Source organism: Strongylocentrotus purpuratus, unplaced genomic scaffold, assembly GCF_000002235.5.
Source record: "Strongylocentrotus purpuratus isolate Spur 01 unplaced genomic scaffold, Spur_5.0 spur5_scaffold_12, whole genome shotgun sequence".
In the NCBI taxonomy this organism is placed as follows: domain Eukaryota; kingdom Metazoa; phylum Echinodermata; class Echinoidea; order Camarodonta; family Strongylocentrotidae; genus Strongylocentrotus; species Strongylocentrotus purpuratus.
In genome coordinates, this window is record NW_022145597.1 from 29,599,517 (window position 1) to 29,671,605 (window position 72,089).

At 38.3% G+C, this 72,089-nt stretch overlaps 5 protein-coding genes across 7 annotated transcripts in view; all 5 read left to right on the forward strand.

Annotated features, from left to right (window-relative positions):
• Positions 1–1,836, forward strand: part of LOC115922508 — a 43,482-nt gene extending 41,646 nt beyond the window's left edge. Inside the window, exons 4-5 of the mRNA XM_030981470.1 lie at positions 1,004–1,233; positions 1,758–1,836. Coding sequence (XP_030837330.1) covers positions 1,004–1,233; positions 1,758–1,836 — 309 coding nt within the window. The remainder of the gene's footprint in view (positions 1–1,003; positions 1,234–1,757) is intronic.
• Positions 1,837–2,451: 615 nt separating this feature from the next.
• On the forward strand, positions 2,452–18,830 carry LOC586785 (mucin-5AC). Its single transcript, XM_030981471.1, has 19 exons — positions 2,452–2,533; positions 3,621–3,701; positions 5,203–5,234; positions 5,285–5,467; positions 6,000–6,144; positions 6,777–7,013; positions 7,474–7,617; positions 8,384–8,557; positions 9,586–9,704; positions 10,317–10,580; positions 11,120–11,297; positions 11,698–11,853; positions 12,124–12,641; positions 13,031–13,250; positions 13,505–13,652; positions 15,441–15,523; positions 15,901–15,980; positions 16,827–16,991; positions 17,647–18,830. The coding sequence occupies exons 1-19, from the start codon at positions 2,452–2,454 to the stop codon at positions 17,746–17,748; spliced, it is 3,111 nt and encodes a 1,036-aa protein (XP_030837331.1). The 3' UTR covers positions 17,749–18,830.
• An 11,672-nt stretch (positions 18,831–30,502) lies between these two features.
• On the forward strand, positions 30,503–35,821 carry LOC115922765. Its single transcript, XM_030982347.1, has 6 exons — positions 30,503–30,656; positions 30,994–31,264; positions 31,703–31,830; positions 32,884–33,048; positions 34,624–34,767; positions 35,235–35,821. Exons 2-6 carry the CDS (start codon positions 31,056–31,058, stop codon positions 35,756–35,758), a joined length of 1,170 nt encoding a protein of 389 aa, XP_030838207.1. The 5' UTR covers positions 30,503–30,656; positions 30,994–31,055; the 3' UTR covers positions 35,759–35,821.
• Positions 35,822–40,820: 4,999 nt separating this feature from the next.
• Positions 40,821–54,095, forward strand: LOC753421. Of its 3 annotated transcripts, XM_030982348.1 has the most exons (7): positions 40,823–41,525; positions 47,764–48,054; positions 48,363–48,633; positions 49,072–49,199; positions 50,229–50,393; positions 51,820–51,963; positions 52,426–54,095. In XM_030982348.1, the coding sequence occupies exons 1-7, from the start codon at positions 41,399–41,401 to the stop codon at positions 53,394–53,396; spliced, it is 2,097 nt and encodes a 698-aa protein (XP_030838208.1). In that variant the 5' UTR covers positions 40,823–41,398; the 3' UTR covers positions 53,397–54,095. The 3 variants fall into 3 exon arrangements, with proteins under 3 accessions (XP_030838209.1, XP_030838210.1, XP_030838208.1); XM_030982349.1 differs by lacking the exon at positions 51,820–51,963 and having other exon boundaries at positions 40,821–41,525; XM_030982350.1 differs by lacking the exon at positions 47,764–48,054 and having other exon boundaries at positions 40,822–41,525.
• Positions 54,096–56,100: 2,005 nt separating this feature from the next.
• LOC115922509 lies at positions 56,101–60,785 on the forward strand. Its single transcript, XM_030981472.1, has 5 exons — positions 56,101–56,140; positions 58,299–58,643; positions 59,031–59,295; positions 59,971–60,098; positions 60,426–60,785. The coding sequence occupies exons 1-5, from the start codon at positions 56,101–56,103 to the stop codon at positions 60,647–60,649; spliced, it is 1,002 nt and encodes a 333-aa protein (XP_030837332.1). The 3' UTR covers positions 60,650–60,785.
• Positions 60,786–72,089: the final 11,304 nt, after the last annotated feature.

Genomic DNA, 72,089 nt, shown 5'->3' on the forward strand with positions numbered 1-72,089 from the left:
CATTACGGTATCCTTCAACTAACTTTTGATTTGACTGTAAATAAAAAAACACTCGTTCTCTTCAATTTAAGAATCTTTACAGAAATATGCAAATCGTTTGATGATTTACATTTGATAAAGATACTATTTATTATTTATTTTAGGATAATTTATATGTATATATTTCTTTTTGAACAATTTTAGCCCCAAAAGTTGTTTTGGATTATTCTTGATAAATCAAATGGATCGTGACAAAGACAATGTTCTTGAGCTGCTAGTATCGCGATTTATCGATATCATGTCTGTCATGGCTTTGTGAAACGGTTTATCCACTTCATGACATCTCTGTAGGTCGCCGACAAAGATATGACTGTCATGGAGTTGGTTTCGAGAAAGGGCCCCCAGAAGTATTATACTGCATGCTGTATGAGTGAACAAAACTTAACTTAAACTAAATTAAACTAAAAAGTAAAATCATCATTATATCATCAGATCATAGAAATGCCTTCCATCCGTTCATAATTAAATTACCCATTCCCGCACGCAGGGCAGGGAGTTTCGCTAAATTTTGGTTTGAGTTTCAAACTTACTCATATGATACCTCCCAAAAAGGAATGACTCCGAAATGCCACTTGATCAACATGATACTTGATCAACATGATACTAGTCTATTGAGATCGTGTCCAATAGATAGGCAGCATCACATTACCTAGACCGAAAATTTCTGTCTCTTTCGTCCGTTAGCCTCTGATTTGTGTAGGGTTCGAGCCAAACCTACCCAAATCAGAGGCTAACGAACGAAAGAGACAGAAATTTTAGTTCTACACATTACCATGATTACCAATCATGAGATTATTTTTTTCTTTTCTTTGATTGTAGAATTTACACACAATGCTGCCAACAATGCTTTTTAGTACAAATTTTTTCTTGAGGTGTTATCTTAAATTTTGAAGTCTATTTTTTATGACATTTATCATTGTTTTCACTTCTGTTCTTGACATTGTTCTTTGTCCTCTCCATACAGATTGCAGCATGTGATATCTTTAGAGCTTTCTTGGCAAAGGAATCTCTATACCACCACACCATCAGAATCATGTGGCCCAGACTTCTTGACATGGAGGAGAAGGAGTGTTGGAGTGTATTGCGGAGGCTTGAACTAGAGGCCTACTCATCGGTCATAAGTGCCTTCAGAGCCCAGGGAGATCTCACCCCAGAAAAGAAAAGTCTGCTGAGAAGTGTTGCTTCGACCCTGAGGTGAGAGTAACCTTTAAACATTTCATCAAACTCTAGTTTTGTAAAGCATATATTGCTAGTCTCAAAGCAGCCTATTTGGAGGTATCGGTCAAAATTTAGAAGAAAAATTTATTTTAAAAAAAAAATCATAATGAAATTTTCAATCTTATTCCCAGAGAGCCGATCAAAATTCTGGTTATACCTAGTTTATCAGAAAATGACTTGAGTAGCTTGTCTAAGGTGTTAGTGATCTGATCTGTGCATAAACATGAATGAGTATGAAAGTTAGAAAATTAAACAAGTTTAATCATTTGCATGCTTTGTGTACAATAGAAAATCTGTTTGGTTGATATTTTTGAACAGAGTTTATCAAGATACTGATAATTCATAACTGCTGCAAGCTATAAAAAGAGGAGAACATTTTGTTTATCCTATTGTATTGTTTTCTGAGAAACAAATGGTAAATCTGGCACAAGCAGTGAGCTTACATTCTTACAGCCATATGACGACTAATTTTCTGTTTTAATCCTATCTTTTCCCTGTAGTATATCAACTGAGAGACACAAAGCTGAAGTTCGGAGGGCTGTGAACGATGAGAAACTAACCACAATAGCTGAGAGGTAATGAGCGAATTAATTGTTGTGCTAGGATTGTTCATCACACTTTTTGACTTTCAATGAATTTTGTACCAAGTGCTTGTTTATTGGATATATCCTCTGAGGGAGCTGATTGACAAGTCAGTTGTTATAATAGGTGGATGTCCTTATAATTATAGTGAATACTGAAGAACTCCTTCAAACATGTACTTTTGCACATGGACTATTAAAAGGTCTAAATGATCCTCTGCTGTAGCATTTAATTTAGTTAGTGAGTCTGCATAATGAGAAGAGATGAAATTTCATTCAAATAAACTTTTAGGAATTCTTCAACTTATAAACATAAAAGCCTTGCCTCTCTCTCTCTGTCTCTGTCTTTCTCTCTCTGTCTCTGTCTCCCTGTCTCTGTCTGTCTCTCTGTCTCTCTCATTCTCTGTCTCTGTCTCTGTCTCTCTCATTCTCTGTCTCTCATTCTCTGTCTCTCTCTCTCTCTCTTCTCTCTCCCTCTCTCTCTCTCTCTCTCTCTCTCTCTCATTCTCAAAAATACAGGGTTGGAGGAGAGAACAACTCCTTGGAGTGGTCGGTAGAGGGCAGGAGACTTGTTCCTCTGATGCCAAGATTCATCCCTCAGACGGCTTACACAATGACAGCCAATCAAATGGCTAATATGGCACATGCCCACAATGCAACACTCCCCGATCCAGAGGAAACAGCCAGAAAAGATGGTAATTTCTTTCTTTGGCAACCCAATAGGTGCTAGAGCAACATTTGCTCCAGGCTTTTGTCAAAAAATGTTTTTAATTATGTCTAGGTGAAGGGTTATGGTTGGTTGTATTGTTTAGTCCAGGATTGAAGTTAGGAATTTTTTAAGTGCAGGAAATCGACCGGGATCAATTGTTGATGGAAGATGTGTTGCACAATCTTTTTTTTAATATTGAAGACATGGTCTGAGGTATACAAGGATTATATAAACCATAAATATAATAAATTAGACTAAAGTCATATGCAAGGAGATGAAGGAAATTCTGGTTTTGGTCATGTCAAAAAGTTGTAGTTTCACTTTATAAAAAAAGATAGAAACAATGTCCAGTGAAAATATATAAGAAATTATATTTCACCCCAACAAATTTTTATAGAAGATTAAGTTTACAATCTTTATAAAATGTTTGTAACGACAGAATGTCTTATTTTAAGCCATGTTCTATCTATACCTAATAATTATCAACTATGTTATCTTAGGGACGTTGCGCTTCAAACATTTTTTGTTTATGTACTGTTCCTACTATGTATTATATCTCAATGTAACCCACTGAATTTTATTATCTGTAAAAAACTATTTTACATGGTGAATAAATAAAATAAACAAACAAACAAAAAAAACAAAGATATTCTCAGACGATGTGACTGCCATTGGAAAATTTTGAGATAGTAAAGGATACAATGAATGTAGTGGATTTTTATCTTTGTTCAGCATCTTCATGATAATTGAGCTACCATTCTCATGCTTTAACAATAATATTCCATTATGATATTATGTCACAATATACTTCCAACATACCTTAGAAGTTACTACCCAGATGTAGCCTTGGTGCCCTGATAAGGCTTTTGGGCATTTAATGAATTTCTTCCTTATGGTACCTGTGTCAAATGTGACCAATGTAGACTGTAATCTGGCCACAGAACGCAAGTGATGTGACTGGGATTTGAACCCTGTATCTTATGATATACATTGCAGGTACTTACATATGAATCCACTAGACCAAATCACTTTTACCTGTACCCTTACTCATTTCTTCTTCTCTCATTAACCAGGAGACGAGTCCAGAACATCATCAGACGGCTCCGGTGAGAGTAACTATATCGTGCTTCCCCCTGGGACCATCTTGCCAAAATGTAAGTCTCAACAGCAATGACTGTTCGTGTCAAATACAATGTTTGGGTTAAGGATTTATTTTAACAGATATTTGTCACAATGTCTTCTGAAGGATAGCTCAAACCTTTCTGAGCCACCAGGATTTTTGGACAATTACTATAAGTGGACTTTCAAGCGCTAGATCTTTAATAACTGAAGATGCTGTGTTTCTTTGTTAGATTAGGCATAACAAAATCTTTTACGTGAAATAAACTTCATGGTGAAATTACCTTTTCTATTTTAGGAAGAGTATTGGCCATTCTGAGTTCCAACACATCCAAAACTGAAATTCTGTTGCCAAACTTGCTGTCTAAGGCACAGAAAAGGTTCGAAAACTCTTTTTGATTATGCAGCATTTATGCTTAGAAAGATTTGGGGTATTGTATGTGTTTGTGTAATTCTCGCTACCCCAAATAGCGATTCTGCCGAGATCCGGGGAAAATCCTGAAAATGCGCATTGCATTATGGGATAGCTTTTCGACATTACAGCTTCCTGTGCAGGCGCTATATTACTAGGCGCGATAGCGCAAACGTAAAACGCCGTCGCCACATAACGTGTATGCACCGAATATGTCGTCTGCTCGGTCTTGTTTTTTTTCGCAAATATTTCAACGTTTATTTGAACATTTCATTCGTTGTTTTTTGCGTCTTTTGACATCAGTGACGATGGTTTTCTTTTGTGAGGCTGCACAGTGCTGGGCTCATGATTCCAAGCGTAAGAACCCTGAAAAATGGGGGTGGATGAAGGCCGTGACTTGGGTGAAATTTCCCAGTTCGTGATCACAACCCTCTCTTTCACGGTAGAGTTTAACGGCCTTTTGTGCTAAAGTCACTAATTCTGCCCGAAGCTTTCCATTGCATGGTATTCCTCTGTCCGTTAAGATTTTTTTAAGTTCCGAAACTGTTTTTTTTATCCATTTTGTGGTCGACGAGAAATACATGAACTGAGTGTTGTCTCTACACTGTTTACTGTATCGTCTGCTCGTGATTGTGACGCTGGTCGCTACATGCACAATTTTAAGACAATTGTTTTTTTTTTACTTTTAGATTAACAGAAAAAAAACATGAATAAAAATAAAATCTTTCCTGTAAACTATTTTTGCTTTTTATTGTATATTCAAATTGAATAAAAACAAACTAAATTTAATGCATATATTATAATCTGTACAAATTACACTGATTGGCATCGATTTTAGCGTGCGTGAAAACTCTGCACAGCGAACACAGGCGCTAGCGCCAGCGGGATGGTACTCTATACCGGAAGTTGTAGTGACGACCCGAGAGAGTGAAAATTACCTCGTCTCGCGAATTTCGAGATTTTCGTACCTATTTAGGGTAGCGAGAATTGATTTATCATGATGTATCAATCAGATATGATTATTTACGTCTGGGGACCGACTTTTAACGTCCATTTAAGTGCCTATCATATCAATTATTGTAGTACTATCGTTCAAGTTGTGTGATTCCTTATTTCTCCACCAGCTTCACTTGATCTGCAGCAGCTGGACGAGCAAGCCAAGCAGCGCCACCTATCATCCTCCTCAGCCTGTTCCTTCACCAGTAGCCCAGCCTCGTTTCTCAGTGCCTGACCTCAGGCAAGCTCTCCTCTCAGAGCTCATCGTCGTCGGAGGGTAGGTCAAAGGGCAGGTCGACGAGCGGCAGCAGTACGGCGCCCTCTACCATGAAGATCACCTTCACAAAAGTGGGAAGTGGTACCACCCCTACTACCAGCCAAGCTGCCCAGAAGGTGGGTTTTTGTCTTTCTCTTAGAAGGAAGCGGTGTTCTCAATGCAATTTTTGAATGGCCATCCGATAGGATGCAAATAGTCATGATACAATGCGGAAGCCATTGCTGCTGGATTAGGATGTATCTGTCTGGAAAATTGTGACATTTTGGGATGCTCCCCAATGGAGTGTAGAATGCAGTGTAAGTGCAGAATCATTATAAAATATCAGGATTAAATATTGGAAAAGCACTACACTCTTCCAGTATATAACTGATAGTCATGATACTGGGCTTTCCCTCATTTACTCTTTCACGAAAAGTGCAGCCGTTTCTCATTGGGTATTTGCTGTAGCTCCTACCCAAGGGACCTCCATATGACATCCTATCTGTGGGACTGAGTGTTGTCTACTGTAACCCAGCCTGCATCCATTAAACAATAACATGCAATGACTGACTTTAAATCCACTTTCCTTGATTCAACATGCAGACACTTTATTGACTGAACATTTGAGGAATGCAATTTTTCATTCTAATTTTTGCCTTAAACCTACAGCAGGTAATAATAATGTCCAGTGCTAATGCTGACCAGAGCCCACCTTCAGAGGTCCCATCCCGCTCTCAGGGCCTGCCTGCATCCACTAAGGTCACCATGGCAACCATGTCAGAAGGTCATCCGCCTTTTCAGATGAGCTATGAAGGTTGGTAAAAGACTTGAGATGATAAGCACGTTAAATCGGTTAACGTTCTATTCACTATGGATGAAAACCATGGACTTGTTATATTTCAACTTTATATGATACATGCACACAGTGTGTGACAAAAGTTGATGATGGCAGTCCTGTGTTTGTACTTATTGCCAACCAAAGCGTGGAAAGAGTTATATGCAGAGGACTGTAAAACCAAAAATGTATTTTTGAAACTGTTGTGGATTTAAATTTTATGCCGTGATACTAAATCACACCAAAAAAAAATACAATGTATATGCAATTAAGAAAGATTTTTGGTTTGGGCTGTCACTAACAATTTGCCAGAGTTTATTGTCACTGAAGTTTATTAATGTGATATACTTCATCATGAAGTAAATGTCACTGAAGTTTACTTTTAGAGTGTTTTAATCTTATTATGACTGCTGTATTGTAAAGTAATGTGGATGTAATCATTTTTATCTGAGTTTATAAATGTGATATACTTCATCATGAAGTATATGTCACTGAAGTTTACTCTGGAGTTGTTTAATCTTATTATTATTGCTGTAGTGTATTGTAATGCAGATGTAATAGTTTTTATCTGAGTTTAATATACATGTAATATATTAATTTGTTGATACCAGATCAGTTGACAGGTGTGGTCACACCCTACCCACCCGTATCCAAGCACCATCGTAAGGGCTCCAAGCACAAGAGCTCCAAACCCTTCACGATCATACAGCAAACCCCAGGTCCAGGCGTGAGCACCCTCACCAGTAGTGCCTTCAGCACACAGGTCACCGGTAGTGGGAGCGGTGCACCACCGATGGTGATGGGAGGAGGCAAGAGGGCTGGTATGGTACCACAGAAACCAGAACCAGGTTAGGATAGCAGTAGCCAATGAAAGATATTGATTTATCAATGAAAGTGATACTTGCAGTAGTATGAGTTTGTTTATGGTTAGGGATTTGATGCCAGTTATTACTACTTTACACACTTTCCCATTTTCAATTCTGTCAAATTACTCCAAGTTAGAATTTTAAGTGTACATGTATGTGATTACTCTATCCCCTTCATATATCTGGAGTAATCAAGCCTGTTTTGGTATTGATCTGGGAGCTTGTGACGCTATATTATTGTTTTTATTCTGTTCCTTTGTTATTCTAAAATGGAGTTGATGAAGAGTGTGTGTCATTCTAACAGCAAAGATAGTACCAAAATGTCAATATATGATTAGATGAAATCTAACATAAATGATATCCAGAGTTCCAGTTAGAGATGTCATTAATTTCTGTTTTGTCACATTAAACATTCTTTTTGACTTGCTCCGTTGTTATACAGGTATGAAACTAATCACACAGACTGTAGCTAGTAGCTCCGGTAGAATGTCTTCTAAGACCTACCAGGTATCAGCAAGCTCAGCAACACCATCCGTCCGAACAACCACCATAGGGGTTCAGGCACCAAGGAGCAGTGTTACTACAGGTACTGTATGCGGAAGTGGTCTAAACACATGCTCTTCTGTTCAAGGGAGCACTGTGCTCTTGTTGGATCAGGGAGGTGTTTCACAAAAACTAAGGTGGACTTTAAGTTGGACTTTAACTATGGCAGGCCGTTCATGCCACTGTTTGCTCTTACCATTTACTGGCATTGGTCTCTGAATGGAGGTATAAATCGTCACAAATCTACGGAATTTGATTTTTTTTTATAGTTGAAGGAAAAAATATCTATAGTTCGTAATTGAGAGACCAATAGTGAGAGCAACCAGTGGCATGAATGGCCTGTCATAGTTAAGTCCAACTTAAAGTCGATCTTAGTCTTTGTGAAACACCCCCCTGCTCTTAAAAAACTGTTTCTAATAGAAATGTGTATGTATCATTAATTTACCAGTTTAAAAAAATAAATAGACATTGAACCCTTTGAAAAAAAGTACCCAATTATCCTTTAAATATAGAACTGACCCTCACCTAGTGCAGACTGTGTCTTTAGTCGTCCTGCTTTGATGATGAAATAAAAATATCAAATTTTCCTACTTAATTCGTTCTATCAGGGTTTAGTATTATTCATTACCTACAAATTATCCCTAAAGACCATCAGATAGAAGATTCCCCCCCCCCCCCACAAAAAAAAAAAATAAATAAATAAATGAAAAATATAATAATAATAAATAAATAAATAAAAATATTTAAAAAATAAAATAAAAAAAGAAACAAAATGTATTGTTCATTGTAAACCGTCTCATGTACTACAGGGTCCCAGTCCACAAGCTTAGGTCTAGGAGCTAGGAATATCGTGACATCACCTGGTCCACGGATCGTGACGGTACCCAGTCAGATGGGAGGGCGCCCCCAGTGTAGCACTAGTAACGTCATCACGCTGTCGCCCATGTCTCTACAGAAGACAACAGGCAAGAATACAGCCACCGGTAAGAACGGGTGCCCTTTATCATGGCCCACATACTATACCTATACAGAAGTGTCAAAGTCAAGGGATTTAAAGAGAAGGTTGAGTTCTGGGAAGAGGTGAAAAATTAATTTGTGAGCGTTATCACTGTTATAAAGCAGGTGTAGAAGAACATCAGATAAAAAATGTTCCTTGAAAATCATTACTCTTCAAATGCCTTGATATTCTAAATATGGCATGTAACAGCATAAAAATTGGGACAGATTTTTATGCCACATGTTCATGTAGTCCCATATACATCTTTCTGTGTACAGTGCTTGTAACTTTACCAAGACTGGGCCAAATTTCTTATCATTTTGATGATACCCGTTAGAATGCGAATATTATTGTCATTGGTTCGCCTGTGTGCGCTTGTAAACAGGCAACTAGCTGTAATGCTCCATAGGGGAGTGGAGAATGTGCACTGTAATGTGTGGAATCGTAAATGGATTTAGCGAATGGGATAATGATACGTTGGTTGGTTAGTTGTAACTGGAATAGAATCAACTATCATCATCACATTATCATTATTATCATTATTAATATTATTATTATCTTCAGTATCATTATTATCATTATTAATATTATTATTATCTTCAGTATCATTATTATCATTATTAATATTATTATTATCTTCATTATCATTATTATTATTATTATTAATGTATCTGACCCTATAAATCATAAACCGAAGCTGAACACAAAACCCAATTACTACCCTCACCCTCACCCTACAGTATATATCTTTTACAAAATACAGCCTAGATGCTGGAATAAACTTCAAAGCACCAAACAAATTGGCCCTACACTTTTAGATGAAGACGATGATGATGATGGTGATGATTTTAGTGATGAGAATGGTAATGATATTGCTAAGAAAACTGGTATATTTCATTATATTTGACAGTTAATGTTTATAATTCTTGAACAATGGTTTAGTTTTGTCTAAACAAATCCCTTTCATTCTTCACAAAATGTCTTTGGAACATGTCTTATTTTGTCTCGCACCAGTTGTTGTCACCAAGCCCAATTCGATGATGCCTGGTAAAACCAACGTCATCGTCGTCCAGAAGTCCCAGATCAAGTCTAAGATGATCAGTTCACCCCGCTCAGCTGCACCCGGAATCATGGTAAAGAATCAGAAATGATGAATTAAACTGCTTTAAAAACATAAACTGTCTTTAAAACAAGCAGCAGCAAAATGAAACCATTTTACCTGTAAATTAAAAGCAAAAGGGGGATGATAAATGTAAGGCCCACTGCGGACTGAATTATCTTTGTCTTAAGTTTACATATTTGTTATGTGCATTATGGTATGGATATTATTTAGCCTCAGCTTGTGTGTGTGTGTGGGGGGGGGGGGGGAGGGAGGGGTTACAACACATCTTCAAGTTTTACATCTGATGTTAGTAGAAAAGTTATGCAGTTCATATGACTTGTGTATTGGGTTAGGGCTTTCCACTGGTGTCCACTGAAATATGATGGAAATTTGTCACAAAACACTCATGAATGCCCTTTCGTCCCACTCAAATGGGTGTATTTAGTTCTGTTGGAAAAATCCTGATTAGTGTTGGTTAGGATCAGGTATGAAACAAGAGGGTGGGTAAATGATGTATTTTATAAGAACTGCCATACTTATATACCTGTGAATTAACCTGTGAATATTGTAGATGTATTAACTGCCATACAAATCCGGATTGTTAGTATGCAAACAACACTCATGAATATATACTTTAATATAGACACATACCACATCAGTGCTGACACGCCCAAAGATCGCCATGACGATGACAGGTGGACTAGGGGGCAGCGGGTCACCCAACCCACCCAGCTCACCAGGAACCATGGGGATGCAATCCATCCGCTTCCCTTCCCCGCCCACCTCCGCTCACCAGAAGACCATCCGTGGCCCCTCCCCCGTCTCCATGGGAGCTGTAATGGGAGGAGTCACAGGACGTGGGCAGAGTGCTGGTCAGGGAGGGTTGGGGTCGATGGGCAAAAGCCAGGTAAGCCATGAGCTTTTACAGAAAACTAAGATATACATGTATTTCATGTTGGTTAAAAATGTGTTGATAGCCATAAGAAAGTGAATATATAAGGAGTAATTCATGTATTACTGGTGCTTTGCCTAGATTTGTATCTGAACTACATGTATATGCCTATGCAACCATTTACAATCTATGCGCATGTGCATTAATGATGAATTATTCTAATTTGGGTGGGTTATTATAAATACCAAGTTTCATTATGATAACAAAATTAGATACTTTTTCAGAATACCACCCTGTTATTTTAGAAACTTGATTCAAACAGTATATATTACAATTTCAATCCTTTTTCTGTGTCTCTATGACTCTCTCTGTCTCCCTCTCTTGTTACCTGTATGATATATTTCCAATAGGTTCAAACTCAAGTATTCATAAAATCAGTATTTTTTGAATAAATTCTTTTATATACGTTTTTATATTTTGAAAAAATTTATATTGCTTTGTACATTTAGCCATTTTTCTTTCCTCATTGTATTTCACCTTTTCTCCCCCACCAGGGTTTGCTACGGTCCAAGTCCCCCATTGCCCAAAGCATGGCCATGCTATCGGCTGACCTTGAGCTGCATACCAAGGCCAAAGGTCATAGGAGGTCATCGGCAGGTTCATTAGGTCAAGGGTCATCCAAGGTTGTGGTGGAAGAGGTTCCAAGTGGGGTTATGAGGAGTGCTAGTCTAGGTAAGTTGAGTGTGCAGTTGGACACATTTTTTTAGATAATTTGATATCAGCCATGAACTTGGAAACCTGATATATCTTGACTTAATTCAATCATTTTCACTTGTATTAGGAGCAACCTGAGACTACCTCCTCATAATTCATGTCAGGTAGTAAATCAGGGGGGGGGGGGATTAATGAAACAATGAGGTGTATTATTTATTCCCTATTATACAGCATTTCAAAATCTACTGCTGAAATTGTTGCATGATTGTTGCATGAAAAAGTTTCTTTTAGTTTTTTTTTAAAATCTCAGTGATTCATCCACGTTGTATGTAATGGAGCAAAGAATTGCCCATATACTTCGATATGACCTATATAACCCCTCTATCTCTAATGGTACATCCTGTTGACCTATCTTCAGGTCGCGACCCCTCCCTCATCTTCCAATCCTCTGTGGGGAAGCCCAACACAGAGTGGATCGATTACGACGGCTCCCCTCCATCCAGCCAATCAGCATCCTCGGCTATCAAGGCTCTGCTAGAAATCAGGGGCCAGCCGCTACCCCCCACCACAGCAGGTGAGCATAATAATAAAATTCCCTTTCAACTTTGGCAAGGTAAACCATCTAAAAAAAGCTGCCACAGCAAATTTGGAATATTGCGTGTATCTTTATAAGTAATAATTGTTCACTTCCATAGAAATTGTACGTAGGAGGGACCTATTTGGGGCTTCATGATTAAAAACTTACATACATGTGTATTTCAGAGCTTTCTACCTCCATATGATGTAGTAGTGATGCCCCGCAACATTCTTCAAATTGACCCTTAACTTGTATTTCTTCCTTCAGTGAAGCATGTTCCTTTCTCCGGCGTATCACCTGGACTCCCGCCCTCATCGACTCTCAAGCAATCAGCGGTCACTCGTCGCATTCCATCCTCATCCTCTGTATCCATCTCTGAACATCCCAAAGAGCCCTCCCAGAGCCCCACTGTGATAACCGTCGATCCCAAGCCTGCTGCATCAGCAAGCGAACGACTTGAATTCTCATCGGATCAACTCTCGAGTGTCGTCGACCAGTTCGAACAGTTCCTGGAGAGCGAGGCGCTAGGAGGGGGAACGCTAGGAAGAGGGAAGCGATTATCCGGAGGAGAGCCAGAGACAAAACCATCCGAGCCAAGCGACCAGAAGGAGAAGGAGGGGGAGGAGTCCTCAAAGATTGATCCGTTTGAGTTTGTTGAGGAGATTATCTCCAAGGATACAGAACCAATGGTGTCAGCCAAGCCAAAGCTCAGCTATGGGCAGGAGATCCCCAAAACACCAGTAATGGATAAGTCACAGGTCATAGGTCATAAGATCACACCTCAGGTTAGTGATTGTGTCAAACTTTTATTTTGTTCATTTTTATTTTATTTCTGTAATTTCGAGGCAAAGAGAATAGACTTGTAAGAAAAGGAAATAAGAAATATAGCCGGAAGGAAACTAATTCCTGTTTGAGAGATTCTCCTCGCTAGTGAGTGATTTACTTACATATAAACCATCTGGCGAGGATAATTATGAAGTAATGAAAATAATCTTCAAAATGGAAGACAAGCCAAGTTGTAGAAGTGCAGCACACTTTGCCACTTCTCACTGGTTTTGAAATTTTGCCCCCCCCCCCCAACGTCTATGCAAGGTATATCATTTTGTGAAGAAAAAGGGCTTTGAGTTTGTGTGTAGTAAGGTACATGTACAGAGTATTGTTTTGTTCATTGCAGGTCACCCCCGTAGTAGCTCAACCCACTCAGCCGACCGAGACCGCCTCTGTGACGAGTGTTGTCATGGAGTCGGCATCATCCTTTGACATCACTCAGATGAACCTGGAGGACCTCTCCTGCCAACGGATGAGAGAGGATGAGGACGATGAAGAGGAGGATGGCGATGACGACAAGAGAGGGGATGATCTCGGAAGCTCCGGTGAAATGATGTCATTCATGGGTAAGGGTAGATAGAACGTGATCACCAAGACTTTCAAGCAATTCTCTGCATGTATCATGTAGAGCTCAATGTTACCCATTTATACACATATATCCCAAAATGTAAATAATAATTTTCTTAATGACTGCAGTTTTCTTTATTCTTTTATAGGTTATATATACACTTCCCTTTCTGTAGTGAGATATGAATAAAGCCCATACCCACAGACCAATTCAGATGTGATATTATTCATATCATTTCAATATGTTTTGCAGATACCGGCAGTGGCGGATCCGGCTCAGAGGGCGTGATGGGAGCAGACGGAAAACTTCGGGTCAGCCGTCGAAAGCGGAAAGCGCCAACACCCATCGACGAAGAGACAGGTCCATCAAGCATGCCCAGCTGGGCGAGGGCAGCATGGAAGTAAATATAAATTGTTTTTCTGTTTATTCATTTTTTATTTATTCACCGGTAAGTTGGTTTATTTCATTACAAAACATTCGCGGCCCGAGAGCCGAATTGCATTTATTTTTACAAAGTATACATCAGTGACAAAGTAAATTACATGTAAAACATATGCATGGTAACATTATGGTAGATGCAATGCAGCAGGTGGCCAAATATCATTGATAGTTTTTATGCCTCCGCTACAAAGTAGCCGGAGGCATTATGTTTTCTGGTTGTCCGTCCGTCCGTACGTCCGTACGTCCGTACGTCCGTACGTCCGTCCGTCCGTACGTCCCGTTCTCGTGATCGCGTTATCTCAAGAACCAATTGATGGATTCTCTCCAAACTTGGATCATGTATGTATCTTACAGAGCCAATGAACTGATTAGATTTTGGGGTCACGAGATCGAAGGTCAAAGGTCACAGGGCTCATTATGTATTCAAAAATAGCTTGTGATCGCAATATCTCAAGAACCGATCAATGGATTCGTGCCAAACTTGGGTCATGTATGTATCTAACAGAGCCAATGAACTGATTAGATTTTGGGGTCACGAGGTCGGAGGTCAAAGGTCACAGGGCTCATTATGTATACAAAAATAGCTTGTGATCGCGTTATCTCAAGAACCGATCGATGGATTCCTGCCAAACTTGGGTCATGTATGTATCTAACAGAGCCAATGAACTGATTAGATATTGGGGTCACGAGGTCGAAGGTCAAAGGTCACAGGGCTCGTTATGTCTACAAAAATAGCTCGTGATCGTGTTATCTCAAGAACCGGTCAATGGATTCCTGCCAAACTTGGGTCATGTATGTATCTAACAGAGCCAATGAACTGATTAGATTTTGGGGTCACGAGGTCAAAGGTCACAGGGCTCATTATGTATGCACAAATAGCTTGTGATCGCATTATCATGAGAACCAATAGACAGATTACTATCAAACTCAAGACATGTATATATGTATCTTGCAGAGCCAATTAACTGATTAGATTTTAGGGTCATCAGGTCAAAGGTCATGGGGCTCAATAGACAGATTAGACAGATTACAGATTACCAATAGACAGATTACTATCAAACTCAAGACATGTATATATGTATCTTGCAGAGCCAATTAACTGATTAGATTTTAGGGTCATCAGGTCAAAGGTCATGGGGCTCATTATGTATGACTATAAAAAGTTTGTGAATGCATTATTATTAAAACCGACAGATGGATTACAATCAAACTTGAATTTTAAAAATTGCTTCCGTTTTGGTTTGTAAAGTTGCTCTATGGCGGAGGCATCATTTTTGACTGCGCGCAGTCAAAATTCCATCTAGTTTAATTATAATTTTAGAAGTTTCATGGTCTAGTGGATAAATCACCGGACTTTGGATCACATGGTATGTGGTTCTAGTCCCGCCAAAGTCTAAAATAATAAGTAATTTAATAAACCTTACTGAAAATAGTTGCTATCCACACAGAAATTGGTATATGGGACTACATACAAACATTTGGTATGAAAATTACAAAGTTATATGTACAAAGCAGCTCCCAAATAATTTTTCATCTTTACCCGAACTCAACCTGTGGAAAAGAAGACCTTCGGGGTACAGTTGTTTAGTTAATCTATTTCTTTTCCCGGTATCCATGTGACTCTTTTTCAAATGTACTCTTGTTTTGTATTCAATGATTTTCTTTGTTTTTGCAGAATTAATGATAATGATAATAATCAAACCTTTTCCTTAAACCTAAATGTTGATTATCCTATTACTACCCACAGCTTGTTACAGAGAGTGATGCGTTTCCGTGGCGCTAATCGACCCAAAGGAGGAATCAATGCAGCATCATGGTTCACAAGACCAGGTATTAAAGAGCCAAATATCTTTTTATTTGTATCCCTATTCAGAGAATACTCTCTATCTAATAAAATGTAAAATTGCTCATTATGAAGAAGAAAAAAAAGCTATAGACAAGCATTTTAGAAAGAACTTCTCGAGGAACAACATTACGATTTTAATATGTATTTGTATCTTATGTATATTTGGGGATAATGAGTATGGTAATACCAGTCACTCAAAGATTTTTATGTTTTTGAGGCACTTCATGATCATTTTGAAGTGCATTTTTTTAGGGCTTCAACATTACACCATATCACAGACACTGATAACACGTAGGGCCATGCATCTCAGATGTTAAACATTGTTAAACGATGCCTTTAAATTGCTGTGTTCTTCACCTAGTTGACCCAGCAGAGGCACCAGGATATCACAAGGTCATCAAGAAACCAATGGACTTTGGTACTATCAAGAGAAACCTAGAGGTGAGATATCTTTTTTTCTCTTTTCAATACATATAGCCGGAGGCCCTATGTTTTCTTGTTGTCCGTCTATACGTCCCGTTCTCATCATCGCATTATCTCAAGAACCGATTGAAAGATTACTGCCAAGCTTGGGTCATATACATGTATGTATCTTGCAGAGCCAATGAACTGATTTGATTTGGGGTTAAGAGGTCAACGTTCATGGGTCTCATTACGTATGCAAAAATAGCTTGTTAAAGCAAAACTGACAGATGGATTACTATCAAACTCAAGATATGTATTTATCTTGTAGAGCTAATGAACGGGTAAGATTTTAGGGTCATAAGGTCAAAGTTCAAAGGGACATACATGTATATGAAAAAATAGATTGTAATTATGATATTCTGAGAACATGTCAATGGATTACAATCAAACTTGAATTTGAAAAATTGCTTCTGTTTTGGTTTTTAAATTGCTCTATAGCGGAGGCATCATTTTTGACTGCGTGCAATCAAACATACGTCTAGTTTCTTTCAAGTATCCCGAGCATTTCGAAATTTGCGCAATTCAGATCTACGATAGGGGTGTCAAATTACAATTAATGATAGCATGTCAAACAAATTGTGCATTCTCTCCACTCGCTAGAGTCAACCTTAGCCAAGGTCTTAGGGGGAGGGGAGGGGGGATGGGGGTTCATAATGGCCTACTCCTAACCTTAAACCCAATGGCAACCAAAGCCCTCACTCTATACCTTTGACAAAACGAAGCCTCTAGTCTAGACTGAAGCAAGCTTTGGATTCCTCTAACCTTATCATTTTTATTTCTTATCTTCCGGATATGTTCCTGAAATACTTGTGACTATTTCAGGCTGCTACGTACCAGGACTTTGCTGAATTCCACCATAACATGATGCTTGTGCGGGGTAACTGTCTGCAGTACAACCCTCCTGGACATGCAGCGAGAAGAGACTGTGAAGAAGTCTTTCAATTCTACTCCTCAGAGTACTCCAAGACACTCGACAGATGGCAAAAGGTATATCTAGAAATAACCTTTTCAAACTTCTTTTTTTCTTCATTTCCCATTTTTATTTTGAAGCCCACTGCACTACCTATAGCTACTTGCACCCTCTATCTAGCGAACAATGCCTAATCAGTGCCTGTTGGTCCCCCATGATGCCCTTTTTCTTATGTTTATCGAGAGCTGATTTGATGAGATAACCACTTGTCAGTGAACTTGCAGGGAGGTCTAATCCCCCTGGCTAAACTAGTGCAGACGGGCTTTAATGCAAGTTCAATTCTGAAAGTGTTTCTCCCCACTCAGTTTGTTTTTCTTGAATGTTGTTGCTAGTTGCACCCTTGTGCTTTTAAAACATAATATCTGAAATAAGCTCGAGTTGAACAATTTCTTAATGGTGCTTGGTTTCCAGTGTGAAGAAGGACCTTTTCTTGCATACCTTTCTGGTGAACAATGCTTAGGCTACATGTAAAGGCACATTTCAAACTTGTAATGTACAGTCATTACTAATATTATTACATGAAACAAGCACATGAATGGTCTCATTTTTCAAAGACAGTCTAAGCTCCTTTGAGTTTCAATCATCATTTGTTTTGGGGAGGGGGTTAAAAATATTGTTGCTTTTATCGTTGCTTTTATATTGATCAGTTCTTCCTTATTTTTTGTCTTGTAGCAAATGCTCTCAATGCCAAAGTCTCCCAAGAGAATACGAACAGATCCATCAGTGCTGCAACCGGGGCTGCAACCAGGGCTGCAACCTCCAACTCAGCAGTAGATTCTTTATTCATTAGAAATAAGTTCTACGATATATCCACAAAGTATTCACCTGTAAGTGGCCAAGTCCAGACAACTAACTGAGATGTATGTAGTGCAGACTGAAGCTAGCTGCCAGTTGCCAAAGGTTGCCATTTTAACAATCAGTCTGTTGTAACTAGAGGTCTCAGGGGTAGAGCAGAGGTCTTTTACTTATCACTGGTAGGTCCCAGGTTCAGAACCAAGTCAATGCGCTAGTGCCCTTTGGTAAGGCATTAATCCTCATTACCAAGTCCCTCAGAGAGGACATAAAGCACTTGGGGCCCCTGGTGATTTTACTCAAACTTACAAGCATAATGTTGTACACATGCTGTTTTAGCAGTTTGGTAAAAAAAAAAAGATCTCAATCAAATGTCAGACAACTGGTGTGCACCTCCCTCTATGTTCTTGTTATTGGGTGTTCGTTTTGATCCCAAACTGCCAAATAGATGTCTCAATTCTAGTGATATAAACCATTGTGATTAATCATCAGCAAGCTTATTGAATTTTCTGTGCTTCTTTCTCTCTTATGTAATGAAATTAAAGCAAATTATAATAAGAATTGCAGAGCAGTTTTGTTTGACGTGGATGACTCAAGACATGGTGCTATGTCATATTATGTGTATGGGATCTTTAAGTTTACAAACAACGGGTTAAAACAACAACTTTGTTTCAGTTGTTTGCATGAATACGTTTACAAATTCAAAATCATATTATGCTTCTTCACCAGAATGTAATGAGGAATTTGAAAAATTACCTTTTTAGAAGTAAGTGAACCTGGAAGGTTGGAATCGTGGTTGAATATATTGATTGCTGCTGTCAGGTAAAGCTTGGGCATGATTTTTGAGGAATGCATCGAGTAAACACTCTCAAAATATTTGCAGAAATGCTGGGATAATTCTTAGCATTCTAGTGGGAATTTTTGTTATATGCAAATGAATGGCAACTGGCAAATGGCAATTTCCTTCGTGTTTTAACTTAAAGGTATAGACCAGTTTTAGAAATGGCCCCCTCTCAAAAAATGAAATGGAAGCTCTTATTACCAATCATGTGAAAGAATATGTTTTGACTAATACGTGATGATACAAATTTTGCAGGGAAATCGCCTACTAATTGATATATTTGGTAAATTATTATATCTATCCGGACTGGATAGATATTGCGTAGTCCCATATACATCTTTCTATGTACAGTGCTTACAACTTTACCAAGACTGGGCCAAATTTCTTATCATTTTGATGATTCCAGAACCTTGCAGTACACACCAATACTTATATGCTAGATGATCAACCTTTTCTGATCGATTCCACAACGTTTCTTTCACAATGCAATCGCATGACCAGAACTGGTCTATACCTTTAAACTTTGTGTTATGACATATACAAAATGAAGCATATTTCATTATGTTTTGTTTAAAGCCATGGTTTACCGCCGCATGTCAGATCAGGTTTTCATTTGGTACATTTGCGAATAAGTCCAATGTTGTCCAAACAAAATGTAACCGATGTCTGATACTCAATGCCCTATTGATGACATACTGTACCTTTGACGGATATGATCTGCTCTCAAAAGTGTCATAAGGTTCATGTTGTCCATGCTAAAAGCAATTGAAATTCATGCTTTTTGCATCGTGACTATGAACCCTTATTACTCCTACCACAATCATAAAATGTACCTAACCTCGAAAGTCGTCATGTGAATACCTCTTCGTGCTAATGATTATGATTAGAAATTTAAGTATGGTTATGAATTATTTTTGAAAAATGTGGCAAGTTTATGTCTTTAAATGGTAAAAATATTATTGTTTTTGTATTATGTACGAACAGTATTTCTAAATAACTCTTGTCGAGCCAATGATGTATTCGTAGATCATGTGAGCGAAAAGGGATTTAAATAATCTCATATTCACTTGTTAATATGTATCATATTGTAAATATATGTCAATTAATGTTTATACAATCACAGCTGTTTGAAAAAAGTTTGAATTTCTTTCCATTCTTTACTACATGTATCACCCTCATGTTGGCCCCTCCTTTAACATATCTATTGCACATATATTTTGGTGAGACCAGGGACCTGTTTCACAAAGCATTTTTTCAATGTCGTCTGACAAAAAAATCAGTGACAAATCTGTTGATAACCAATCAGGAGCAAGGATTTCACTAGCTTATAACATAAATTGTCATTTGTCACTGACCCAGTTAATCAAGTCCTTTTGTTTACGTGCAATTGTCCAAAGAAGTGGTAGATGGTGTTAACCAGTATTTGCCATGCTACAGCCCCTTTAAGCCTGGCTCTAGAAACTCTATCATACATTGTAATCCTCACTCTTACATTCTGGCCTGAGTTCTACTCAAAATTTAAATCTTATCGCTGGGATTATGCATTTGTGTTTGATCAGTTGTAAATTGGATATAGCGCTATAAAAGAAAACATTTATCATTATTATTAGTCTGTGGTCTAATTTTTCCCTTGATTTTATTAACTCCTTGATTTTAGACGCGGGGTCAAGTTTCACTCGATTTGTAGAATATGGACCTTTGTGTTTATATGTAGGACCAAAGGTGCATTGGATCAATGCTGTGTTACCAATTGTCTATACAATATTTTATAACATGGGGAGATATTGATAGCATCACAATTGTAAAGCGTTTGATACTACACTTCTAAGTGTGTTACATTGTAATTGAAATGGAACACAGAGACTGATGTTAAGTCTGTAAGCCAAGCGAATGAAGAGAGGGGAAAGAAACTAGATAGAACAAACTAATCTGCATCAAGTTATGGGATGGTGAAGTAAGAGGGATAAAACAAACTAGAACAAATCAAGGGGTAGAGAGACTTTGAGAAAGAGAGAAAGACAGAGTAAGAGCAAGATACAGAAAGACGGAGTAAGAGAGAGGAAGACAGTGAGAGAGAGAGAGAGAGAGAGAGAAAGTGTGAGAGAGAGAAAGGGAAAGAGGGAGAGAGAGAGAGGCAGAGAGTGACAGAGAACAGGTTTTGAGGAGACTGAGGTAGACTGACGAGATGATAACGAAGTAAGGGGATAGACTGAGTGATAGAGAAAAAGACTAGATAAGATAGAGGGAGACAAAAAATGATAACAAATTTAAAGGATAGATGAAGGAAAAGAGAGAGATTGAGTAAAAGAGAACAATTCTAGAGAAGACCAAGGGAAGTTTGACGAAGAGTATAAAAAAGTAAGAAGATAGATGAAGAAAAAGAGATGAGAAAGTGAGAGAGAGAGAGAGAGAGAGAGAGAAGGGGAGAGAGTGAGAGTGATATATAATAAGACTACAGGAGACAGAGAGATACCGTGGCCCGAATTCACAAAGGAGGTTTGTCGACAAACCTAGGTATATGTACGTTTATTATGACGCACGAAAACCTAGGTTTATCGACAAACCTCCTTTGTGAATTCGGGTCTGAGAGTATAACAAAGTAAAAGGATAGATGAAGAAAAATAGATGAGAAAGTGTGAGAGAGAGAGAGAGAGAGAGAGAGAGAGAGAGAGAGAGAGAAGGAGAGAGAGAGAGAGAGAGTGATAGCGATAAGACTAGAGGAGAGAGGGGGAGACTGAAAGGATAACAAAGTAAAAGGATAGATGAAGAAAAAGAGAGAGAGAGAGAGAGAGAGAGAGACAGAGAGAGAGACAGACAGACAGACAGAGAGATAGGAAAAAAGAAATTTCGACCACCACGATTTTCAAATTTTCGGGGTCAAAATAGAAAGAAAAAAAATAGTGCTCACTACCCCACCCCCTCAATCATCGTTTAATATCAAATCATTCTGGGCCCTGTTTAATAAAACGTGTTTTGTCAATAAGTAACCCTAAATGCTAAATTTCTATGCCAAATTTGCTCTCAGCCAATCGAATGCCACGACTAGAGTAGCTTATAACAGTTATTGTAACTTGGCAGACCAAGTTTTAAAAAGTAATGTGTTTTTCGTCCGGATTTTTAAAAAAATTAGTGAGGGAGGACCTTACTATTTGTTATTTTCGTTATTTTTCCGAGATCGCCGCCATATATAAAATGGCTGCTGATACAAAACTTTTTAAATCACATGTTGTATCCAGGGGCGTACGCAGGGGGGGGGGGGGGGTTGGGGGTTCAAACCCCCCCCCCTTTGGTATTTTTATGTGTGTAAACCCCCCTAAAAAAAAACTAAAACCCCCCCCCCCCTTTGTTTTGTTTTGTTTTGTTTTTGTTTTTTTTAATTGAAAAAAAAAAAATTATGCCCACGGCTAACGTAAAGTGACCTTACCCCCCCCCCCCCCAACGGAATTTTTTTTTCAAATTTTCAAATTTCGAGACAAAAAAAAAAAAAAATCCACTTACCCCACCTACCCTCACCTTCGACGCCCAGTGACGGATCTACGGGGGGGGGTGTCCAGACCCACACAGTATCCGCATCGTCATTGGTTCACTTCTCACCCCCCCCCCCCCCTAGCAAAAAGCTAAGAGGACACTTTTTTTTTTTTTTTGGTCTCGAAATTTGAAAATTTGACATTTTGTTTCGTTGGGGGCAAACAGCTAAATCTGCCCCTGTCGCCTTCTCATGGTTTTACACATTTTAGTATTACAATAACTTACATTCATGCAGATCTGTATCAAAACTTTTAGTAGCCTACCTGTTAGTTTCAGTGGCCCAGGACATGGTCTTGTAAAGGCGGAGACGTACACTGGTCAACCACACCAATATTGAATACTGGTCTTGGTCTCATTCAACAAACACACCAAACATGTAAAAATTTGGAGACAACTTGTGGATATTGTGTAGTATATGTATCGAGCAAACCTGAGTTAATTAAAAAATACTTTCCTCATAAGCATGTTTGAAACTCATCTGGTTTTGGATTTACTATCCATAGAACAGTTCCCTTGTTTAAGGGAGATGTAGGGTGTTTCCCCCCTTTTATAAGAAAAAAATACATATCAATAAGAATTTAATTAAGTAGCACCAGAGTATTTATGATGTAAGCCCACATTTTTTTCTTCTTTCTAAACAAGGTATACCAACTACTTCCTGCTATCAGCAACATTTGAAGCACATTTACATTTTATAAGCACACATTTCTATACTTGGCAATTACAAGGTTGTTATAATGCCCTGATATAACGCAGAGTTCAAGTATAACTATGATTTCTATACAAATAAATGAATTTTAAAAATAACAAATAACAACAATATTGAAGAGGCACCAAAAATCGGTGTGGGCGGGGCAGGAAACACAACATTTGTGTCACTTGGCTTTGCTGATAACAAGTTTTATGGAACGGGGCTCCGGTCTGATAGTGAAGTAGAAACATGGCGTGCAGGAACAGACTGGTACGTACACAAGGAAATTCCTCGACATTGTATTAAACCATGGACCATGTCAATGGTTGAACAAAGATGCACAGGAAAGAATGGTGTCACGTGATTACGGTGGTTTAGTACTGAATGGAAAGGGGAAACCCCCGAGTTGTCCAGAGGTGTGCATTGCTTCCATTATTTTTAAAGGTCATTTTTTTTCTTTTATCCGTCATGGTTTTCTGGGGTGGTTACAAAGAGGCCTATTGTCGCTGATCGCGCTATAATTATGTGAATCGGGATGAAGAATAACCAGTAGACGCTTTCAAGAGAGAGAGAGGGGGAGAGAGAGAGAGAGACAGAGGTAGAGAGAGAGAGAGAGAGAGAGAGAGAGACCGAGCGCGCGCGAGAGAGAGTTATGGGGATGTGGGAGAATTTGAATTTGAATTTGAATTTATTAACAACAACACATCACAATAATGACAGTACATATGAACAATCATATAATGCAAAGAATAATACTGATACATGTATACATAACACAAGAGTAATGTCGATTGAACAGTAATGGTTTTAAAACGATATTTTTTAGACATACATCTGTATACTATTAAATGTACAAAAGATATATACGTAAATATGTATATTACTATGTTTAGGTGAAGTTGTTAATGGGAACTAGAAGTTAGCACAAGTGCTAGTCGAGCCTAGTTCCATTCTTTGGCAAGATTTTTTTTTCTGTTAATTTGTTTTTACATATGAATGTAAAACTTGTTTGTTTTGTATTTACATATATACAACAAAATAATACAATATCATGTAACTTTTTTTTCTTTACTAAAATGAAAAAATAAAAATAAAAAAGCTTAAGCGTTAAAGCATTATAATGAAAGAAGACAAATCTTTGAAGAAATAAAATCATCAATGTGTTCATAAAAATGAAAAGGATGTATTAATAAAAATAATCATACACATGTTCGTACATGCACAAATCCTGTAAAAGCTTAAGGCCGCTATAATCGTAAACAAGGAAGTGTATACTTATATAAAAGGAAGACAAGTAATATAAAAGGAAAAAACGAAGGGGGTGGGATTGAGCCCACGTCATTTACAGAGAGAGAGAAAGAGAGAGAGAGAGAGAGAGAGAGAGAGAGAGAGGGAGAGAGAGATACAGACAGACAAACACACAGCCAGAGAAAAAAGAAAAACGGAAGAGAGAGAGAGAGAGAGGATAAGAGGGGAGGCAAACATCAATCACAGAAATCAACCTTTTGTGGTGTTTTTCATAATCAAAGAGCAGGAAACAGGTCTATAGATCGAGACACCACCATTTTGTACAGAACCACTCTAGCGCAAGATGCCATTGTAATAGGCTGTTCGCATACTATAAACATGAATCATCATAACTCACAACTCACTGGTCTATTGTATTGTGATGTATCCGATCACTTGCCTGTCTTTACCATTTCAAAGTTAAATGTTGCTAATGTCAAATCATCGAAAGTAAACATAGGTCACAGAATTATAAATCAGAAGAATATTGAGGCCTTAATTAGGAATTTGCACGAAGTCAACTGGAGGGGTGTATATGCTGCGGAAGATCCAAACGATAGTTATAATATTTTTCAAAATAAATTTCGTACATTGTATGATAAGCATTTTCCAATTGTATTAGAAAAAAACAAAAACAAGAAATTAAAATGTTGGATGACGAATGGACTGTTACAGTCGATCCGACATAAGAATAAATTATACAAAATGTATTTACGTAACCCATCAGACCAAAATGCTTATGTGTATAAAAACTATCGTAACCTACTCACAGGATTAATTCGTAAAGCAAAATCTCAGTATTTCCATAACAAATTTGTACTTAATAAATCTAATGTAAATCGTACGTGGCAAACGATCAATTCACTACTTAACAAAAGTAAGCCAGCTGAGAATTCTGTATTTAATTACAACGGGGACATCGCTACAGAACCGGACATTATTTCGAACTCCTTTAATGACTTCTTTACAAGCATTGGTCCATCTTTAGAAAATAAAATCCCAGGTACCCAAACGAATTATTTACAGTATATGAATGATCCACCTGTTGACTCTTTGTATTTATATCCTACTAGGGAAAACGAAATTTGTAACATTGTTAGTACTTTTGGAAACAATAAAGCTGCAGGTTTGGACGAATACAGTCCAAGAGTCATTAAACAGGTCATTATGTACATATGTAGACCACTATGCCATGTATTCAACCTTTCATTATTAAACGGAGTTTTTCCAGATGAGCTAAAGAAAGCTAAAGTAACACCAGTGTTTAAATCTGGTGACAAGCGTGAATTTACAAACTATAGGCCCATTTCTGTACTTTCAGTCTTCTCTAAATTATTCGAGCGCATTGTTTATAAAAGAACTATTGAATTCCTTGACAAACATTCTATTCTCAATAAACATCAATATGGTTTCCGTAGGGATTATTCAACATGTATGGCTCTTACCAGTCTTTCTAGTAAAGTCATAGACGCCTTTGAGGCGAACGAATTTGCAATTGGAGTTTTTATAGATCTGTCTAAGGCATTTGACACAATTAATCACAATATTTTACTATCTAAACTATATCGTTATGGAATACGTGGTGTAGCTCTTAAATTTTTCACCAGTTATCTTAACAATCGATTACAATGTACCAAATACCAATCTTCTATTTCGGAGTTTAGGACAATAACATGCGGAATTCCACAGGGTAGCCTGCTTGGGCCATTGTTATTTATATTATATGTGAATGATATTTATAAATCTGCTGATGAATTGTCTTTTATACTGTATGCAGACGACACAAACATATTTCACAGAGATTCAAACTTGAAGTCTCTTATGGATGCAGTAAATGCAGCTCTATATGTGAATGGTTCAAATCTAATAAATTATCTATAAATGTAAAGAAATGTAATTATATGATTTTTCACAATGGAAAGAATGTAGATTTAAATGATTTCAATATTGTTCTTGATAATGTCATATTGCCAAGGGTAGATAAATTTCTTGGCGTTTATTTAGATAGTTCCTTGTCTTGGAAATACCATATTCACGAAGTTGAAAGTAAGGTGTCCAAAAACATTGGCATTATATCCAGACTCAAACATCTCTTGCCCAATCACATTCTACGTATGTTATATTGTGCTCTTATACTTCCATATTTTTCTTACTGTAATCTTGTTTGGGCGAATTCCTGCAAGTACAAAATACAAAAGCTTATACTATTGCAGAAGAAGATTATTCGTATAATATCCGGAATGCACTATCGTTCCCATACTGGTCCCATCTTTAAACAAATTATTTTCTTGAGATTCAGTGATATTAACTTGCACCAACAGGGTATTTTCATGTATAAAAGCATGAATAACATCTTCCCATCACAATTTAGTGATTTTATCAATTTTAAATGCAACTCGGAAACCCATACGTAAAATACGAGAAGCGCTGCCAACATTCGTCTCCCTAAATATAGAACCCAAAGATTTCAATTTGACATTCGATACTCTGGACCAAAATTTTGGAACACCTTACCATCTATTCTACACAAATCGCTCTCCTTGCAGACTTTTTCCCGTTAGGCAAAAATGTATTTAATTGCTCGATATTGATACCCTCTCTTGTATTTATGTGTGAAATGATCTTTTGTGGAATTTAATGACATGTTTGTATGACCGATTATATATTTACTTTGATAACTTGTTGCTAGTACCATCTGTATATTCCCAGGACAATGCTGTCGGATAAAGCTGTTGTCTGTTTGATGATTTTGCTTGCTTGTAATGATATGTACCCGCTGTCTATTTTACAATTGTACTTCGTTATCTTTATGATGTAATCGCAGACACATGTACAACCCAATTGATGTAACTTTATCTTTATAAGTGAACATGCCTTCCTATACTTAATTCTCTCCTCTCTTCCTTTCACTATTTTTTCTTTCCTATCAACGTTCTGTTATATACAATGTAATTTTCATAATAATATCTATAATGTTCTTTCGGTAACTGTGTTAATTTATCATGGGCGTTCCCAACTCAAGCTACGCTTTCCGGATTTTCGCCTCCTTCCGTATCTGAATTAATTACTGTATACTCTATGTTGAAATAATTGTTACATATATCATGTATATATACATTGTGTTTTATATTGTGCTGTTGAGAAGGAAATAAATGTTAATAAATACAAAATACAAAAGGTTGTACATAATGTGAATTCTACCACACCACACTCTCACAAGTCCATATTTAGCAAAATCTACCGGCGTATATTGATATATCACCATATATCCAGGTTTCTTTGTCATTTCCTGTAAATTGATATGCTGTTATATATATAGCACCACATAGCAACAGCAGTAGGTGTCTAAAGAAGAGGAAATTCCGTCAGGAATAATACTTTGTATCTATTGACTTCCGTTGTATTCTGCCTCCAAATGTGGGCGAATCTTCAAACACCATCGATGTCTACTGTCAATGTTCATCGACGGTCTCGGCAGATCTCTTCTTAACAATCGTTCAACAAGCGTTACTTTTATTTGATGAACTGAAGCGATTCGGTTCCATTTCTATTTTTCTAATCTTGTGAAAGAGAGAAAATTAGCAGTAAGATTTAAACAGGAATAAATATTTTCGATACTACTACAATTAAGAATACTGGATATCTTTATGGTAAGGTTCTCAAGGCGCTCCAATATTACCCCAGCTCTGGCGAGGGTACTGCTAAATTAACTACGAATTCGTCAATGGCTTGCATACAAGGACATTTCTCAGCTTGTTGAGTTTTGAATCATCTGTTTGGAGAATCATGAATGATAATATGAGGGACTTGGAAGTGATGAGACGACTTGTATTCCTAATGATCAGTGTTTGGTCAGTTCTCGGCGTTCAGACCATGGCTGGAGCAACGGTTTGTCCGAAGGACCTTGATAGTAGTAAGTAGTAGTTAGTAGACCCTACAACTTGTACATGCATTAATTAAGCATTTTCTTACAATTTATTTCAATCAGCTGTGGTAATTGTATTATGTGCGTATCCGGACACCTACCCCCTGGACATCCACCCCCGGATAACCATCCCCAGTCAACTACCCCCTAGGACAACTACCCCCAGCCAACTACCCCCGGACAACTACCACCTAGGATAGTTGTCCGGGGGTAGTTGTCCTCGAGGATAATTGTCGTAGTTGTCCGGGTCGTAGTTGTCCCGGGGTGGTTATCCGGTGGTGGATGTCCAGGGGGTAGGTGTCCTAGGGGATATTTGACTGGGGGCGGTTATCCGGAGTGGATGTCCAGGGGGTAGGTGTCCTAAGGGGTAGTTGACTGGGGGCGGTTATCAGGGGTGGATATCCAGGGGGTAGGTGTCCTAAGGGGTAGTTGACTGGGGGTGGTTATCCGGGTCGGATGTCCAGGGGGTAGGTGTCCTAGAACCGTCTTATGTGATGTCAATGACAAGATTTATCATGAATTTTTATGTAAATAACTATTAATATAGTACATATTATAGATATTTTTCCATTTGGAGCTTTTTGTTTGTCCCTTTATGTGCCGTGTTATGTGTGTGTGTGTGTGTGTGTGTTTTATTTTTACAGACGTGTGTCAATCAGATATGATTATTTACGTCTGGGGACCGACCTTTAAACGTCACCATCCGAAAGACGTGACTCAGTTTCGAACCTGCGTCCTCGGCTGAATCATGTTTTTCTGTCTGTATTGTCTCTCATAATGCATTTCGAGCTTTAAGTGTCTTGCCTGTTTTCTTGTAGATTTTCTTCCTGTTGCTTGAAAGAGGTATTATATAGGTGTTATACAGAGCTTTGAATTACAGGAGGAGTAGTCTAAAGGGCAGATTTAATACGACTGAATTTAATTGAAATCAGCAGAAAATTCGTGCAGCATGAATAATAAGCTATTTGAGCTTTGGAACCCGTGATGTCTTGTGATGTTTATATTTGAGCAGGCTATTACAATTTAAAGGATATGGATTGACCCCCATCCCCCCAGATAAAAAGGAAATGAATGAATAAAATGATGATAATAATAAATAATGATAATGATAGAAGTGACAATAATATTTATACTGATAATCACAATATTAAAAATGATAATATTAATAATAATAATAATAATAAAAATAATAATAATAATAATAAGCAGAATAATAATTAAAAAAATAATAATATTATTTATAATAATAATAATAATAATAATAATAATAATATTATCAATGATAATAGTAATAATAAAAACAATGATACTACTACTAATAATAATAATGATAATAATGATGATGTTATAGCTGTCCAGAGAATACTAATGATTATAATAATAATGACAGTAATAATAATACAAATAAATTATTATAATACTGATGTTGTGTACATTTTATTATGTATTTTCTTTATTTCTGGAAATCAGGTCAGGGTTTGGGTTTGGGTGTGGGTTATGGATAGATTATGATTATTCAATTCAATTCAAGACTTTATTCCAGACTCAGCTGCAAGAGCAGAGGTCCATATAACATATTTACATGCAGATATAAACAATGAACACAAATAAGGGAGGAACATATTATTAAAAAGCTGTGCTTCAACCAAGGTCTCCTCGTCTTTCTTTATTCTACATTGTATTGTTATGATTATAGTCTATTATATTTTGTCACATGTGTTTTCTGGAAGACAAATAAACTTGATACTTGATACTTTATACATATTTACATAAACAATGAACAAAACTAAGAAGGGAACACATATGGGTATACGAGGAGCAAAACTAAAATACTTTAACCAACCTTGCCGACTGTGACAATAAGCTACAGAACCAGAACTTCCACAGGTCTGAGGTGGTTGGTTGGTGTTATTTTACCTGACTGCTAAGAAAGCATAAAGCAGGTGAACCTTGTACTACTCTGAACACATATGGATATATGAGAAACAAAACAAAACTACTTTAATCAATTATCAACCTCTGCCGACTGTGACAGCAAGCTACAGAACCAGAAATTCCACAAGTCTGAGGTGAACCTTGTGCTGTTATGCATTGGGTTTACTAACACTTTAACAATCGTATTTTCTGAAGTGTCAATTCTCTGAATAAACTTGAAAATTAGATTTCTTACAACAGGGGTTAGGCCCTGTGGCCAAGGTTAATTGGTCCTCGGGTCAGGGCTTAAACCTATTCCATAGGATCAAGTTTAGGGTTAGGGTTCCTTGTGTTGTGAAATATTCGATATCCAGCTGGTCCAAGTAAGGTTTTTCATTACTCCAATCTCACAGATGAGCTTTCCTTTCTGGATAAGACGGCAAGCGATGTGTACTCCACCGAGTGCCAGTACCGTGTTCTCCAGTGTATGAGCGTCAATTTCTGTAGCATACAGTGGTTCTTCAATGGCATCCCGTACGACTCCTGGAGTTTGGGGAACAACTCCGACACTAAGTTCAAGTTAGAGGATAGCAACCAAACGCTCAAGTTCCTTTCCGCAGACGTCGACTCTGAAGGAACATACACTTGCGTGGTTTCGAACGGTGTGCGGAATATTAATCGGAGTATCAACTTGCGTATCCAAGGTAAGCAGGGGCGGGGCATAAAGGGTGAAGGGCTTGAAAGAATAAAACTAATAACAATGATGATAATAATATTGATCATAATATAATTTTGATAGTAATAAAAATTGATCAAAATGATAGCATGAATGATAATTGTAATTATGATAATAGCAACAATAACATTACTAACAATATTGTTAATAATAATAAAAGTAATAACAATCTCTCTCTTCCAACCCCCTATCTTTCTCTATCCCCTCACCCCCCCCCCCCCCCCTTCTCTCTCTCTCTCTCTCTCTCTCTCTCTCTCTCTCTCTATCTCTATCTCTCTCTCTCTCTCTCCTCTATCTCTGTGCAGAGAAAATATGGCTCAACAAACCCATTCCATTGAAATCGTCCAGCGGTGTGTGCAAGGATCAGATGGCCGTTCTTGGCGGAAACGCCTCCTTCTTCTGCCAGTTCAAGTATCGAAACCCCGGGGGCTTCTTGCAGGAGAGTTGGAGGAAACTGAACCAGACATACGGGGGATTTCAACTGGTGGACTTTTATGACATCCCAGGCACGGAGTTCACGCATGGGTACAGAAAAGAAGACGAAAATGTCATCCTAACTCAGAAAAACTGTCAAGAGTAAGCAAGATTTTTCGTTTTTATTAACTTCTTATCAGATCTTGACTTCAAGAGGGGCATCACACAATTGTAATGCATATGGTTCAGCCAAAGGGGTGGTGAAGCAAATGCTACGTAAGTACTGTTTTGCATCATTTTGCATGAATTTTTCTTGCGTTTTGAATAGCTTGCCAAATGTATTGGGCTTACAAACGATTCCCTAACCTGCTGTTTGCTATGGCTGATTTTCAGGAGGCTCGCCCTACCGACCCCCTACCACTCGACAAAACCTAACCTAGCATATCTTTAAACATAAGGAATATGAGAAGAAAATGTGCCTCCTTCCCGGCGGAAAACTTGAAATATATAACATTTATTCCGCTTATCCGAGAGCTTTTTGACGTATTAGGGTGGTATACATATTTATGATTTTCTTTATGCTTGACTCTCTTTACCCAGGAAGCCTTTCATGATTTTGTCTACATGGCTGAACATCACGAATGTGACTGAAGAGGCTTTGGGGAGGTACCAGGTACATTGTAAGATCTCCGGGTTCTTAACGAAGGTCAACCTTACACTCTCGCTGGGTAAGCATTATCTTTGGACCGCGTAGACACCTTACGCCTTTAACTAAGATTGACAGCGACTTTCTTACGACTTTACTACGATTTTGGCTTGTTTTCGACATGGTCGCAAATTTACTACCATTTGACTACAGTTTGACTATGACCTGACCATGACGTGACCGCGACTTAGCTACGACTTGACCTAAATTGGATTCTGAAAGATATTGGGATAGGTTCAGGTGTGGACTTTTAAATGTACATGTAGATTCTGCCCAACAGGTCGATTGAACCCTTTGACTAATGAATCCTCCCACTCCCATATGGTTTTAACACAGGTTTTAACACCCGGTTGGTTTGAAAACAGTGTAGCCTCATTCGTATTATATACCTTTAGAAATCTAGCCATCTGATTGGTCGAAATTGGAGTTGTGCTTTTAGCCATGCCCGCCTACCGGTCAATAGTCTTTTAAAAGATGCCCGCAAAGGTACATTTTGGTGAGATCCCTATTGGTTTACGTGTTAAAAGTTTATTTGTGCGAGCGCGGATACAAAATACAGTGCAGTACTGTGTGTAGGATTGCCGAATGATTGTAACATTCAAGCAACTTTCAAGCGAAGGTTTACAGACAGTGTCTCAGATTTTCTGTGATGTTTTATCCAGTCTTTACTATACAAAAAACAGGATAAGGGTAAGAATTCTTTGTACATTTTTTGTGAATTCGGTATATAAAAGATATAAAGACTGCTTTAATATTCGAGGCATATTAGTTTTTATAGTCTCTCGGGGATGTTGCATCCTGCTATCACCCTCTCGGAACGCCTCGGGTGATATCAGGATGTAGCGTCCTCTTGAGCCCATAAAAACACTATCCCTCTCATAGCAGTTATTATACCTATATTATTACATAGGACGAGAGGATCAAATGTGGATCAAACATTTCGTCCAAGGATATTAGTACCGAACAGATTGAACCCTGGATCGATCATAATGAGAATCCTCCAGTTATACCACAGGGATCTCACATTAATATCAGCATCTCATACGTGCGTGTTTCTTTATCTACTTTCTCACAGCGACCACAGAGGAACATGTAGTCAAGGTCACGGACACAACCAGTGTGGTGGTCGTGGTTGCGACATTGACCATCCTCCTTTCCCTTGTCGTGTTGTCATGGAAACGCTATGGCACTGACGTCAAACTTTGGAATCATGACCATCGCGCCACACTAGAAACAGAAGGTATAATTTCAGCCTCCTCTCCCTCCCTTTCTCTCTCTGTCTATCTGTCTATCAATACATCTATTTCTATAACAGTCATGACAGGTAGGCCCAATCAATATCCCACTATCACACTTTCTGTGTCTCTTTATCTCTCACTCCGGCCTCTCTCTCTCTCCCTCTCTCTTTCTCTTATCCTCTATCTATCTATCTATCTATCCATATATTAATCTATTTCTATAACAGTCATGACAGGTAGGCCCAATCAATATCCCACTATCACACTTTCTGTCTCTCTTTATCTCTCACTCCGGCCTCCCTCCCTCCCTCTCTCTTTCTTTTATCCTCTATCTATCTATCTATCTATCCATCTATTAATCTATTTCTATTACAGCTAAGACAAGTAGGTCCATTCAATTTCCCACTATAACCCATAAAAGCACGTTGTCTCTATTGGCACAGCATTTGTAAATACGTGTTACAGCAAAAGAGAAATTCCATGGCATAAAAAACGTCTCTTCGACTATAAAAAAATGCATTAATCTATCCCTTGCTTTCCCTTGCTTACACTACAATATTAAATGACATGATGCTGTAATCTGGGCTGTGAGCCATGGAAGGGGTTACTAACAATATACAGAGGCTTTGATTGTCTGAAAATATTTTTTTTTAAAAGAGGTTGCTTAACCCTATTTTCCCCTAGGGTTTATGCCAATAAGGAAGTTTACAGATAGCACATGGTACAAATGACCCCAAATATCCACAGATCTTTTACACATGGAGAAGTTCCACTTTGAGCATCTTATAATAATAACTGCCAAAGTCCTAGATGTGCTTCATGAATACCTTTTATCTGACCTCTTGAAAAGAATACTTCCACCTGCGTATCATAGAATGTACCGTTGGTGCATAAATGAATAATGTTACATAACTTTCATGAGCGCATATCCAGTATTCATCTCTGTGGGTTTTACCATTTTGGTACAAATGAACTTCATCTGCCCATGCGCAGATTGTATCTGTAAACTGGCTTATTGGGGACATGAGTATGTAGAGTGGGAGTTTGAGAGTAAATGGGATCAACCAAAGTAGAGTTATAGCTGTCATTCCACCGTCAAGAGAGGGCTTCCTGCTTAAAGTGGCATTCCATCACCATACATTCATTTGGCAGTTCATCTAAATGACACTCTCCACCCTGGTAGGAATGTATTCCTTGGGCGCGATAATAAATTATAATTGAGACACGAGCATCCCATGGGATGGATATAAACGCAGAATAAATCTTGCTATTATCATTGTTGTTAAGATTGTTGCCCCATCTATCTCTCTCTCTCCCTCTTTTTTTAAACAAGAAATAGATTTAAAAAAAAAAAATTCTAGGACGTTCATGATATGGAGACATATTTGTCAAAGACGTCATTTCAAGCTATGCTTTTGACGACCCCTTTTTGTATGATTTTTTTTATGACCATGAATCAATCAATGTGTGATTAATTTTGTCAATTATTCTTATGTATTTATTTTTTCTACCCTCCCCAACCCCTCTCTCTCACCATCTCTCTCTCTCTCTCTCTCTCCTTCTCTTTCTTTCTCCAGAGATAGATAACAAACTCTACGACGCATACATTATTTCATGTTATGAAGGCCAGGATAAATCCTTTGTCGACAACATTCTCTGCCCGAGTTTGCAGGACCAGTATAAACTATTCATACGAGAAAGAGACGCAACATTCGGCTCTGGTTAGTTCGATCTTTTTTTGCACTCCCTTCAGTAAAGTTCTGTAAGTGTTAATCACAATATCTAACAAAATTACGTGGCGCTTGCGATAGGATGAAATGGAAGTATGACTGAAGCATAAGAATAACAGCATAATGAAATTGATTTGATCAGATAAATATTAATATAAATACCTTCTCTTTTTTCCCGCATGTTGACTACTACTGTGAGTGACAAAAAAATGTAGGCTTACATGTAAGTTTTATCAAAGTAAGACCGTTCCCCCTTCTCAACCAAAAACCAAATCCAGTTGATACTTATTGGGGGAACGAAGAAGTACAATATCAAGATAATTTATCTTAATGATGTATTAACATTAGTATGCCTAATTTAGATGTTATACTTGTTCGATCCCCAATTTTCTTCCACTGATCTTATATTTCTTGGGCAAATGTATATTCTGTTTCCATCATTCTGTTTGCATCATTAGTTGAAAGTGAAGAAATCGTGGAAGCGCTGACAAAAAGCCGCCGCTGCATCGTGTTACTGTCAGCAGATTTCTACCGGCATTCATCGTCCTCATCATCGCAATCTACATCAGGAAGGATAGAAACTACAGCTGCACAACTGACTTCCTCGTCATCATCATCGTCTTCTCCATCATCGCCATCATTTTCTGGGAACGATCTTTCAGGAAACGAATGGCATTTGTTTGAACTCCATCACGCGTTGGACACCATGCACCCAAACGTCATCCCTCTGCTCTACCGAGACTCCGGGCCAACCTCCTTGTCGAACACCGACTCGAATGCCAAGCTGATCGACCACGTGATCAAGGATGTCACATGTTTAAAATGGAAGCAGAAGGGCGAGACGTGTCTCGATGATTGGGCAATGAAGCGGTTACGACTCCGACTACCACCGCGTCGACAAAGCAGTAATTTACCGATTGAACAATCAGCGTATATTACGATGCCGGTAATGTCAGCCGCAACGCCGTCAAATATCTTGTAGATATATGAGTGCGAGGTATTGTGAATGGATATTTGAAAGCGTGTTCACTCGTCACACAACATAACTCTTATTTTTATTTTAGCTACGAGGAAACAAGGTTGCACTGACAATAAAATACATGAAAGAAAGTATTCCCTTTTCGTTAGTTTATTGGGTACTGATGAGGCTGGCCGTACACTTGCAAAGTGTAGCCAAGCACAAGCCGAAGAATCGGAATGAAAATGCATAAATGGTAAATGTGAATATTGCACGGAGATTACATAATGATCAATGATGATAATGAACATGAATAAATGCGATGTACATAATGAATGTGAATAAATGCGCGCGTACATAAATAGAGCTTACGACAATAGTAGAAATGAAGTCGAAAGTCCAAAGAAGATGAAGATGAAGAGAGTTGAGAACGAAGGAAGGGGCTCACGCGATGAAATGTGCGGAGGCTTGATGGCGGAGATGTAACTTCGTTGTCGTGGCTGAAGAGCCGTGAAGAATCTCGACGCTGACGTCCGTGATGATGATGAATGTAGATGGAGCTCTCGGGCGAGAAGAGAAGAGAAAAAAGTTACGCTCGACGATGAAACAGTGAGTCGTTTGATGTCGGAGGCCAAAGTGGAAAATGCAGACATCAAAGCCGGTAGTGGTGCTGAGCAGTGAGTCGCTCGATTGATGAGCCGAACTTTGATGATGAATGTTTAGATGAGCTGCGGTGAGTCGAGCTCATGTGAGTGAAAGACTACCGGTGAAGAAACTGGCAGCTCCCAGCGGATAACCAAGCACCATATATGTCGGAACTTGATTTAACTGTTCCACTGGAAGACTGCAGCCCGATGAACACGGCAGAGAAAGTGAAGATGTGCCGATAGAAGTGATAGGCACGGTAGAATCAAACCCGGAGAGGAAATCATGCAGAGACGTGTTGACTCAATTGAGATGTAAGCAGGAGTTGTTGACTCGACCAAGTTGGAATTAGCGGGAGTGGAGAAAAACTTCGTGGAGTTGAAAATACGCGGGGTGAACAGTGCGGAACCACGATGCGCGATTGGAAAGAAATACACACGTGGCCCGAATAATGAGTATAAATAAGTACCGTGATGGAAAAATACAGGAGACATGAATGTACGGTGAAAGTAGGGCGAATGTAAGAGCCGCTACAATCTCATCATCGATATCATTGACGTCCCCATCATTGCTAACTACTGAAAGACCATATGCAGTCGATTCCAGCCTACAACATTTAACATCGTTATCTGGGCCGGATTCAGCAAGGTCCGGTGGACTCGTCGTCGGGAAAGCTTCGGGCTCGTCCCGGCAGAACCGACCTTCATCTCAGTCCTCAGAAATATCCTTCATGTCGACGACGATGTCTCCTCCGCTGTCGCCGACGGCGCCGATGTCCTAATCATCCAGTTATGGATCTTCCACCTCGTCCTCACTTTTCTCGCCTTCCCACCCGGTCCACGCAAACGAAACTGACAATCTTAACTCATTCCAAGAATATCAGCCAAATTCAAACACAATCAACTCCTCTCTCTCCATCTTTCAATTCTTCCTACGACCTAAAAAGGGGCCTCATTTGATTGATAATGAGAGCAATCCAGGATACATATAGTCCACATGGCAACACTCTTTTCAGCTTAAAGAGACAGTTGAGTTCTGGGGAGAGGTAAAACAAATTATTGGTGAGCATAATCATTGTTATTATGCAAATGTGTAAGAACATAAGAGAAAATTTACTATAAAATTTACGAATATATCATTTCCGAAATGTTGTACAGTTGTCAAGTATAAAAGGCAAAGCAATGTGTTAACACAATTGATAATAAATTACCATTGGCCGTCTTCTGAACATTTAAATTCATCTTTAACAATCCAGTTATTTGCACACTTATCAATTCTTAATAATGTTTCCATTGTTTTTAACATGATTTTCTGTCTCATTTTTCTTTTGTAAACTTTAAAAAAATATATATATATATCCACCATCCATCATGACCATTGGAATTAACTCTTCTTATAAATACAAAACAGAACCAATATCACAAAATATGCTCGTTAAAAAACAAAATTAATGTCAAAGATCTGGAATTGTCTCATATTCCGTATGATCCACTTTTACAAATACCCTACAGATTATAACAATATTTGTTTGTTTGTTTATGATACAAGATGAAAGGGCTCTTCCATGCAACCCAATTCTCTTTTTATTTATTTATTTTGCTTTACATATCATTCGAGTTGTATATATACACAATAAACATACTTCAATTCAGAACTTAAAAAACATGAAATAAATACCATTTTTCATGAGACAGTATTGTTTTCTCTTGTGTAGTTTGCTGTTCTATGATTAAATTTCTCTTTGCACACACTTTTAGCTGATAATGATCGATTGGTATATCGACTGGTTGATCGACTGGTTGATTAATTGATTGATATGATAGAATGTTGATTAGTTGGATGATTGATTGTTTGGTGGTTTCATTGATTAATTGATTGGTTGGATAATTGATTGATTGATTAGTTGGATGATTGGTTGATCGACTGGTTGATTTATTGGCTGATTGATTGGTTGACTGGATGATAGATTGATCAATTGTTTTTATATATCAAAAAGAAGAATGAGACCCAAAAGAGCTCGGCTAAAACATTTCTTAGTTAGGAACACCGTATCCAAGATTGCAGTAATTTCTTCCTTTCAATATACTGCTCCAGGTATGTTGGGAGGGCTACAACCTTATGAAGTCTCAATGCATGAGGGCCACAACCTTATGAAGTCTCAATGCATGTATATTACACATTCTCACTCTTCTTCTACACCTTCTTTCCTTGCCCTCTTCTTCATCTGCTTCTTGCTCTCCTCCCATTTCTTCTACTCTTTCTGTTTCTTGTTTCCCTCCCTCCTCCTTTCCTTTCTTTTCTCCTCTTACTTGTCTCCTTCTCTATCTTTTTTCCTCTCTCTCTCTCTTCTTCTTCTTCTCTTTTTTTACCGCGGCATATTTGAACAAGCCATAATTTTTGAGTCTCTTTGATACATTTAGGACTTACTCACAGATTTCACAGTGGGTTCCTGTATCTCCTGCATTGCACATTGGCACGTGTAACTGGTCAAGCTGTTCTTGCAAGTGCCTCCATTATAACAGGGTTCGCTGGCACAACCATTAGCAGTGCCTTACGAACATGACGTAACAAAGAATAATATGTTATCAATTCAGTTAAAGGTAAAGACCAGTATTGGCAACGCCCCAATTTCAAAAAATGAAATGGAAGCTCTCATTACCAATCATGTGAAAGAATATGTTTTGACTAATACATGATGATAAAAAATTTGCCGGGAAACCGCCTACTAATTCATATATTTGGTAAATTTATTTCTCTCATGGTCTGGTGAGAGAGATAGGGTAGTCCCATATACATCTTTCTGTGTATAGTGCTTGTAACTTTACGAAGAATGAGCCAAATTTCTTATCATTTTGATGATTCCAGAACCTTGCAGATGCTAGATGCTAGATGATCGACCTTTTCTGATCGGTTCCACAACGTTTCTTTCACAATGCAATCGCATGACCATTACTGGTCTTTACCTTTAAGGCTTTTTTGACATCCACGATCAGTGACAGATACTGGGAGATGGTACGTGCCTCCTCACCGGCATAAAAAAGTAGGGGAAGGGTAAAGAAGATAGAAAGAAATGAAGATTCCTAGAGTGAAGAGCCCCCCCCCCCTTTTTTTTTTTTTTTTACTTGTCAGATAATTGTGTATTCAAAAGGGCATACCAAAAACCTTATATTTTTTTTCTTTTGTAAAGCCCCTCTAAAATGTTGGGACCCCCAAAATGTTCATCACTTAAGCTGTATCATAATGTTAAAGGATTTTTAATAGAAACATGTTTAAAGTAGAATATTGGTGAAAGAATACAACACTGAGGTTTTTTGCTTACCACAGGGGGGGGGATCTTTGCATCTTTGACATCCTCTTTCACATTATGATACAGTTTAAGTGAAGGCACCATAATGATTACAGTACACACCAATACTACTAATGCTACATAATAACTTTTCTGATTTTCAGGGCTCCGGTCTGTTAGTGAAGTAGAAACATGATGTCACAAAATTAAATTTCGGGGAAGGCGTGCAGGAACAGACTGGTACGTACACAAGGAAATTCCTCGACATTGTATTAAACCATGGACCATGTCAATGGTTGAACAAAGATGCACAGGAAAGAATGGTGTCACGTGATTACGGTGGTTTAGTACTGAATGGAAAGGGAAAAACCCCGAGTTGTCCAGAGGAGTGCCTCGATTATTTTTAAAGGTCATTTATTCTTTTATGCGACATGGTTTTCTGGGGTGTGTACGAAGATGACTTTTGTCGCTGATCACGCTATAACGTGAATCGGGACGTTAGAATGACAATTAGACTCTTTCAATGTGTGAGAGAGAGAGAGAGAGAGCTAGAGAGAGAGAGAGAGACATAGACAGCGAGAGAGAAAGAGATAGATAGAGAGATCTAGACAGAGAGAGACTGAGAGAGATAGAGAGAGAGACAGACATAGACAGACAGAGACAGAGAGACAGAGAGAGACTGAGAGAGAGAGAGAGAGAGAGAGAGAGAGAGAGAGGAGAAGAGGGGAGGCAAACATCAATCACAGAAATCAACCTTTTGTGGTGTTTTTCCAAGAAGTTACCAGCAACTTCTTGTTGGTAACTTCTTGGTTTTTCATAATCAAAGAGCCGGAAACACATTGGCCCGAATTCACAAAAACCTTGGTTTTCGTACGTCATATGACGCGTTTTACGCGTTTTTTACAAACCTGGTTTGTAAAGAACAAAAGGAGGTTTGGCGAAACATAAGGAGGTTTGAGCTCAAACCTTGGTCTGAGCTCAAACCTTGCTTTGTGAATTCGGGCCATTAGGTCTATAGATCGAGACACCACCATTTTGTACAGAACCACTCTAGCGCAAGATGCCATTGTAATAGGCTGTTCGCATACTATAAACATGAATCATCATAACTCACAAAAGGTTGTACATAATGTGAATTTTACCGCACCACACTTAACATACTTACAAGTCTATATTTAGCAAAATCTACCGGCGTATATTGATATATCACCGGATATATCCGGGTTTCTTTGTCCTTTCCTGTAAATTGAAATGCTGTTATATAGTATCACCTAGGAGGAACATCAGGTGTCTAAAAAAAGAGGAAATTCCGTCAGGAATAATACTTTGTGTCTATTGACTTCCGTTGTATTCTGCCTCCAAATGTGGGCGAATCTTCAAACACCATCGATGTCTACTGTCAATGTTCATCGACGGTCTCGGCAGATCTCTTCTTAACAATCGTTCAACAAGCGTTACTTTTATTTGATGAGCTGAAGCGATTCGGTTCCATTTCTATTTTTCTAATCTTGTGAAAGAGAGAAAATTAGCAGTAAGATTTAAACAGGAATAAATATTTTCGATACTACTACAATTAAGAATACTGGATATCTTTATGGTAAGGTTCTCAAGGCGCTCCAATATTACCCCGGCTCTGGCAAGGGTACTGCTAAATTAACTACGAATTCGTCAATGGCTTGCATACAAGGACATTTCTCAGCTTGTTGAGTTTCGAATCATCTATTTGGAGAATCATGAATGATAATATGAGGGACTTGGAAGTGATGAGACGACTTGTATTCCTAATGATCAGTGTTTGGTCAGTTCTCGGCGTTCAGACCATGGCTGGAGCAACGGTTTGTCCGAAGGACCTTGATAGTAGTAAGTAGTAGTTAGTAGACCCTACAACTTGTACATGCATTAATTAAGCATTTTCTTACAATTTATTTCAATCAGCTGTGGTAATTGTATTATGTGCGTATCCGGACACCTACCCCCTGGACATCCACCCCCGGATAACCATCCCCAGTCAACTACCCCCTAGGACAACTACCCCCAGCCAACTACCCCCGGACAACTACCGCCTAGGATAGTTGTCCGGGGGTAGTTGTCCTCGAGGATAATTGTCGTAGTTGTCCGGGTGGTAGTTGTCCCGGGGTGGTTATCCGGTGGTGGATGTCCAGGGGGTAGGTGTCCTAGGGGGTAGTTGACTGGGGGCGGTAATTATCCGGGGTGGATGTCCAGGGGGTAGGTGTCCTAAGGGGTAGTTCAAGTTCCTTTATTTACACTCATCATTAAAAATACAAGAACATATACAATTAAATACGGAATAATCACACATAAAATATCATACATTCAATAACAACAAAATAACATACATGTAACATAATGGGAGTGAAGGGATGAGCTAAAAAGGAGTATGGTCCTTATGCTAGAGCCCATCCCTCAGTATAATATAAATAAAAGGCAAATTAAATGTTGTAGGATTGGAAGCATGACAAAAAGAGGGAAAACAAGGGGGGTAAAGAGCCTGGTGAGTTATAGCACGTAGGAATCAATTAAATACATTTTATATTTTCGTTTAAAAGTTTGAAGACTTTTGCAATTTCTTATATTTATTGGAATGGAATTCCAAATTTTTGGACCATCGAAAAATATTGACTTTTTCATTAAAGTTGTTTTAATTTGAGGTAAGTGGAAATTAGTTGCATTTCTAGTTTCATAATCATGAAAAGTCGAATTCAAATTAAAATACTTTAGAAGTGCACATGGTAAAGATTCATTTCGACACAAGTACATAAAGACTGCAATGTGATATTCACAGATATCAAATACATTGAGAAGCTTTAATTTATAAAATATAGGTTTCGAATGAGCTCTGTAGTGTGAATTTGAAATTATCCGGATGGCTTTCTTTTGCATTTTGAGTATCCTATTCAGATTGGTTTGGCTTGTCATGCCCCATACTTCAGAACAGTAATATAAATGAGGAAGAATTAAAGTATTATATAACATTCTTAAAACACATTTTGGTAGAAATCTAAGTTTGTTTAGAATGCCAGTATTTTTTGAGATCTTGTTGCAGACAGCACCAGTGTGTTCATTCCATGTAAGTTTAGAATCTATTTCTATTCCGAGGAATTTGTTTACAGATACACGTTGGAATTCATGATTATTCACCTGAAGATCAACCTCATTAAAATCTATTTTTTGTTTTGTAAAAACCATGTAGTTAGTTTTATTAACATTCAAAATTAATTTATTCAAAGAAAGCCAATGTAATAGCTTGTTTATTTCATTACCAAAGTCCTGTTGTAAACTTTGAATATTTTTATGGGACATAAACACACTGGTGTCGTCTGCAAATAAGATATATTTTAGTTTGTCCGATATATTACACATGTCATTAATAGAAAGAATAAATAAAAGCGGGCCTAAAATAGAGCCTTGTGGCACTCCACATACAACTGTTTGCATAGACGAAGTATTACCTTTAATTTTGACAAATTGTTTTCTGTTTGATAAATAACTCTTAAACCAATTTAATAACACACCACGTATTCTGTAATTGAACAATTTTGCAAGTATAATATTATGATCAAGAGTATCAAAGGCTTTACTGAGGTCTAAAAACAATCCCACCATGACTTCAGATTTATCAAAGACTTGAGAAACTTGGCATGTAAAATCAGCTAAAGCAGAGGATGTGGAGTGGCCTGATCGAAAACCAAATTGTGAATTATTCAAAATATTATGGAGATTCAAAAAGGAATATAAACGATTATACACAGCTCTTTCTAATATCTTAGAGAATACTGGAAGTAGTGATATAGGTCTATAATTGGACATTTCAGTTTTAGTACCACTTTTAAATATAGGAATAATTTGAGCAATTTTCAACTGATCTGGTACGATCCCAGTTTCCAATGAAGAATTGAATATTGCACATAATGGATAACAGATCAAATGTATAACTCTTTTAACCATCTTAACATCAACACTGTCAAAACCACTACATTTATTACTCTTTAATTTATCTACAATGGTTATTATTTCTCTTGGAGTGACTGGAGTAAAAAAAAAAGCAGTAGATTCATTTTTCTTTAGATAATGATTAAAATCACCAATAGGTATATCAAGAGTTGATGTTAATTTTGGACCTATATTGATAAAGTATTCGTTAAAAGATTCACATATATCTGTATCATTATCAATCGTTTCATTATTATAATGTAGAGTACTCGGAATTTCATTTTTCTTAGACTTTGTGCCCAAAAGACCATTTATAATTTTCCATGTTTGTTTAGCATCACCTTTAGCATCTACAAAACTTTGTTTGAAATACTTATATTTAACATATTTAATTCTATTCGTTAACTTATTTCTACACTTTTTGTATGCATCAAGTCTATACGCAGTACGATTATTCAAATATTTCTTGTAATATAAGCTTTTCTTTTTGTTCAGCTGTCTTAATTCATCATTGAACCAAGGTTTATCAAATCGTTTTTTATTCTTAGATTGACATTTCATTGGGAAACATATTTCATATACATGTTGAAATTGTTTTAGAAAACAATCATAACTTGAATTAGCATCGTTTTCTTTCAGAATCCAATGCGTATTGCCGATATTCGTAATAAAAGTATTTATATTTTTTGCACTAAATTGTCTTTTCATTGTAATACACGTTTCTGTTACGGTTTGAGTACTTTGCGAATAAATGCAGAATATTGGGAAATGATCACTAATGTCTGTTAAGATTGTGCCAGATGAACAATTTTCAAGGTTGTTTGTGAAAATATTGTCAATGAGAGAGATTGAGTTATTTACAACACGCGTTGGACCATGAACTAGAGGGTACATACCAACTGCCATAAACATTTCAATAAAATCTTTAACATGAGATTGACAATTTACTTTAAATAGGTTTATATTATAATCCCCAATCATGTAAAATGTTCTATTTTCAGTGTTTACAGTAGTAATAACATTTTCAACCGACTCAAGAAAACTTTGTATAGGTTGGTCAGGAGGTCCATAAACAACTCCGAGAATTGCACTTTTATTAGCAGTAACAACTTCAATAAAAAGCGATTCAATATATGGAGTATTTATATCAAGATCAAGTCTACGACTAAATTTCACATCATTTCTTACATAAAAACCAATTCCACCACCTTTTTTATTCTGTCGACCTATAAGTGCAAGAGTATAGTTATGAATATCAAAATAGGAATTGTACTCCTTAATCCATATCTCAGTCAAAGCAATAGCTGTGAATTGAACTGTTAAGGAACTAAGAAAAGTACTAATGTTATCATAATTTTTACTTAAACTTCGGCAGTTGATATGTAAGATGGAAAATAAGCCATCATTCGAATCATTAACGAGGTCATTGAATTCATTGCATGTATAAGATCCATGAGAGGGTCCATAAAAATCGTTTTCTCCATTTCTCGGGCTTAAGAATTCCACAAACGATTGATCATTAATAATTGAATTTACAGTGCTTCCAGGCATACAAGCAGTATACAAAAAACAAATTAGAAATACAAAAAAAAAAAAAAAATTACATTTAAAAGTTCGAGTATTAGAAAAATCCGAAAAGATAAAATGTAAAAAAACAAAAAACTTCTGACTCCAGGGAGAAATATAAGTCATTAAAATGTCAGTTCGATCGTTCGCAATATCGCTAACGTGACTTAACTATCAAAGGTTTTCGAGGTCGATATCTGAACGGATAACTTTAGAGGTCGATTTTCCACCAGAGGCTTGAATCGAGGCAATAATCATACCATCACGAGTCCATGCAGCTAATACCTTCCGGTGTTTGTAGGTTCTTGCGTACAGTTGAGCATTGTGTTGTGTGAGATCCTCTTGAATCGTAATTCCAGTATTTTTCAGTGATCGACGTGCTTGGATGATTTCGGTTCGCTTGCGATATGAGCAAAACTTGACGATGATGGCGCGATGATGCCTGCCGCCAGGCTTCCCGACGCGATGTGATCGGTCGATGTCACCTGGCGACAGGGCAATTCTAAGCTGATCCGCGGCAATTTTGCAGACGATCTGATCTGTAGTCTCGTTTGGTGTCTCCGTGACACCAAAGATTCGAAGAGATGATCGCCTGGAATATTGTTGGAGATCGTTAGCAGCGTACTCTAGCTTCACTATTCTATCTTCCTTTCTTTCTATCTCTCTTTCTAGCTCTTCCACTCGTCGATTTTTCTCTTCCACATTTCTATATTATGTAGACTAGTTGACTGGGGGCGGTTATCCGGGGTGGATGTCCAGGGGGTAGGTGTCCTAAGGGGTAGTTGACTGGGGGTGGTTATCCGGGTCGGATGTCCAGGGAGAAGGTGTCCTAGAACCGTATTATGTGATGTCAATGACAAAATTTATCACATATTTTCATGTAAATAACTATTAATATAGTACATATTATGGATATTTTTCCATTCGAAGCTTTTTGTTTGTCCCTTCATCTGCCATGTAATGTTTTTCTGTCTGTATTGTCTCTCATAATGCATTTCGAGCTTTAAGTGTCTTGCCTGTTTTCTTGTAGAGTTTCTTCCTGTTGCTTGAAAGAGGTATTATATAGGTGTTATACAGAGCTTTGAATTACAGGAGGAGTAGTCTAAAGGGCAGATTTAATACGACTGAATTTAATTGAAATCAGCAGAAAATTCGTGCAGCATGATTAATAAGCTAGAGCTTTGGAACCCGTGATGTCCCGTGTTGTTTATATTTGAGCAGGCCAGTAACATTTAGAGGCTATGGATTTTCGATTGACCCCCCCCCCCCCCTCCCCCCAGATAAAAAGGAAATGAATGAATAAAATGATGATAATAATGACTAATGATAATGATAATGATAGTAATGACAATTATATTAATACTGATAATCACGATAATTATAATAATATTAAAAATGATAATATTAATAATAATAATAATATTATTAATGATAATAGTAATAATAATAAGCAGAATAATATTATTAATGATAATAGTAATAATAATAAGCAGAATAATAATAATAATAATAATAATAATAATAATAATAATAATAATAATAATAATAATATTATTATTAATGATAATAGTAATAATAAAAACAATAACACTACTACTACTACTAATAATAATGATAATAATGATGATGTTATAACTGTCCAGAGAATCATAATGATTATAATAATAATGACAGTAATAATAATACCAATAAATTATCATAATACTAATGATGTGTACATTTTATTATGTATTTTCTTCATTTCTGGAAATCGGGTCAGGGTTTGGGTTTGGGTTATGGATAGATTATTCAATTCAATTCAATTCAAGACTTTATTCTAGACTCAGCTGTAAGAGCATAGGTCCATATATCATATTTACATATAAACAATGAACATATTATTAAAAAGCTGTGCTTCAACCAAGGTCTCCTCGTCTTTCTTTATTCTACATTGTATTGTTGTGATTATACTCTATTATATTTTGTCACATGTGTTTTCTGGAAGAAAAATAAACTTGATACTTGATACTTGATACATATTTACATAAACAATGAACAAAAATAAGAAGGGAACACATATGGGTATACGAGGAGCAAAACTAAAATACTTTAACCAACCTTGCCGACTGTGACAATAAGCTACAGAACCAGAATTTCTACAGGTCTGAGGTGGTTGGTTGGTGTTATTTTACCTGACTGCTAAGAAAGCATAAAGCAGGTGAACCTTGTACTACTCTGAACACATATGGATATATGAAAAACAAAACAAAACTACTTTAATCAATTATCAACCTCTGCCGACTGTGACAGCAAGCTAGAGAAACAGAACTTCCACAAGTCTGAGGTGAACCTTGTGCTGTTATGCATTGGGTTAACTAACACTTTAACAATCGTATTTTCTGAAGTGTCAATTCTCTGAATAAACTTGAAAATTAGATTTCTTACAACAGGGGTTAGGCCCTATGGCCAAGGTTAGTTGGTCCTCGGGTCAGGGCTTAAACCTATTCCATAGGATCAAGTTTAGGGTTAGGGTTCCTTGTGTTGTGAAATATTCGATATCCAGCTTGTCCAAGTAAGGATTTTCATTACTCCAATCTCACAGATGAGCTTTCCTTTCTGGATAAGACGGCAAGCGATGTGTACTCCACCGAGTGCCAGTACCGTGTTCTCCAGTGTAGGAGCGTCAATTTCTGTAGCATACAGTGGTTCTTCAATGGCATCCCGTACGACTCCTGGAGTTTGGGAAACAACTCCGACACTAAGTTCAAGTTAGAGGATAGCAACCAAACGCTCAAGTTCCTTTCCGCAGACGTCGACTCTGAAGGAACATACACTTGCGTGGTTTCGAACGGTGTGCGGAATATTAATCGGAGTATCAACTTGCGTATCCAAGGTAGGCAGGGGCGGGGCATAAAGGGTGAAGGGCTTGAAAGAATAATACTAATAAAAATGATGATAATAATATTGATAATAATATAATTTTGATAATAATAAAAATCATAATGATAGCATGAATGATAATTGTAATTATGATAATAGCAACAATAACATTACTAACAATATTGTTAATAATAATAAAAGTAATAACAATCTCTCTCTTTCAACCCCCTATCTTTCTCTCTCCCCTCACCCCTTTCTCTCTTTCTCTCTTTCTCTCTTTCTCTCTCTCTCTCTATCTCTCTCTCCTCCATCTCTGTGCAGAGAAAATATGGCTCAACAAACCCATTCCATTGGAATCGTCCAGCGGTGTGTGCAAGGATCAGATGGCCGTTCTTGGCGGGAACGCCTCCTTCTTCTGCCAGTTCAAGTATCGAAACCCCGGGGCCTTCTTGCAGAAGAGTTGGAGGAAACTAAACCAGACATACGGGGGATTTCAACTGGTGGACTTTTATTACATCCCAGGCACGGAGTTCACGCATGGGTACAGAAAAGAAGACGAAAATGTCATCCTAACTCAGAAAAACTGTCCAGAGTAAGCAAGATTTTTCGTTTTTATTACCTTCTTATCAGACCTTGACTTCAAGAGGGGCATCACACAATTGTAATGCATATGGTTCAGCCAAAGGGGTGGTGAAGCAAATGCTACGTAAGTACTGTTTTGCATCATTTTGCATGAATTTTTCTTGCGTTTTGAATAGCTTGCCAAATGTATTGGGCTTACAAACGATTCCCTAACCTGCTGTTTGCTATGGCTGATTTTCAGGAGGCTCGCCCTACCAACCCCCTACCACTCGACAAAACCTAACCTAGCATATCTTTAAACATAAGGAGTATGAGAAGAAAATGTGCCTCCTTCCCGGCGGAAAACTTGAAATATATAACATTTATTCCGCTTATCCGAGAGCTTTTTGACGTATTAGGGTGGTATACATATTTATGATTTTCTTTATGCTTGACTCTCTTTACCCAGGAAGCCTTTCAAGATTTTGTCTACATGGCTGAACATCACGAATGTGACTGAAGAGGCTTTGGGGAGGTACCAGGTACATTGTAAGATCTCCGGGTTCTTAACGAAGGTCAACCTTACACTCTCGCTGGGTAAGCATTATCTTTGGACCGCGTAGACACATTACGCCTTTAACTAAGATTGACAGCGACTTTCTTACGACTTTACTACGATTTTGGCTTGTTTTCGACATGGTCGCAAATTTACTACCATTTGACTACAGTTTGACTATGACCTGACCATGACGTGACCGCGACTTAGCTACGACTTGACCTAAATTGGATTCTGAAAGATATTGGGATAGGTTCAGGTGTGGACTTTTAAATGTACATGTAGATTCTGCCCAACAGGTCGATTGAACCCATTGACTAATGAATCCTCCCACTCCCATATGGTTTTAACACAGGTTTTAACACCCGGTTGGTTTGAAAACAGTGTAGCCTCATTAGTATTATATACCTTTAGAAATCTAGCCATCTGATTGGTCGAAATTGGAGTTGTGCTTTTAGCAATGCCCGCCTACCGGTCAATAGTCTTTTAAAAGATGCCCGCAAAGGTACATTTTGGTGAGATCCCTATTGGTTTACGTGTTAAAAGTTTATTTGTGCGAGCGCGGATACAAAATACAGTGCAGTACTGTGTGTAGGATTCCCGAATGATTGTAACATTCAAGCAACTTTCAAGCGAAGGTTTACAGACAGTGTCTCAGATTTTCTGTGATGTTTTATCCAGTCTTTACTATAAAAAAAACAGGATAAGGGTAAGAATTCTTTGTACATTTTTTGTGAATTCGGGTTATAAAAGATATAAAGACTGCTTTAATATTCGAGGCATATTAGTTTTTATAGTCTCTCGGGGATGTTGCATCCTGCTATCACCCTCTCGGAACGCCTCGGGTGATATCAGGATGTAACGTCCTCTTGAGCCCATAAAAACACTATCCCTCTCATAGCAGTCATTATATCTATATTGTTACATAGGACGAGAGGATCAAATGTGGATCAAAAATTTCGTCCAAGGATATCAGTACTCATAATGAGAATCCTCCAGTTATACCACAGGGATCTCACATTAATATCAGCATCTCATACGTGCGTGTTTCTTTATCTACTTTCTCACAGCGACCACAGAAGAACATGTAGTCAAGGTCACGGACACAACCAGTGTGGTGGTCGTGGTTGCGACATTGACCATCCTCCTTTCCCTTGTCGTGTTGTCATGGAAACGCTATGGCACTGACGTCAAACTTTGGAATCATGACCATCGCGCCACACTAGAAACAGAAGGTATAATTTCAGCCTCCTCTCCCTCCCTTTCTCTCTCTGTCTATCTGTCTATCAATACATCTATTTCTATTACAGTCAGGACAAGTAGGCCCAATCAATATCCCACTATCACACTTTCTGTCTCTCTTTATCTCTCACTCCGGCCTCTCTCCCTCCCTCTCTCTTTCTCTTATCCTCTATCTATCTATCTATCTATCTATATATTAATCTATTTCTATTACAGTTAAGACAAGTAGGTCCAATCAATTTCCCACTATAACCCATAAAAGCACGTTGTCTCTATTGGCACAGCATGTGTAAATACGTGTTACAGCAAAAGAGCAATTCCATGAAAAGAAAAAAACGTCTCTTCGACTATAAAAAAAATGCATTAATCTATCCCTTGCTTTCCCTTGCTTACACTACAATATTAAATGACATGATGCTGTAATCTGGGCTGTGAGCCATGAAAGGGGTTACTAACAATAGAGGCTTTGATTGTCTGAAAATAATAAAAAAAGAGGTTGCTTAACCCTATTTTCCCCTCGGGTTCATGCCAATTGGGGCATAAAAAACGTCTCTTCGACTATAAAAAAAAATGCATTAATCTATCCCTTGCTTTCCCTTGCTTACACTACAATATTAAATGACATGATGCTGTAATCTGGGTTGTGAGCCATGGAAGGGGTTACTAACAATAGAGGCTTTGATTGTCTGAAAATAATTTTAAAAAAAGAGGTTGCTTAACCCTATTTTCCCCTCGGGTTCATGCCAATTGGGGCATAAAAAACGTCTCTTCGACTTTAAAAAAAATGCATTAATCTATCCCTTGCTTTCCCTTGCTTACACTACAATATTAAATGACATGATGCTGTAATCTGGGCTGTGAGCCATGGAAGGGGTTACTAACAATAGAGGCTTTGATTGTCTGAAAATAATTTAAAAAAAGAGGTTGCTTAACCCTATTTTCCCCTCGGGTTCATGCCAATTGGGGACATGAGTATGTAGAGTGGGAGTTTGAGAGTAAATGGGATAAACCAAAGTAGAGTTATAGCTGTCATCCCACCGTCAAGAGAGGGCTTCCTGCTTAAAGTGGCTTTCCATCACCATACATTACTTTGGCAGTTCATCTAAATGACACTCTCCACCCTGGTAAGAATGTATTCCTTGGGCGCGATAATAAATTATAATTGAGACACGAGCATCCCATGGGATGGATATAAACGCAAAATAAGTCTCGCTATTATCATTGTTGTTAAGATTGTTGCCCCATCTATCTCTCTCCCTCCCTCTTTTTTTAAACAAGAAATAGATAACAAATTCTAGGACGTTCATGATATTTGGTATGATTTTTTTTGTGACCATGAATCAATCATTGTGTGATTAATTTTGTCAATTATTCTTATGTTTTCTCTCTCTCTCTCTCTCTCTCTCTTTCTTTCTCCAGAGATAGATAACAAACTCTACGACGCATACATTATTTCATGTTATGAAGGCCAGGATAAATCCTTTGTCGACAACATTCTCTGCCCGAGTTTGCAGGACCAGTATAAACTATTCATACGAGAAAGAGACGCAACATTCGGCTCTGGTTAGTTCGATCTTTTTTTGCACTCCCTTTAGTAAAGTTCTGTTAATCACAATATCTAACAAAATTACGTGGCGCTTGCGATAGGATTTACATGGAAGTATGACTGAAGCATAAGAATAACAGCATAATGAAATTGATTTGATCAGATAAATATTAATATAAACACCTTCTCTTCTTTTCCGCATGTTGACTACTACTGTGAGTGACAAAAAAATGTTGGCTTACATGTAAGTTTGATCAAAGTAAGACCGTTCCCCCTTCTCAACCAAAAACCAAATCCAGTTGATACTTATTGGGGGAACGAAGAAGTACAATATCAAGATAATTTATCTTAATGATGTATTAACAATAGTATGCCTAATTTAGATGTTATACTTGTTCGATCCCCAATTTTCTTCCACTGATCTTATATTTCTTGGGCAAATGCATATTCTGTTTCCATCATTCTGTTTGCATCATTAGTTGAAAGTGAAGAAATCGTGGAAGCGCTGACAAAAAGCCGCCGCTGCATCGTGTTACTGTCAGCAGATTTCTACCGGCATTCATCGACCTCATCATCGCAATCTATATCAGGAATGATAGATACTACAGCTGCACAACTGACTTCCTCGTCATCATCATCGTCTTCTCCATCATCGCCATCGTTTTCGGGGAACAATTTTTCAGGAAACGAATGGCATTTGTTTGAACTCCATCACGCGTTGGACACCATGCACCCAAACGTCATCCCTCTGCTCTACCGAGACTCCGGGCCAACCTCCTTGTCGAACACCGACTCGAATGCCAAGCTGATCGACCACGTGCTCAAGGATGTCACATGTTTAAAATGGAAGCAGAAGGGCGAGACGCGTCTCGATGATTGGGCAATGAAGCGGTTACGACTCCGACTACCACCGCGTCGACAAAGCAGTAATTTACCGATTGAACAATCATCGTATATTACGATGCCGGTAATGTCAGCCGCAACGCCGTCGAATATCTCGTCATCGATATCATTGACGTCCCCATCATTGCTAACTACTGAAAGACCATATGCAGTCGATTCCAGCCTACAACATTTAACAGCGTTATCTTGTCCGGAATCATCAAGATCTGGTGGACTCGTCGTAGGGAAAGCTTCGGGCTCGTCCCGGCAGAACCGACCTTCAACTCAGTCCTCAGAAATATCATATATGTCGACGACTACGTCTCCTCCGCTGTCGCCGACGGCGCCGATGTCCTTATCATCCAGTTATGGATCTTCCACCTCGTCCTCACTTTTCTCGCCTTCCCACCCGGTCCACGCAAACGAACCTGACAATCTTAACTCATTCCAAGAATATCAGCCAAATTCAAACACATTCAACTCCTCTCTCTCCATCTTTCAATTCTTCCTACGACCAAAAAAGGGGCCTCATTTGATTGATAATGAGAGCAATCCAGGATACATATAGTCCACATGGCAACACTCTTTTCAGCTTAAAGAGACAGTTGATTTCTGGGTAGAGGTAAAACAAATTATTGGTGAGCATAATCATTGTTATTATGCAAATGTGTAAGAACATAAGAGAAAATTTACTATAAAATTTACGAATATATCATTTCCGAAATGTTGTACAGTTGTCAACTATAAAAGGCAATGCAATGTGTTAACACAATTGATAATAAATTACCATTGGCCGTCTTCTGAACATTTAAATTCATCTTTAACAATCCAGTTATTTGCACACTTATCAATTCTTAATAATGTTTCCATTGTTTTTAACATGATTTTCTGTCTCATTTTCCTTTTGTAAACTTTAAAAAATATATATATATATCCACCATCCATCATGACCATTGGAATTAACTCTTCTTATAAATACAAAACAGAACCAATATCACAAAATATGCTCGTTAAAAAACAAAATTAATGTCAAAGATCTGGAATTGTCTCATATTCCGTATGATCCACTTTTACAAATACCCTACAGATTATAACAATATTTGTTTGTTTGTTTATGATACAAGATGAAAGGGCTCTTCCATGCAACCCAATTCTCTTTTTATTTATTTATTTTGCTTTACATATCATTCGAGTTGTATATATACACAATAAACATACTTCAATTCAGAACTTAAAAAACATGAAATAAATACCATTTTTCATGAGACAGTATTGTTTTCTCTTGTGTAGTCTGCTGTTCTATGATTAAATTTCTCTTTGCACACACTTTTAGCTGATAATGATCGATTGGTATATCGACTGGTTGATCGACTGGTTGATTAATTGATTGATATGATAGAATGTTGATTAGTTGGATGATTGATTGATTGGTGGTTTCATTGATTAATTGATTGGTTGGATAATTGATTGATTGATTAGTTGGATGATTGGTTGATCGACTGGTTGATTTATTGGCTGATTGATTGGTTGACTGGATGATAGATTGATTAATTGTTTTTATATATCAAAAAGGAGAACGAGACCCAAAAGAGCTCGGCTAAAACATTTCTTAGTTAGGAACACCGTATCCAAGATTGCAGTAACTTCTTCCTTTCAATATACTGCTCCAGGTATCTTGGGAGGGCTACAACCTTATGAAGTCTCAAAGCATGTTTATTTCACATTCTCACTCTCTTCTTCTACACCTTCTTTCCTTGCCCTCTTCTTCCTCTGTTTCTTGCTCTCCTCCCATTTATTCTACTCTTTCTGTTTCTTGTTTTCTTCCTTCCTCCTTTCCTTTCTTTTCTCCTCCTATTTTTCTCCTCCTCTCTCTGTTTTTCTTCTTCTTCTTCTCTCGCCCTCTCTCTCCCTCTCTCTCTCCTTTCTCTCTCTATCTTTTTCTCTTTTTTTACCGCGGCATATTTGAACAAGCCATAATTTTTGAGTCTCTTTGATACATTTAGGACTTACTCACACATTTCACAGTGGGTTCCTGTATCTCCTGCATTGCACATTGGCACGTGTAACTGGTCAAGCTGTTCTTGCAAGTGCCTCCATTATAACAGGGCTCACTGGCACAACCATTAGCAGTGCCTACGAACATGACGTAACAAAGAATAATATGTTATCGATTCAGTTAAGGCTTTTTGTACATCCATGATCAGTGACAGATGCAGGGAGATGGTACGTGCCTCCTCCCCGGCATAAAGAAAAGAAGTAGGGGATGGGTAAAGAAGATAGAAAAAATTAAGTTTATTAGGGTGAAGACCACTCCCCCCCCCTCCCTTTTTTTTTTCTTTTTTTGCTTCTCAAAGAATTTTGTATTCGAAAGGGCATACCAAAACCTTTTTTTTTTTAGGGGGATCTTTGCAGCAGTGTGTATTAAATGACATCCTCTTTCAAATTATGATACAGTTTAAGTGAAGGCACCATAATGATTACAGTACACACCAATACTACTAATGCTACATAATAACTTTTCTGTTTGATTCCACACCGTTTCTTTCACAATGCAATCGCATGACCAGAACTCAACTTTATCTTTAAGTATGACTTTAACATTTTGAAAGGTATTGGTTGTTAGAAGAGAAAACAGTAACTTATTCCACTGAGAAGAAGCTGCTGATGCAAATGCTCTATCCCCAATTTCTTCTAGTCCTGATTTTTTAAACAAATACGAAATGTATTTATATATATCCGGATGCACATAAAGGGCAGTCCACCCGGATATGAAGCTAGTTTTATTGCACGCGAAAAAAAGTAGAAAGAAATAGATCATCAGTGAAAGTTTGAGTTTCACTTTTGCTTTCAGCTATCTTCGATCCTTGCAATGGTTTCGAGGTTGCAGCCTGAACAAACTTACAAGCCCACAATTACGTTGCAAAATCTAACGGCGTATAATATAAACACTGATTAAAGTACCACAAAGCAAAAGTAATGTATCCATTGATTTCCGTTGTATACTGCCTCCAAATAGAACGGAAGCAATTCTATTCCATTTTTATTTTTCTTATCATATCCACCGCGCAAGGTTCTCAAGGCGGCTCCGGCGAGGGTATTGCTAAATTAACTATTAATTCGTCAATGGCTTGTAGAAAAAGAAAATTTTCAACTTGTTGAGTTTCGAATCATCTGCTTGGAGAATCATTAATGATAATATGAGGGACTTGGAAGTAATGAGACGACTTGTACTCCTATCGCTTAGTATTTGGTCAGTTCTCGGGAATCAGATCATGACTGCAGCAACGGATTGTGTGGAGGACCTTGAAAGAAGTAAGTAGACGCTACAACTGTATGTATATATACTTGTATGTTTATTTGCATTTGCTGTTTTGTTTAAATGAAATGAATGAACGAACTCGAACTTGAAAAAATACAATTACCTAAGCTGAATGAAATAAAATGTAAGAAAATGCTTAATTAATGCATGACCATAGCTAAGTTAAATATCATTGTCTAGGTCATTCCATTATGATCACATCACCTAAAAGTAGCCTGCTCGGCGGCCGGGCGGCGAGTTTTGAGCCAATTTCGCCAAGCGGCGGCCGCCCAGGCACCGCTTGTTTTTAGGGCATGGCTCGGTCGCTGCTGAAGTTTTAGCGCGGAGTTAAAATTCGGGCGGCGCCTGCTCACTTTCACTCGCCGCCCAAAGTACGCTCGGTGCCCGGGCGGTCGCTGTCCGGGCACCGACCTATTCGAGCGTTCACCGTCGAGCGATTTAGGTCAAAAATCGAAGCCGCTAAAGTGACTCTCACACTATGCCGTGTAGGCCTACCGTGCGCCACAGTGCGCGAAAATGTCTGCGGACGGTGGAGAACGGCGAGGGCACACGGTGGTTCGTTATCAAAGCGGGCAACACGTTAATAGGGCGTTACACCCGGTGGGACCCGGCGAAAGTTTTGGGCATGTTCAAAACTTTGGCCGGCTGGCACCGGCCGCAAGTAAGCGGCAAGAGGACGGTATGAATACGTTATGAAAACGGTCACACTGTATGAACACGTTCACAACACGCTCATAACCCGTTACAGAACGGTGATGAAAAATGGAGAGCGGACTGACCATTGCCGTTCAAATCGGGGTATTTATGGCAGTCGTGTCATGACGTCAGCAGTCCGGGGACTCGCTCACAGGACGCTCCGAGCGGTGAGGGGACGCTAAGTGACTGGTAGGTGGCTGCTACAAACCCGGTGCACACGTTCGAGACCCGGTATGGGCCCGGTATGGAAACGGCCAAAATTTTCAACAAAAGTCAATCTGGGCGGTGAAGACGGTAGAAGCACGTTCAACACCCGGTATGCGCCCGGTGAGAACGGTCAGAAGATGGCAACAAAACGGTGAAAAGATTAATTTTATGAATTTTTTTTGGGGGCCGGGGACAAGTTCGCTCAAAACCCAACGTTCGGGACTCTGTTGTTTTTTTAATAGCCCGGCAGGTGGACGGTAGGCCTACACGGCAGAGTGTGAGAGCTCCTTAAGTCAAAGGCTGCTGAGCGTTCGCCGCCCTTTCGTCGTCGGCCGGTCGCCGCTGGGAGATCAGTCGGTCACTGGGCGGCGAGTTCAAAATCGGTCAGCAGCCTTTGACCCAGCGGCCTAGATTTTTGACCTAAATCGCTCGACGGCGAACGCTCGATTAGGTCGATGTCCGGGCGGCGAATGCCCGGGCATCGAGCGTTTTTTGGCGCCCCGCCGATCACCGGCCGGCTGCCGGGCAATTTTCTTATAGTAAGCCGGTAGCCGGTGGGAGACCGCTCGGGTATCGGTGGGTCATCGGTCGGTCACTGCCGGGACGCCGCTCGGAGAAGCTCTCCAATTTTGCCCAGTTTTGACCTAAAATCGACCGGCGACCGACGGGAAATCGACAGGGCACCGCCCAGGCATCGCTGGGGCTCTACAGCCTGCTCGACTTCTCCACAAAATCGTCGGGCGATGCCTAAATTCCAACGGCGACCGAGCAGGCTACTAATCGGTCGGTCGCTGCTCTGATTTATGACCATAGCAACTTAATTCCATTAAAACTTAAGGAATGTTGACTGATTGTAGTTTTGGGAAGAAAGTGATGAAAATCTGCGTATTGACGGGTGGAATATGAGTGATAAGAGGCCTTTGTGCTAAAAAGATCATTGAAGATTACTGACTTATCACTATACTTCTTTTTTTCTAGTTTTTTTCTTCTTGTTCTTTGTAAAAAGTGTCAATAGTTCACAACCTTTTAGGAATTTTATTTCTCATCTATCGCATATTATAAGGTGTTGTAACGATTCCGCTCTATGCTTATGTTTCATCACCTTTGTGTGTTCATTCTTTACACGGTATAATACTTGTAACTTGTCTTTGATAAACCATTGTTATATCAAATTGATTGTAAAATTAAAAATGATTTGTTTATATATTACACTCTTTTTCATATGATGTTAACTCCTTGGGTTGTGAGGTATTCGATCTCCTGCTGATCCCAGTAAACGTTTGCATTACTCCACTCTCACAGATAAGCTTTCCTTTCTGGAAGAGACTGCGAAGCTGGTGTTCTCCACCCAGTGCCAGCACCGTCTTCTCCAGTGTAAGAGCCTCCACTTCTGTAATATACAGTGGTTCTTCAATGACATCCCGTACGACTCCTGGAGTTTGGGCCACAACTCCGACACCAAGTATAAGCTAGAGCACAGCAACCAGACGCTCAACTTCCTTTCCACAGACATCGACGCTGGAGGAAAATACACTTGCGTGGTGTCGAACGGTGTGAGGAATATTAATCGGAGTATCAACATGCGTATCCAAGGTAGGCAGGGCGGGAGATGAAGGGTGAAGCGCTGAAAAGGAGAATAATAATGATAATAATGATAACAATAATATAGATTATAATGGTAATAATAATATCACAATAATAATATCATTGACAATAATAACAATCATAATGATAACAAAAATATTAACATTAATGTTATTATTGATAATAATAAATATCATAATGATGATAATAAAAACAATAATAATAATAACCATGGCAATAATAATGCTAATAGTAATAATGATAGTTATAACATTTTCTCTCTTTCTCTTTTTCCCTTTCTTTCTACCCCCTCCCTATTCCCCCACCCCCTCTCTTTCTCTCTCTGTCTTTCTCCCTCATTTTCATTCTCATTCTCACTCTTCCATCTCTGTGCAGAGCGCCCTTGGATCAACAAACCAATCCCGTATCAATCGTCCAACGCTGTGTGCAAGGATCAGATGGCCGTTCTTGGAGGGAACGCCTCCTTCTTCTGCCAGTTCAAGTATCGATACGATCTTCTTTTGCAGCATAATTGGAAAAAACTGAATCAGACCAACGGGATATATGAAAACGTGGACTTCTATGAGATCCATGGCACGGAGTTCTCATATGGGAGCCGAAAAGAAGACGGAAATGTCACCCAAACTCAGACTTGTCAAAGGTAAGCAAGATTTTTCGTTTTTATTAACTTCTTACCAGGGGCGTATCCAGACCTTGACCTCAAGGGGGCAAAACACAATTGTAGTGCGTATAGTTCAGCCAAAGGGGTAGTTGCCCACCGAAGCAAATTCTAAACAAGTAAACAGTTCTGTTTTGCTTCATTTTTGAAATAATATTTTGTGCGTTTCCAATCGCTTGCCAAATGCAGTGGGTTTAAAAACAAATTTCTAAACTGCTGTATGACAGCATGGCTAATTTTTGGGGGAGGCGTGCCCTACCAACCCCCTACCACTCGGCAAAACCCAACCTGGCATATCTTAAAACGCATGGAGTATGCAAAGAAGATGTGTCTCCTTCCCGGCAGAAAACTCAGCTCTTGAAATATATAACATTTATTCTGCTTGTCCGAGAGCTTTCAGACTGTTGCCCCCTCCCCCACCCCTTCCCCCACTGCCAGGGAATCCTTAACTCACCACGGATTATCACTCAATGCGAGAAGAAGTTATGATTCATGTTTTATCTTGTTTTAAATAACCTTTTGGCACGGATACGATTCATCAATTCATACAAATTTCATTTCATTGGTTGAAATCGATTTTCGAGAATCCATGACGTACATGTGTAATGGTGGTGTACATGTTTAGGCATTTCTTTATACTTGACTCCCTTTACCCAGGAAGCCTTTCAAGATTTTGTCTACATGGCTGAACATCACTAATGTGACTGAAGAGGCTTTGGGGATATACCAGGTCATGTGTAAGATCTCCCAGTACATAACGAAAGTCAACCTTACACTCTCGCTTGGTAAGAATATCCTTAGACCGTGTAGACACTTAACGACTTTACGACGATTTGGCTTGTCTTTGATTTATTTTCTTGTCTTTGGTTTATTACCCAGGGTAGACTTATTACAGATGGAGCTATTACCATTCAACCGTTGCAAGGTCTCCATTTATACACATAGGACCAGAGGGATGAAACATTTCGTCCAAAGATATCAAGCACCGAGCAACGATTGAACCCGGGACCTGTCATATCATGAGCCTCCACCTGTAATACCACAGTGCTCTCGATCACATTACAGTTATCAGCATCTCATACGTGCGTGTTTCTTTATCTACTTTCTTACAGCGACCACAGAGGAACATGTAGTCAAAGTCACGCACACAACCATTGTGGCCGTGGTCGTGGTTACAACAATGATCATCCTCCTTTCCCTAGTCGTGTTGTCATGGAAACGCTATGGCACTGACGTCAAACTTTGGTATCATGACCATCGCGCCGCACTAGAAACAGAAGGTATAATTTCGAGAGAAAAAATAGTAACTATTGCCAGTCCCTCCAAAGATATATAATTTTCACTATACTTTCGAACTTAATGCTTGGTATATTTGCTTTCTATCTCCTTTTTACAACTAATTCAGATCCGAACCGATAAGCTTTCAGCTGATGTGGATCGAGCGCTATACAGTGCGTCCCATAAAAAACGGAACCGAGAATTATCGATGTATTATCATAACTTAATCACATTTATAATGATTAAAAAATGACACATATTTGTGCAACTCATATGATGCATATTTAATGCATGAGCGATTTAAAACACTTTGAAGAGAGGAAACCAAAAAGTCATTTGGCAGGCGGTATATCTTCAAAGAGAGAATAACATTTCTAGAAATTTCAATTTCTGCCCTTTCATATGACACCTCAATCAGAAAAAAAATGAGCCAGGAATAACAAAGTTCTGTTTGTTTTAAAAAAGGCTTGCATTTCCATAATTTGATTAAACGAGTTCATTTTCTCTGGCTGCCTGCCGTAGCAACAAACAGAGTTGACAGAAGACTTAACTCTGTTTTTGTTTTTTTAAATCAGCCATGCACAAAGAAGACGAAAGACTTGATGCATGGCTAGTTGTCAACGAAACGGAGATAAGTCTTTTGTCAATTCTGCTTGTTGCTACGACAGGCACCCAGTGAAAACAAATTCGTTTAATAAAATTACGGAAATACAAGCCTTACTTTAAACAAACAGAACCTTGTTATTCCAAGCTCATTTTTCCTGATTGAGGTGTCATATGAAAGGGAAGAAAGTTAAATTTCCAGAAATGTGATTTTCTCTTTGAAATTCAGATACCGTCCGCCAAATGACTTTGTGTCCTCTCTTCAATTTTTTTTTATCACTCATGCAAAATATGAGTTGGATCAAAAGAAAGAAAAGGATCTAGGCTTTACAAATATGTGTCATATATTAATTATAATTTCGATTAAGTTATGATAAAACATCGATAATTCTCGGTTACGTTTTTTCTGGGACGCACTGTATATCTCTCTTTATATATGTAATTTCAATAAAGGCGTCATTGGAGGGACATTTAAAGTGAACAAATGATTCATTAAGTAGACATTAGGGTTAAGGTTAGGGTTAGGGTTAGGTTTTAGGGTTAGGGTTAGGATTTTTATGATGTCCACTTAATGTACCATGTAGGGTTATATATATGTATATATGTAGTATTCATACAGTTATCAACTGAATTATTCATACCCCTCGTATGTGTGATGTTTGATGTTTGTCAAGAATGAAAGGTGGACTGGTCGAAACAGGTCCTTTGTTAAATAATTTTAGATGAAAGCTTTAATATGTCACATTTGCACACTTATCGATTCTTAATAATGTTTCCATTGTTTTTAACATGATTTTCTGTCTCATTTTATTTAGTGCTTGTATTTTTAAAACAAAATATCCATGTACCATCATGACCATTGTAATGAATTCTTCATATAAATACACAACAGAACCAATATCACAACATGTGCTCGTTAAAAAAGAAATGTCAAAGATCTGGAATGGTCTCATAATTCATATGATCAACTTTCACAAACATTCTGCAGATTAGAACGATATGATACAAATATGAAAGGGCTTCATGGAACCCTATTTATTTATTTTTGATTTACATATCATTTGAGTTGTATACATTGTATATGCACGATGAACATACTTCAATTCAAAACTGCAGAATATGAAATGAATATGAAATGGGAAGTTGTTGTTCAATTCCCTTTTTCATGGGACAGTATTGTTTTCTCTTGTGTGGTTTCCTGTTCTATGATTACATTTCTCTTTGCACACAATTTTAGCTGATAGTGATCGATTGATATTTCAACTGGTTGATTGATTGATAGATTGATTGAAGGTTTGGTTAATTGGTTGGATGATTGGTTGATATATTGATTGATTGATATGGCAGGATGTTGATTAGTTGAATAGTAGAATGATTGATTAGTTGATTGATTGATTGATTGAATAGTTGGATGATTGGTTGATCGACTGGTTGATTAATTGATATATTGATTGATTGATATGGTAGGATGTTGATTATTCGGGTAGTATGATGATTGATTGGTTGATTGATTGGTTGACTGGATGATGGAATGATTAATTATAGTTCATACATTGAAAGGACAATGAAACCCAACAAACAGCTCGGCTAAAATATTTCTTCTCTCTTTAAGAGTCGAAATTAACGTTTTAAAAGAAGTTAGGAACACCGTAACAAATATTGCAGTAACTTCTTTCTTTTCAATATACTGCTCCAAGCAGGGGCATACGCAGGATGATTTTTTCAAGGGGGGGTAAGCGGACTCTTTTTTTTTTTTTTTGGTCTCGAAATTTGAAAATTTGAAATTTTTTTTCGTTGGGGGGGGGGGGTAAGGTCACTTTACGTTAGCCGTGGGCATAATTTTTTTTTTTTTTTTTTTTTTTTTTTTTAATTTAAAAAAAAAAAAAGAAAAAAGAAAAAAGGGGGGGGGGTTTTAGTTTTTTTTAGGGGGGTTTACACACATAAAAATTCCAAAGGGGGGGGTTTGAACCCCCCAACCCCCCCCCCCCCTGCGTACGCCCCTGGCTCCAAGTATGTTGGGAGGGCCACAGCCCTATGAAGTCTCAATGCATGAGGGCCACAACCTTATGAAGTCTCAAAGCATGTTTATTTCACATTCTCACTCTTCTTCTACACCTTCTCTCCTTGCCCTCTTCTTCCTCTGCTTCTTGCTCTCCTCCCATTTATTCTACTCTTTCTGTTTCTTGTTTTCTTCCTTCCTCCTTTCCTTTCTTTTCTCCTCCTATTTTTCTCCTCCTCTCTCTGTTTTTCTTCTTCTTCTTCTCTCCCTCTCTCTCTCCCTCTCTCTCTCCTTTCTCTCTCTATCTTCTTCTCTTTTTATACCGCGGCATATCTGAACAAGCCATAATTTTTGAGTCTCTTTGATACATTTAGGACTTACTCACACATTTCACAGTGGGTTCCTGTATCTCCTGCATTGCACATTGGCACGTGTAACTGGTCAAGCTGTTCTTGCAAGTGCCTCCATTATAACAGGGCTCGTTGGCACAACCATTAGCAGTGCCTACGAACATGACGTAACAAAGAATAATATGTTATCGATTCAGTTAAGGCTTTTTGACATCCACGATCAGTGACAGATGCAGGGAGATGGTACGTGCCTCCTCTCCGGCATAAAGAAAAGAAGTAGGGGATGGGTCAAGAAGATAGAAAAAAAATGAAGTTTCTTAGGGTGAAGACCACTCCCCCCCCCCTTTTTTTTTTTGCTTCTCAAAGAATTTTGTATTCGAAAGGGCATACCAAAACCTTTTTTTTTTTAGGGGGATCTTTGCAGCAGTGTGTATTAAATGGCATCCTCTTTCACATTATGATACAGTTTAAGTGAAGGCACCATAATGATTACAGTACACACCAATACTTATATGCTACATAATAAACTTTTCCTGATCGATTCCACACCGTTTCTTTCACAATGCAATCGCAAGACCAGAACTCAACTTTATCTTCGAGTATGACTTTAACATTTTGAAGGATATTGGTTGTTTGAAGAGAAAGCAGGAAATTATTCCACTGAGAATGAGCTGCTGATGCAAATGCTCTATCCCCAATTCCTTCCAGTCCGGGTTTTTTAAAACAAATACGAAATGTATTTATATATATCCGGATGCATATAAAGGGCAGTCCACCCGGATATGAAGCTAGTTTTATTGCAAGCGAAAAAAAGTAGAAAGAAATAGATCATCAGTGAAAGTTTGAGTTTCACTTTTGCTTTCAGCTATCTTCGATCCTTGCAATGGTTTCGAGGTTGCAGCCTGAACAAACTTACAAGCCCACAATTACGTTGCAAAATCTACCGGCGTATAATATAAACACTGATTATAGTAACATAAAGCAGAAGTAATGTATCCATTGATTTCCGTTGTATACTGCCTCCAAATAGAACGGAAGCAATGCTATTCCATTTCTATTTTTCCTATCATATCCACCGCGCAAGGTTCTCAAGGCGGCTCTGGCGAGGGTATTGCTAAATTAACTATTAATTCGTCAATGGCTTGTAAAAAAAGAAATTTTTCAGCTTGTTGAGTTTCGAATCATCTGTTTGGAGAATCATTAATGATAATATGAGGGACTTGGAAGTAATGAGACGACTTGTATTCCTATCGCTTATTGTTTGGTCAGTTCTCGGGAATCAGATCATGACTGCAGCAACGGATTGTGTGGAGGACATTGATAGAAGTAAGTAGACGCTACAACTGTATGTATATATACTTGTATGTTTATTTGCATTTGCTGTTTTGTTTAAATGAAATGAATGAACGAACTCGAACTTGAAAAAATACAATTACCAAAGCTGAATGAAATAAAATGTAAGAAAATGCTTAATCAATGCACGACCATAGCTTAAGTTAAATATCATTGTCTAGGTAATTCCATTATGGTCACATCACCTAAAAGTAGCCTGCTCGGCGGCCGGGCGACGAGTTTTGAGCCAATTTCGCCCAGCGGCGGCCGCCCGGCCCGCTTGTTTTTAGGGCATGGCTCGGTCGCTGCTGAAGTTTTAGCGCGGAGTTAAAATTCGGGCGGCGCCTGCTCACTTTCACTCGCCGCCCAAAGTACGCTCGGTGCCCGGGCGGTCGCCGTCCGGGCACCGACCTAGTCGAGCGCTCACCGTCGAGCGATTTAGGTCAAAAATCGAAGCCGCTAAGTCAAAGGCTGCTGAGCGTTCGCCACCCGGTCGTCGGCCGGTCGCCGCTGGGAGATCAGTCGGTCACTGGGCGGCGAGTTCAAAATCAGTCAGCAGCCTTTGACCTAGCGGCCTAGATTTTTGACCTAAATCGCTCGACGGCGAACGCTCGATTAGGTCGATGTCCGGGCTGCGAACACCCGGGCACCGAGCTTTTTTTGGCGCCCCGCCGATCACCGGCCGGCTGCCGGGCAATTTTCTTACAGTAAGCCGGTGGCCGGTTGGAGACCGCTCGGGTATCGGTTGGTCATCGGTCGGTCACTGCCGGGACGCCGCTCGGAGAAGCTCTCCAATTTCGCCCAGTTTTGACCTAAAATCGACCGGCGACCGACGGGAAATCGACAGGGCACCGCCCAGGCATCGCTGGGGCTCTACAGCCTGCTCGCGACTTCTCCACAAAATCGTCGGGCGATGCCTAAATTCCAACGGCGACCGAGCAGGCTACTAATCGGTCGGTCGCTGCTCTGATTTATGACCATAGCAACTTAATTCCATTAAAACTTAAGGAATGTTGACTGATTGTAGTTTTGGGAAGAAAGTGATGAAAATCTGCGTATTGACGGGTGAAATATGAGTGATAGGAGGCATTTGTGCTAAAAAGATCATTGAAGATTACTGACTTCTTTTTTTCTAGTTTTTTTCTTCTTGTTCTTTGTAAAAAGTGTCAATAGTTCACAACCTTTTAGGAATTTTATTTCTCATAAATCACATATTAAAAGGTGTTGTAACGATTCCGCACTATGCTTATGTTTTATCACCTTTGTGTGTTCATTCTTTACACGGTATAATACTTTTAACTTGTCTTTGATAAACCATTGTTATATCAAATGGATTGTAAAATTGAAAATGATTTGTTTATATATTACATTCTTTTTCATATGATGTTAACTCCTTGTACTGTGATGTATTCGATCTTCAGCTGATCCCAGTAAACGTTTGCATTACTCCACTCTCACAGATAAGCTTTCCTTTCTGGAAGAGACTGCGATCCTGGTGTTCTCCTATGAGTGCCAGCACCGTGTTCTCCAGTGTGAGAGCTTTAATTTCTGTAGCATACAGTGGTTCTTCAATGGCATCCCGTACGACTCCTGGAGTTTGGGCAACAACTCCGACACCAAGTATAAGCTAGAGGACAGCAACCAGACGCTCAATTTCCTTTCCACAGATTTCGACTCTGGAGGAAAATACACTTGCGTGGTGTCGAACGGTGTGAGGAATATTAGTCGGAGTATCAACATGCGTATCCAAGGTAGGCAGGGGCGGGAGATGAAGGGTGAAGCGCTGAAAAGGAGAATAATAATGATAATAATGATAACAATAATATAGATTATAATGGTAATAATAATATCACAATAATAATATCATTGATAATAATAACAATCATAATGATAACAAAAATATTAACATTAATGTTATTATTGATAATAATAAATATCATAATGATGATAATAAAAACAATAATAATAATAACCATGGCAATAATAATGCTAATAGTAATAATGATAGTGATAACATTTTCTCTCTTTCTCTTTTTCCCTCTTTCTTTCTACCCCCTCCCTATTCCCCCACCCCCTCTCTTTCTCTCTCTGTCTTTCTCCCTCATTTTCATTCTCATTCTCGTTCCTCCATCTCTGTGCAGAGCGCCCTCAGAACTACAACCCCATCCCGTATGAATCGTCCAGCGTTGTGTGCAAGGATCAGATGGCCGTTCTTGGAGGGAACGCCTCCTTCTTCTGCCAGTTCAAGTATCGATACGATCTTCTTTTGCAGCATAATTGGAAAAAACTGAATCAGACCAACGGGATATATGAAAACGTGGACTTCTATGAGATCCATGGCACGGAGTTCTCATATGGGAGCCGAAAAGAAGACGGAAATGTCACCAAAACTCAGACTTGTCAAAGGTAAGCAAGATTTTTCGTTTTTATTAACTTCTTACCAGGGGCGTATCCAGACCTTGACTTCAAGAGGGGCAAAACACAGTTGTAATGCATATAGTTCAGCCAAAGGGGTAGTTGCCCACCGAAGCAAATTTTAAACAAGTAAACAGTTCTGTTTTGCTTCATTTTTAAAATAATATTTTGTGCGTTTCCAATCGCTTGCCAAATGCAGTGGGTTTAAAAACAAATTTCTAACCTGCTGTATGACAGCATGGCTAATTTTGGGGGAGGCGTGCCCTACCAACCCCCTACCACTTGGCAAAACCCAACCTGGCATATCTTAAAACGCATGGAGTATGCAAAGAAAATGTGCCTCCTTCCCGGCAGAAAACTCAGCTCTTGAAATATATAACATTTATTCTGCTTGTCCGAGAGCTTTCAGGCTGTTGCCCCCTCCCCCACCCCCCTTCCCCCACTGCCAGGGAATCCTGAACTCACCACGGATTATCACTCAATGCGAGAAGAAGTTATGATTCATGTTTTAACTTGTTTTGAATAACCTTTTGGCACGGATACGATTCATCAATTCATACAAATTTCATTTCATTGGTTGAAATCGATTTTCGAGAATCCATGACGTACATGTGTAATGGTGGTGTACATGTTTAGGCATTTCTTTATACTTGACTCCCTTTACCCAGGAAGCCTTTCAAGATTTTGTCTACATGGCTGAACATCACTAATGTGACTGAAGAGGCTTTGGGGATATACCAGGTCATGTGTAAGATCTCCCAGTACATAACGAAAGTCAACCTTACACTCTCGCTTGGTAAGAATATCCTTAGACCGTGTAGACACTTAACGACTTTACGACGATTTGGCTTGTCTTTGATTTATTTTCTTGTCTTTGGTTTATTACCCAGGGTAGACTTATTACAGATGGAGCTATTACCATTCAACCGTTGCAAGGTCTCCATTAATACACATAGGACCAGAGGGATGAAACATTTCGTCCAAAGATATCAAGCATCGAGCAACGATTGAACCCGGGACCTGTCATATCATGAGCCTCCACCTGTAATACCACAGTGCTCTCGATCACATTACAGTTATCAGCATCTCATACGTGCGTGTTTCTTTATCTACTTTCTTACAGCGACCACAGAGGAACATGTAGTCAAGGTCACGCACACAACCATTGTGGTGGTCGTGGTTACAACAATGATCATCCTCCTTTCCCTAGTCGTGTTGTCATGGAAACGCTATGGAACTGACGTCAAACTTTGGTATCATGACCATCGCGCCGCACTAGAAACAGAAGGTATAATTTCGAGAGAAAAAATAGTAACTATTGCCAGTCCCTCCAAAGATATATAATTTTCACTATACTTTCGAACTTAATGCTTGGTATATTTGCTTTCTATCTCCTTTTTACAACTAATTCAGATCCGAACCGATAAGCTTTCAGCTGATGTGGATCGAGCGCTATACAGTGCGTCCCATAAAAAACGGAACCGAGAATTATCGATGTATTATCATAACTTAATCACATTTATAATGATTAAAAAATGACACATATTTGTGCAACTCATATGATGCATATTTAATGCATGAGCGATTTAAAACACTTTGAAGAGAGGAAACCAAAAAGTCATTTGGCAGGCGGTATCTTCAAAGAGAGAATAACATTTCTAGAAATTTCAATTTCTGCCCTTTCATATGACACCTCAATCAGAAAAAAATGAGCCAGGAATAACAAAGTTCTGTTTGTTTTAAAAAAGGCTTGCATTTCCATAATTTGATTAAACGAGTTCATTTTCTCTGGCTGCCTGCCGTAGCAACAAACAGAGTTGACAGAAGACTTAACTCTGTTTTTTTTTTTTTTAAATCAGCCATGCACAAAGAAGACGAAAGACTTGATGCATGGCTAGTTGTCAACGAAACGGAGATAAGTCTTTTGTCAATTCTGCTTGTTGCTACGACAGGCACCCAGTGAAAACAAATTCGTTTAATAAAATTACGGAAATACAAGCCTTACTTTAAACAAACAGAACCTTGTTATTCCAAGCTCATTTTTCCTGATTGAGGTGTCATATGAAAGGGAAGAAAGTTAAATTTCTAGAAATGTGATTTTCTCTTTGAAATTCAGATACCGTCCGCCAAATGACTTTGTGTCCTCTCTTCAATTTTTTTTTATCTCTCATGCAAAATATGAGTTGGATCAAAAGAAAGAAAAGGATCTAGGCTTTACAAATATGTGTCATATATTAATTATAATTTCGATTAAGTTATGATAAAACATCGATAATTCTCGGTTACGTTTTTTCTGGGACGCACTGTATATCTCTCTTTATATATGTAATTTCAATAAAGGCGTCATTGGAGGGACATTTAAAGTGAACAAATGATTCATTAAGTAGACATTAGGGTTAAGGTTAGGGTTAGGGTTAGGTTTTAGGGTTAGGGTTAGGATTTTTATGATGTCCACTTAATGTACCATGTAGGGTTATATATATGTATATATGTAGTATTCATACAGTTATCAACTGAATTATTCATACCCCTCGTATGTGTGATGTTTGATGTTTGTCAAGAATGAAAGGTGGACTGGTCGAAACAGGTCCTTTGTTAAATAATTTTAGATGTAAGCTTTAATATGTCACATTTGCACACTTATCGATTCTTAATAATGTTTCCATTGTTTTTAACATGATTTTCTGTCTCATTTTATTTAGTGCTTGTATTTTTAAAACAAAATATCCATGTACCATCATGACCATTGTAATGAATTCTTCATATAAATACACAACAGAACCAATATCACAACATGTGCTCGTTAAAAAAGAAATGTCAAAGATCTGGAATGGTCTCATAATTCATATGATCAACTTTCACAAACATTCTGCAGATTAAAACAATATGATACAAATATGAAAGGGCTTCATGGAACCCTATTTATTTATTTTTGATTTACATATCATTTGAGTTGTATACATTGTATATGCACGATGAACATACTTCAATTCAAAACTGCAGAATATGAAATGAATATGAAATGGGAAGTTGTTGTTCAATTCCCTTTTTCATGAGACAGTATTGTTTTCTCTTGTGTGGTTTCCTGTTCTATGATTACATTTCTCTTTGCACACAATTTTAGCTGATAGTGATCGATTGATATTTCAACTGGTTGATTGATTGATAGATTGATTGAAGGTTTGGTTAATTGGTTGGATGATTGGTTGATATATTGATTGATTGATATGGCAGGATGTTGATTAGTTGAATAGTAGAATGATTGATTAGTTGATTGATTGATTGATTGAATAGTTGGATGATTGGTTGATCGACTGGTTGATTAATTGATATTTTGATTGATTGGTATGGTAGGATGTTGCTTAGTTGGGTAGTCGGATGATTGATTGGTTGATTGATTGATTGAATAGTTGGATGATTGGTTGATCGACTGGTTGATTAATTGATATTTTGATTGATTGATATGGTAGGATGTTGCTTAGTTGGGTAGTCGGATGATTGATTGGTTGATTGATTGATTGAATAGTTGGATGATTGGTTGATCGACTGGTTGATTAATTGATATATTGATTGATTGATATGGTAGGATGTTGATTATTCGGGTAGTATGATGATTGATTGGTTGATTGATTGGTTGACTGGATGATGGAATGATTAATTATAGTTCATACATTGAAGGGACAATGAAACCCAACAAACAGCTCGGCTAAAATATTTCTTCTCTCTTTAAGAGTCGAAATTAACGTTTTAAAAGAAGTTAGGAACACCGTAACAAATATTGCAGTAACTTCTTTCTTTTCAATATACTGCTCCAAGCAGGGGCGTACGCAGGATTTTTTCAAGGGGGGGTAAGCGGACTCTTTTTTTTTTTTTTGGTCTCGAAATTTGAAAATTTGACATTTTTTTTCGTTGGGGGGGGGGGGTAAGGTCACTTTACGTTAGCCGTGGGCATAATTTTTTTTTTTTTTTTTTTTTTTAATTTAAAAAAAAAGAAAAGAAAAAAGAAAAAGGGGGGGGGGGGTTTTTAGTTTTTTTTAGGGGGGTTTACACACATAAAAATACCAAAGGGGGGTTTGAACCCCCCAACCCCCCCCCCCCTGCGTACGCCCCTGGCTCCAAGTATGTTGGGAGGGCCACAGCCCTATGAAGTCTCAATGCATGAGGGCCACAACCTTATGAAGTCTTAAAGCATGTTTATTTCACATTCTCACTCTTCTTCTACACCTTCTCTCCTTGCCCTCTTCTTCCTCTGTTTCTTGCTCTCCTCCCATTTATTCTACTCCTTCTGTTTCTTGTTTCACTCCCTCCTCCTTTCCTTTCTTTTCTCCTTCTCTATCTTTTTTTTTCTCTCTCTCTCCCTCTCTCTCTCTCTTCTTCTTCTTCTCTTTTTATACCGCGGCATATCTGAACAAGCCATAATGCAGGCTTTTCTTGCAAGTGCCTCCATTATAACAGGGCTCGCTGGCACAACCATTAGCAGTGCCTACGAACATGACGTAACAAAGAATAATATGTTATCGATTCAGTTAAGGCTTTTTGTACATCCATGATCAGTGACAGATGCAGGGAGATGGTACGTGCCTCCTCCCCGGCATAAAAAAGTAGGGGAAGGGTAAAGAAGATAGAAAGAAATGAAGATTCCTAGAGTGAAGAGCCCCCCTCCCCTTTTTTTTTTACTTCTCAGATAATTGTGTATTTAAAAGGGCATACCAAAAACCTTATATTTTTTTTCTTTTGTAAAGCCCCTCTAAAATGTTGGGACCCCCAAAATGTTCATCACTTAAGCTGTATCATAATGT

What these genes read in the sequence shown, in the direction of transcription:
- LOC115922509 (XM_030981472.1), top strand. Translation starts at nt 56,101, where the DNA reads ATGACTGCAGCAACGGATTGTGTGGAGGACCTTGAAAGAA. An exon ending in TGTGGAGGACCTTGAAAGAA is followed by an intron (nt 56,141 to 58,298) that starts GTAAGTAGACGC and finishes TTGGGTTGTGAG; the next exon opens with GTATTCGATCTCCTGCTGAT. An exon ending in CAAACTCAGACTTGTCAAAG is followed by an intron (nt 59,296 to 59,970) that starts GTAAGCAAGATT and finishes CCCTTTACCCAG; the next exon opens with GAAGCCTTTCAAGATTTTGT.
- LOC753421 (XM_030982348.1), top strand. Translation starts at nt 41,399, where the DNA reads ATGAATGATAATATGAGGGACTTGGAAGTGATGAGACGACTTGTATTC. An exon ending in TATCAACTTGCGTATCCAAG is followed by an intron (nt 48,055 to 48,362) that starts GTAGGCAGGGGC and finishes ATCTCTGTGCAG; the next exon opens with AGAAAATATGGCTCAACAAA. An exon ending in CGCCACACTAGAAACAGAAG is followed by an intron (nt 50,394 to 51,819) that starts GTATAATTTCAG and finishes TTCTTTCTCCAG; the next exon opens with AGATAGATAACAAACTCTAC.
- LOC586785 (XM_030981471.1), top strand. Translation starts at nt 2,452, where the DNA reads ATGACAGCCAATCAAATGGCTAATATGGCACATGCCCACAATGCAACA. An exon ending in ACCACAGAAACCAGAACCAG is followed by an intron (nt 7,014 to 7,473) that starts GTTAGGATAGCA and finishes GTTGTTATACAG; the next exon opens with GTATGAAACTAATCACACAG. An exon ending in GTCATAAGATCACACCTCAG is followed by an intron (nt 12,642 to 13,030) that starts GTTAGTGATTGT and finishes TGTTCATTGCAG; the next exon opens with GTCACCCCCGTAGTAGCTCA.
- LOC115922765 (XM_030982347.1), top strand. Translation starts at nt 31,056, where the DNA reads ATGGCCGTTCTTGGCGGAAACGCCTCCTTCTTCTGCCAGTTCAAGTAT. An exon ending in CGCCACACTAGAAACAGAAG is followed by an intron (nt 33,049 to 34,623) that starts GTATAATTTCAG and finishes TTCTTTCTCCAG; the next exon opens with AGATAGATAACAAACTCTAC. An exon ending in AGACGCAACATTCGGCTCTG is followed by an intron (nt 34,768 to 35,234) that starts GTTAGTTCGATC and finishes TTGCATCATTAG; the next exon opens with TTGAAAGTGAAGAAATCGTG.